Raw genomic sequence first — 72,089 nt, 5'->3', positions numbered from 1 at the left:
TTGCTGAGCCCTCCTAGAATGAGAAGGATTTGGAAAATCATTGCATCCCTGCTAGAGAGAGATGGATCCACGGAGTCAGGACAAGAAAGCCTATGAAAAATCAGACCTTCATTCTTGCTTCCATTTGGCATTGGTCCAAAAGACCTCCATCTGTTTTCCCATCAAGCAAGTCTCCATCATCTTCCTCTTTCTCCTTTCCCAGTTTAGTGGTAAAGGTAGCTCACATCATGATCAACTCACATCATGGTGCTCAACCTTCATCTTCCTCCCACTGACCCTGCCAGGCTGCAGCTGCTTTTTGCAACACTTGCAACTGAAAGATTGCAAAGATCTCTTAGGTAAAAGTGACACTTCAAATGCATGACTGCTGAGAGTGGTAGAGCCCTGCCCAGGGTAGTAGCATGTTGGGCTCCTGAGCTTTAACGGGCAAGGAGGAGAAACCACACCAGAGGGTGTTAAGTCCCAGAGCAAGATGATCTTCTAAAGAGCCCTGAGGGAAATGCAGCAGGTTGGGGCTCCACTTGGAGCCTCAGGGCTTCAGGAAACACTTCATGTAGTCCCTAAGAGGATCACCTCTATTTTTTTAAGCAATGCATATAATGGGGTCAAGTTGAGCCGTGATCCAGAAACAGAAACAGACTCAGAGATATAGAGAACAGACTTGGGGTTGCCAAGGGGGAGGGTATTGGGGGAAGGATGGAGTGGCAGTTTAGGATTAGCAGATGTAAACTATTATATATAGAATGGATAAACAACAAGGTCCGACTGTATAGCACAGGGAACTTTATTTAATATCCTGGGATAAACCATGATGGAAAAGAATATTTTAAAAAAGAATGCATATATATGTATAACTGAATCACTTTGCTGTACAGCAGAAATTAACACAACATTGTACATCAACTCTACTCCAATTAAAAAAAAAATGTTTAGCCATGATCACAGTGTTTACCTACACCCAGCTATGCTTGACTAGATATTAGGTCATTGTCCAATTGATTGACTGGGATACTCATTCAAGAGAAAGAATATTTGTGTGATGAGGGGTAGGAATAAAATCATTTTCATGGATAAGATCTGTTTACATTTTTCAGTAATTAAATCTAAAGAGGTCCTAGAGTTTCTTCACCGTTCAGTGCGTTTTCATTGAAACACTACCTCCCTCAGTAGGAGTGGATAGGGGTGGACATAGTTGCTCATTATTGAAACTTGATTTCTTCTTTACTCTTTTCACTGACTCAGTCTAAGCCAACCCCTTAAAGTTGTTTTTACTTTGCCTTGCAAAGAAAGCAATAGTGTGCCCTTACATAGTGTTAGTGTTTGGAGAACTGCCTAGAGAATATCTAGTTTCTCTAAGTGAGTGATTCTGCGGTTCAGTCCTAATGTAAGTGTCCTGGTGAGAGATGTGTGTTGATGGTCAGATCACCTTCCTTATCTTCTTTGTTCACCCCAACAGCTTGGAAGTTGGAGCCCTGCATGGAGCAGCATGAAACACCTCTCCCAGGAAGAGCATGGCTCTGGGGCTTTGGCATGCGAGCGCTTGCTACAGTACCAGAAATCTGAAGCTGGACTTCACACCTGGCCTCCACGGCCTGCCGTGGAGTTAGGAAGGAAGACACGATTGCTCACAACACTGCTGGTGTAACAGAGGCTGTTTTGGAAGCACCTTCTATGTGCCCATCAGTGGGCCAAGCGCATTTCATCTATTTTCTCACTTATAACACAATATTAGCTGGTAATAAATGAATAATTCTCCAGGGTCACATTGTTCTGGGAACACGTAAGTAAACAAGCTGGGAGGCAAGGGCACTTGATGAACTGACAGATCAGAGGGTCAACCTGACCATGAGTTCCTTAAGGATGGATTCCTCATGTGACTCAATTTTATTCCTGCAGACCAAGGCACTGGAAGACTCAGAGGACAGTTTCTGGGCAGGTTAAACAGGCTGAAGGAAGCAAGAGGGGCTTAGGAGGCAGCACGGGCTAGAAGTTGAGCCAAAATCCTTCGTCCTTCTCCAAGGAAGATTGGATTTTCTCCGAGATTTCTCTGAATTTTCCATCTGGACAATTTTGCTGCAAACTGGCAAGGCTATGAGATTCCCCAAGACTACTTGGGCACATCCTCTCTTTGATGGAACACAGCTCTAATATTTTCAGGGTCCCCTCAATTCTTTTTTTTTTTTTTTGCGGTACGCGGGCCTCTCACTGTTGTGGCCTCTTCCGTTGCAGAGCACAGGCTCCGGAAGCGCAGGCTCAGCGGCCATGGCTCACGGGCCCAGCCGCTCCGCGGCATGTGGGATCTTCCCAGACCAGGGCACAAAACCGTGTCCCCTGCATCGGCAGGCGGACTTTCAACCACTGTGCCACCAGGGAAGCCCCCACTCAGTTCTTATGATCAGCACTACTCAATCTTGGTTTGCCTGCAGATGACTCTGCACAGTCTTTTGAAATCGAAGAACTCAAATGTAGGGGCTGGAATTGCTCAGGGAAGGCCAGAGTTAAGCACCTGTCCACATGGGGGATGAAATGGGCAGACACCCTGTTCTACAACCTCACCTCTAGTCAGAGTGGCTGAAGGCATTTGTAAATCTGCGTCCCCTCTTAAAGATAAGTGTTTTGGTAATAATTTTGCATTACAAAATCATTTCCCTTCTCAAAATGGGAACTTATGTTATTTTGAAATCCTTTACCCATTTAAAAAAATTTGGCAGTAAAAATACATATCAGTGAAAGATGTCATTTGGGAAAGATTGCATTCCTAATTTGCCTTTCTATGAACTCATTCCTTACAAAAAGATAAACTGTGACTTTATTTATTTTTTAAAATTTATTTTATTTTTTTATTTTTGGCTGCGTTTGGTCTTCGTTGCTGAGCGCAGGCTTTCTCTAGCTGCCGCGAGCGGGGGCTACTCTTCATTGCAGTGCGCGGGCTTCTCATTGCGGTGGCTTCTCTTGTTCAGGAGCACGGGCTCTAGGTGCGTGGGCTTCAGTAGTTGTGGCTTGCAGGCTTAGTAATTGTGGCTCGCGGGCTCCAGAGCGCAGGTTTTGTACTTGTGGTGTATGGGCTTAGTTGCTTTGCGGCATGTAGGATCTTCCCAGACCAGGGCTCGAACCTGTGTCCCCTGCATTGACAGGCAGATTCTTAACCACTGCACCACCGGGGAAGCCCAAACTGTGACTTTACATAACAACGAAACTTTGACAACAATGTTCTTCTTAGGCATTTTTGTAATATGTACATATTAAGGATGTTTGCTGTCTGTCTGCTATATTACATTTATCCGTCTTCCCCTCTCCCTGACCAACTTGTACTGTAAGGCATACAAATACACAATTGTATTTTTGGTCTACCCTCCATGCCTAACACACAGCCTAGAGGACATGAAGTGTTCAACAGATGAATATTAACCAGAAACTCTAAAGGCAGATCACCCTACATTTTGCAACCTATCTGAAAACCCTATCTTATTTCATTAGGCTTATTTTCAGATTCTGAGGGAAAATATTTGTTTTGAAAACCCCATCGCAAACATCCAGTCTCATCTCCAGATAGCACAGAAAATTCTAGAACAAAGACCCATTGTCTCCTGATTCTTGGCAGAGCCCTGCCTGATTTGGGATTGAGAGAGAATGTCTGCAGAGGGCACATGAGATATTTACTAAAATATTGAGCAGAGAGACATCCCCTTGGAGGAGAAAGCTTAGCTGGTTATAACTATGGGCTCTGAAGCTGGATCGTGGCATGTCAAGACCCAAGTTCACTCCTGGCTCTGTGACCTTGGACAAGGTGTTAACCTCCCTAATCCTCAGTGCCTTCCTTTGTAAAATTCCTTTGTAAAAAACAGACGTGCACTTCAGCAGAATGTCTAGAGTGTAAGTGTTCAAAGAATTTTAGCTATTATTGTTATGTTATGATTTCAGTACCAGCATGTCATGTACACAGCAAATCTAGTTTCTGGAAACTGTGCAGTGATGTCATTCCTCAGGTTTATCCAGTTTCCTACCAATTGAGTCTATGCCTTTGCTTCTACGTTCTATAAAACAATGAGATAAGCATGTAAATAATCATCCGTTTGTGTTTATAAGGCATGATCACATCCATGTTCTTATTTGATCCCCACAATATCTCTGTGGAAGTAAATGAGAAAGACCTTTTGATCTCCATTTTACAGGTGAGGTTAAATGGGGCTTCCCTGGTGGCCCAGTGGTTGAGAGTCCGCCTGCCGATGCAGGGGACGCGGGTTTGTGTCCCGGTCTGGGAAGATCCCACATGCCGCGGAGCGGCTGGGCCCGTGAGCCATGGCCGCTGAGCCTGCGCGTCCGGGGCCGGGGCCCCGCAACAGCAAAGGCAACAAAAAAAAGAGGCCCGCGCCCCAAAAAAAAAAAAAAAAAAAAAAAAAGACTTTCCCAAACTAATAATAAATATAGAATAGAATGGGACTTAAAGCAATATCTTTCTCACTGTGTCTCTGGGCTGAGTAGAAAGAGCCTTGGCAAAACCAGCATCCCCCTAGTTAGAGTTCCTGACTGCCATGTTCGCTGGTCTATGCCACTGGCCACGTTTCGCTGCCATCACTGGGAGCATCGGGATGGGGGGGATTTCTCCTCTGCTTCCTGGGATTCTGGATCCACACTTTGCTGCCTTAGCTTTGAAGCCTAAGCATCTGGTATCAGCCTCTCATCCTGCCCAAGGTTGTACCGACAGGTGCTACTAGAAGGCAGCTTGCTGGGGCAAATCACACTGTTCCTACACATACAAGCCCTCCCAACTGACATCTTTATCTACGTTAAATATCATCAACATTCTCAGCCAAGGCAGCTTTGAAAGGAAAGGAAGTCACAAGAAGGCATCAGGCTGCCTGGAGGAGATGGATAAACATTGGGGGTGAAGGGATGTTTCTATTCTGTGAAAGTCCAAGGTAGCTCCAGCTTCCAAGCAGCCAGACCTGACCCCGGGCACTGAGGCAATGGATTTGAGCACTTTGCATCCTTTTGGATGGGAATCAGCTCTGGTAGGACCATTCCTTTCTGCTCTAGTCCACAAAGTAGGGAAGGACTCTCTCAAAGTACCTGGCACAGGACAACTGTAATGACCTAAAATCATAAAACCAACCCTAGCTGTACAACAGAATTGTATATGAAGTTTTTAATAAACACCTATGCCTAGACCAATTCAATCAGAATCTTGCACCTGAGATCCAGGTAGCGGTATTTTTGTAGTCGTACTGATATACATTGTATTGTATACGTTATCTTATTGGTATATAATAAACAATTTGTCAGCATAAGTATTCATCACCACTATCAAGATAATGAACACAGACATCACCACCTAAAGTTTCCTCATGCCCTTTGTAATCCTCCCCCATCCCACCACCAGGCAGACATTTATCTGCTTTCTGTTGCTATAGATTAGTTTCCATTTTCAAGAATTTTACGCAAATGTAATCATACGGTATTTTCTTTTTCTTCGGTCTGGCTTCATTAACTCAGAATTATTCTGAGATCTACCCATGTGGTTGTGTGTCAATTCCCTTTCACTGCTGAGTAGTATTCCATTCCTTTGTGTGGATATACCTCAATTTCTTTATCTATTCACCTATCACTGAACATTTGAGTTGTTTCAAGTTTGGGACTGTTATAAACAAAGCTGCTCTGAACACCCATGTACAAGTCTTCGTATGGATGTATGTTTTCTTTTGTCTTGGGTAAATATTTAGGAGTGGAGTGACTGAACCATACAGTGGGTATATGTTTAACATTTTAAGATGTTGCCAAACAGTTTTGCAAGTGCTTGTACCAGTTTACATTTCCATCAACAGTTAATGAGAGTTCCAGTTGCCCTACATCCTCACCATTCTTGTGGGTGTGGGTGTATAATACATTTCACAGTGATTTTAATTTGAATTTCTATAATGACTAATGATGTTGAGAGCATATTTCATGTGCTTTTTTCCTTTTTTGACATACGTAGATCTTTTTTTTATGAATTTATTTATTTATTTTTGGCTGTGTTGGGTCTTTGTTGCTGTGCGTGGGCTTTCTCTAGTTGCGGCGAGCGGGGGCTACTCTTCGTTGCGGCGCACGGGCTTCTCATTGTGGTGGCTTCTCTTGTTGCAGAGCACGGGCTCTAGGATCGCGGGCTCAGTAGTTGTGGCGCACAGGCTGAGCTGCTCCGTGGCATGTGGGATCTTCCTGGACCAGGGCTCGAACCCGTGTCCCTTGCATTGGCAGGTGGATTCTTAAGCACTGCACCACCAGGGAAATCCCAACATATGTATATCTTTTTTGGTCAAGTTTCTGTTCAAATCTTTAGGGATGGGACCTAAGCATCTGTTAAAAGTAAATAAAAGATCCCTGGTGATTCTAATGTTCAGTTGGGATTAAGCACTACTGTCTTTCTGAAAAATTGAGTACAAATCTCTCATTTTAATTATGTGGAAACTGAAATCTGGGAAGAGATTGGATTACTTGTAAAGTAAGGGAAATTGCAAGACAGAGAAATCACTCTTAACACAATTATGGCCATTAGGGAGCAAGTTCTTCACTGCAGACTTAACTGCATCATTTCCATAAGTCGAATGAAGCATCTATCCATGTCAAGACTTGCTGGTCTTTGTTCCAAGCTGATCATTCATCATTTCTCTTAGTCATCTGAGTGTTTGTTCTATAATAAACATTTGAAGGAATTGACAATTGACTTCTTTTAACCAAATATTTGACAGCATTATAACTGTGGTGAAATGAAAGGGAAAATAGTCTTAGGGCTTCCACATATAGTGTTAACTACACAACTCTAGAGGACTCCATTCACATAGACACAATGTGCAGTGTACAACCTGTACAACCTTATATGGTAATCCTGAACAACCTTAAATCTAAGATCTAGGTTCTGAATCTCACCTTCTAACTGTGTTATCCTAGGAAAGTCAGTTGAATCTCTGACTCTTGGTTTAAAATCTATACAATTTGGATAATTAGTGCTCACAGGATAAATATAAATGAAATGAGTTGATGTTAGGGATTAGCAAACCCAGGTGGCTATAGGAGCTAAAACAAGTCACTTAAATGAGCAAAGTGGTTCAGAGAGGTGATCAAGAAAAAATGGCGTTCATGGCGAACCGTCTAATCAGCTCTAGATGATTATGGCCTTAGAAAAATGCTGGCCCAGAGTTACCAGAGCTTTTATTTTTTAAGAGAAGTCAGAAATCAAACTAGGTGTGGTTCAGATGTCCACTGATAAATGTGAAAGGACTTTATACATCACAGCGCACCTTATATATTGAAAGGGCATCACTCTGTCTTAAATCAAGCTGTGAGTCAGTCCATGTGGGTCTCTTGTAGGTGTCTGTCCTACACCCCCTCCTTCATCTTTCTTATGACAAGTACCAGCAACATCACACGGTTCACGACCCAGACTGGGTCAATCATCTTATCATGTTTTCCTGGCCACAGTGATTGGCCCAAGAAAGAATGTACCCAACTGGGCAAAAAGAGAAAAAGAAAAAAAAATAACTCCGTGGGGATTCTCCTAGCCAGAGCTAACAGAGAAGCTTCCTTCCCTCTCTAGATATGCAGCCATAAGGATGACTATCCAGAGCTGCCTGTGACCGTGCTCCATGCTGTACAAAGAGAGACCATCTACTCTAGGGGAGAATAAGGACAACATAGTGTGATAGAATTCCGTCATCATGTGAGTCCCTGATATCAAAAGACCCTCTCCCAGCTTCTGTTACATGATCTAGTAAATTTGGGACTGGGCTAGCTTCAAAGAGGTTTCTGTTGCATGTAACGAAAGGATCCTGACAAATGCATTTTGCCATCTTGAAGTACGATGGCAGCAAATGAGTTTTCACTGATTTTCAGTACATCCTCATGATATCTGATTCATGGAGAGAGGATACAGTGCTAAGAAGTGAGTCTTGAGGAAGGAGATGGAAAGGTGGCCATGGCGTTTCAGGGGAAGCTAACCAGGGCTGTGTAGAATTCTCTGTGTTGGTTTGGACCCTGCACCCTGAGGTATTTTCTCGTATTTGAAAGCTCAGATGTGGGCTCTAATGAGCTTCCAGAAGTGATGGGCTTTTAGAAAGGGATTTACACTAGGACACATGAGAGGTTGAGTGGGACATTTTGATATGATATTTTATTAATTTACACTGAAAAATAGAACTGATCTGTAGACTGGAACACTTCCATCAGCGTCTTAATACATTATGTTCTTAAGTTACACAGGAAATCAAAACATAATTCAAAGCCACTTTGTAAAAACTTTGCTGAAATAAAGCATTGTTGAGGGGGGTTGAAGTCTATGTGTTTGGTGTACATTCGCCTCAGAGGCAAACCATCATCCGAAGCCAGGTCAGAATCAAAAGTTTCTTGGTGGGAATAGGATAGAATAAGAGGTGTTAGGTAGGTCGAAGTTTAATGGCATTGAGCCAAAAATAATGATGCATTCATTTTGCAGGGCAGGTGATGTAGTCTTTGGATTTGGAAATATCCAAAGTTCAAGTTGCCAAGCCTTGCTCTCTCCTGGAGAGTACTCATCTGGGCATAGTCAGTGACTGTCTAGGCAAATTTTCTTTCCCTGCCATACGATGACTGAGCACCTCCTTTTGTGCTGGAAACACTTTTTCTATACATGTCGTAATGCCCTCAGTTGGATTCTGGAGTTGTGGTGTGTGTAGCCAGCTCTGGAGAGCAGACTGTGTTCTTCACCACTCTGCTTTCAGTGGTGTTACATTGGCAGCTGGAAATCAGGCATGGTGAGGGTGTTTATACCAGAGAAATTGGCAAACATTACAAATCAGGGTCTTTTCTTTCCCTCAGCAAGCTGGTTGTTCACCATTAACTAGCACACTACAGGTGATGAGCCTTCTTTCAGGTGTACATTTCTACTTTGATCTATTATGGGCTGATCTTCTATTTGACAAGTAGAGAGCAATTTGTTGGCATTATTTCTAAGATTTTAGAGGACACCTCACTTTGTCCCTAGCCGTCACATTACAGGGCTCGTCTAGGCCAGGCTCCAGCCCCGTGGGAAGCTGGTCTAAGGCACTTCCTGACCCTCTCAGCACAGTGCTTCCCACCACGCCTCTCACCTGGCAAAACAATTACTGCCTATGGGAGTTGATCCAGCCAGCGGGAAGGATTTCATAGGATCATTTATTCTAAGTTGCTAGTATTAACACAATGGGCTGCTCTTTGTATTTTCATAGGAAAGAGACAGCCTAAGGGAAGGGAGCCAAGGGGGGAGATTTCTGGAAATACTGCAGGCTGCTGGGGCTGGAAGCAGGGCGGTTATTTGGGAGCATGAGTGTTACGACATTTCTTTTTTTTTTTTTTTGCGGTACGCGGGCCTCTCACCGCTGTGACCTCTCCCGTTGTGGAGCACAGGCTCCGGACGCGCAGGCTCAGCGGCCATGGCTCACGGGCCCAGCCGCTCCGCGGCATGTGGGATCTTCCCGGACCGGGGCACGAACCCGCGTCCCCTGCATCGGCAGGCGGACTCTGAACCACTGCACCACCAGGGAAGCCCACAACAGTTCTTAAATGCTCTCAGGTTGGCTGCCACCTAAGGGTAACCCCGCTCATCAATTTTGCAAGTCGGGGAAGAACTGATGACAATCATAATAATGATGAAAGTGATAATGATGACGATGTTGATGATGTTCTGCTGTCGTCGCAATAATGTCCCAGGAGATTTCTCCGACTTTTGGAGAACCCTCAAATAGGAGAGAGAAATTGATCAAACTTAATCTCTGTGACTCATTAATGTGAAAGTACTTGTTGAAAAGCAAAGATTTATTACCTGCAATTTGGCAAGATCCTAAAGATGGTCCTGCAGTGGCATCCAGAAAAGGCGCCGTGACTCACAGGAAGTAAACTCAGATCTCCTGGGTCCCAGGAGCACCCTCCCCTTTGACCAGCCTGCTGATTCCTCACTCCTGGAACTTTCACTTCCCTGGAAGTTTCCTTCTAAATGCCATGAAGAGGATACACCTGGATATGCCTCATTAACAAATAGCTTGGGAAATCAGAGACTTGAGACAACCTCCAGAATCATAATCCCAGGAGCTGCTGTCTGGTGTTCTTGAGGACAGTGACTCAGTGGCAGGCCCGGGCTGTCCTCCCATTGGCAGGCTGCCGGGGAGGTCTGGGTGTTTCCGCCGGTTCTCAGAGACTCCCCTGGGACTTTTCACTCTCTGGCACCCATGTCTTGTTCAGCTCTTATTATTTATTACTCGTATGGTGTCTTCTTTTTAATGCCTAATATTTCAGGGACTCGGCTTACTCATATGGGAGGAAAGCAAACAGGCATGACGTGAGTGCAGAGCAGTCTACTGAAGACGGATTTCACTGACTTTAAGAACATGGGACTTGGGTTTCCCTGGTGATACAGTGGTTAAGAATCTGCCTGCCAATGCAGGGGACACGGGTTCAAGCCCTGGTCCAGGAAGATCCCACATGCCACAGAGCAACTAAGCCCCTGTGCCACAACTAGTTAGCCTGTGCTCTAGAGCCTGAGAGCCACAACTACTGAGCCACGTGCCACAACTACTGAAGCCCGTGCATGCTCTGCCACAAGAGAAGCCACCGCGCTGAGAAGCCCATGCACCGCAACGAAGGGTAGCCCCCACTCACGGAAACTAGAGAAAGCCCGCGCGCAGCAACGAAGACCCAGTGCAGCCAAAAATAAATAAAATAAGTAAATTAAAAAAAAAAAAGAAGAACATAGGACTTAAGGATAGACAAGAGGCAGAATTCTGAGGACCTGAAGTTCAGAGCCTTTTCAGGGCATCGTGTACAACGCTTACCGTCAAACCCAATTTTTGGCTAAGCCATGTACACTTTCTGGATAACTGCTTTAATTTTCATTTGTGTCTACTCACCTTTTTTAAAAAAGAACTATGCACTGATTTTTCAGAAAAAAGAACCAAACCTGGAGCCTTCTATAATAATCAATCTTTATATTTCTGTGATACTTTATAGCTTACAAAGCATATTATCTCATTTGATTCTTCTGATTTTTTTTTTTTTTTTTTTTTTTTTTTTTGGCCTCGCCTCGCGGCTTGCAAGGATCTTAGTTCCTGGACCAGGGATTAAATCCCGGCCCTCGGCAGTGAAAGCGCCGAGTCCTAACCCCTGGACCACCAGGGAATTCCCCTCATTTGGTTCTTACATAAACCTTTTGAGGTTGATACTTTTATTATCCACATTTTACAGATAAGGAATTAAGTTTCACAGAAGTTTGGAGACTCTCCCAAAAGTGTCGTAGGAGAACTAAAAGTTGAACCCGGGTCTACAGAATCCAGAGTGCAGGCTTACAAACAAACAACAAACAAAACCAACCCCAAGCCCTATACCGTAACTCTTTGTAGAAGCACTGAAGTGCAGAATTCAGGGCAAATTTGATCTTGAGCTCCTTGTTTTTCTTCCAAAGATGCCTGAAATCCTGGAAGCTCTTGTTAGGACATGGCCTCTCCTATAACACGGAGTCTTCGGGATGGTTCTAGATAGTGGTGTTCCAAATCAGAGTAGCACTGATCCATACAGTACTGGATGGAACTTCTCTCTGCACCCATAAAGTAAAAAGTAAATAAATAAATAAACCTAAAAAACTTTTTTTTTAAACTGAATATTGTTCCATCTTAGCAAGTGTGCCCTTTCCTATCCAAAAGAGAAATACTCCCTAAGGAACTCTAGACTCCTGCTGTCAAAGTCTAGACGACTGTGGGTACACCTGTCAATACTCCAGTGTATGCAATGTTTGGGAATATCAGACGAATCCCTGCAGATGAAAGTACTTCTGAAAACTCTAGGGTTCTATGTAGGTGAGTCTGCCACCTTCACATGAAAAGAAAACCAATAAACTTGTTTAGATGGGCAAGGAGTGTCCAAACTTATACTTGTATTTAGGAAGGACTTATAGACATACATGAGAATCTTAATGAGAGCTGGTTTGAAACATCTCTAGGTATCACCTTATCCCAACCACCACCAAATTATTTTACTCTCAAAGCCCTTTTCATTAAGCATGAATTACATTTTTCTATACTTTTTTTTTATTTCTCAAAGCTATTATTTATTCTGTACAAGGTTCCACTATACATCACACATTCTTCTCCTCTTGCTTACAGAGTAAACAAGTGTACACCAGCCCTTTGGATCAGGTTCACAGGTCTTCCCTGGAGAAGGGTGTCAGGCCAGTTCGACTCATATAAGTTTAGCTCTGGGTTATTGCACGAGCCAAAGCCCTTTTGTTACCCTCATGAACCTCTCCCACTGTTCAGGAGCCTTCAGGTTGTGTAAGTGCCCATGAGGCAGGACCCCTCCTGGCTAGGGCTGCCCAACTGTCCATCGGAAGGTGCTCTGGTTGGAAAAGTGATCTCTCTGGGGATGTAACTAGATCAAGATCAAATGAAGGAAGACTGGTCCTGAAGGGTCAAATCTTAGAAACTCGGAAGGTACCTAATACGTGCATCAGTTACAGCAGGAGGCGGAGGGATGAAAAGATACCTGGCAAAGTGGTCAAGAAGAGGGGTGGAACTTGTCAGTGAAATGGGTGGTTCAGGAGCTAAGTCCACAAGCTCTGGGCATCTGCCAGCATGACCCTTCTAATTTTAATGTTTGAACCAGAGTGATCCATTAAGTGGGCCAAGTTAGGACACAGAGAATAAGTAGACCTCTTATAATTTCTTAATTATTTATCAAAATTATCTTTTGGTTCATTTAATTAGTATGGATTCTTCTTTATAAAAATAATCTCATTTTTGAAAGGTATGCCATCTTCAGAGAGAGCATGCAGTTTTATATCATACTCAAGCCTCCAAAGTACGAACGTGTTGTCAGCATCTGCTTTGGATGGGATGAGATCACCCAAGGATGGCACTGAGGCTGACAGGCAGGGCCTCTTGGAGGCTGTACCTGGCGAGAGCGAGTTGGTGGAGGAAGGAGGGTGGTCATTCTAGTGCAAGGTCTAAGGATTAACTATGAGGGCCCAGAAATTCTATCCAATCAATACTCCAGGATCAGTTAGTCTTCGGGCACTAATTCATAATGTCTTAACTCATAAGAGGCTGAAGAATAAATAGTATTGACTATTTACAGGGAGGGTCATCATCCTTTTCAGCCGCGAATGTGTACATGCTCTCTGTCTAGTTAACTCTCTTTCAAGTAATAGGGTTCTTGGGAAGCTGAGTCTGTTATAAAACTATGGACTTAGCAAGGAAGGGTCTGGAGGGGAAATGCTTCTCTACTCCAGAGACAGACCAGAAATGCTCATGCCTCCCTTCCTGAATAGGTGCTAAAAAACATGCAGAGTCCCTGTTCTCAGAATCTCCTTTCTCTAGACTCTAGGTCCAGCTGTCACCTGTCTCTTCAGGTATCTTGACACCACTGAGGCTCTGGATTCCTTCATTTGCATTCATAACCTCAACTCCCAGACCGTACTTTAACCCTTCCAGCTCTGATCTAGAAACATCCTGAGGTCTAACGCAACTTCATCATTTCATCCAAGGTGTATGGATATTATGACCAATAGCTATATCGACAACAGTTAACATTTACTGGGCACTCGCCATGTGACAGGCATGGGGATAAATGCTTTATCTTCATTAACTCATTGAATTTTCATAACAACTCTCTGAGGTAGGTACTAATAATTAGCCCCATTGCATAGACAAGGAAGCTAAAGCTTTGGGTGGTAACTTGCCCAATATCACATGGTTGTTGAGCAGGGAAGCCAGGATTCAAGCCTAAGTCATTTGGACTCCAGAGCCTGCGCTCTTAACCATTAGGCAACACGGCCTCCAGGAGTGACCTTGATCCCCTCCTGAGAGCATCTCTCTGTGAACTCCTAGTCACTGCATACAATCAATGAAGACAAGTGGTCATGAGTGCTTTCTTTGTTGAAATTTAAGCTTAAAAGCAATAGGTTTGGAGTGTAATTATTAGAAATCAAGCCATAATCTGGGAGTAAATAACAACAGAAAGAGACAATGAGAATTCTGTCTGAGAACCCATTTATAAAGGTCAAGGAGTCCACACTATATGGCTCATAGTGTAACATTTTGAAAAGCTCGTACTGTGATGAGTTTAGGTGAAATGCTGAACAAGACACAGAATCACACATAAGACCCTGCCCACACTGGGAAGGCAGCCAAGAATTCCTGCCACCTCCACCTAATAAAGGCCACAGAGAGGACCACCTCCCTCCAGAGACTGCTTGTCCTTTCTCACACTGGGGGGGGGGGGGGGGTGTTTCCTAATGAATAAACAAATCAGAGTGTTTCTATAACTTGCTATGTGATTCAGAGTCAGTGAAGCAATAAGCCCCGGGTGCTTCAAATATTTCATGTCCCAGATAGTTTTTCAGAGAAACAACATGGAAAAGAAGTTCTAGGGCTTGTTTCACTGATCTAACCTTCTCTGTTTTCTCACATATGATTCAAAATTAAAAAAAAAAAATCCAGATGGGAGTGGAAACAGCTTGAGTTAATGTTGATCAAGAAGAAAATGGGAAAAAAATTAAAATCACAGATAACCCCCCACACCTCATTACAGCCATCAGGATTCTCCCCCTTTAGATATCTTCCAGAATGGTTGATGCATGGTCAACAATTACTTTATTGAGCATTGTAAGGTGCACAGCATTGTACATAGCTTTAAAATGTCAAATTGACTTTTGTCACACCCTCTGTAAAGGCTTCCCCAGTGTCCACGGTTTCGTGGTCTTTCCTGCTGTGCTTCAGGTTCATGCTGTTAGTACCATTGCAGGCTCACCATGATGTGGTACACGGATGAGCTGCACCATGTCCTCACCACTAGATGTGTGAACTCCTCAAACATGGGGTCCGTGTATCGTCGACCTCTGCAACTTTGCTGTTGCACGTTTGATGGATGAATGACTGAACGAATGACCAGGGTTTCACTCTAGTTCCTTCTCCTGACACCGTCGTCTGCATTTAGGGGCAAGTGCTGATGCCGAGAAGCAAACACTCAAAAGGCACAATGGAAAAGAAAAGTGTCCAAAGACATGTCTGATCCAGACTAGAAAATCAGCTCCATAGTGATGAAGAGTTGGCTGACGTCCCCAAAGGCCTGAGAATATAACGGAGCCACAGAAAAATCTTCAAGCCAGAGATGGGGCTCGTCAACCCAAACTCCCACCCCAAAGTCCAAAGTAGATCACTGGGAACAGGCCAGCAGTCCAGCCACCTGCTGGAGCCAGTGAACCAGAGGCACAGCCAATACCAGTGGTCCAGAGCAAAGGGTCTCAGCCACCTAAACTCAGGGATATTTTTTCCTTTCCAGATTTCAAAAAAGGCCACACCATAATAAATAAATAAGACGCTAAACAACTGGAACTGAAAAGGAAGACATTTTCAAATGGTTCTCAAGCAGCAGTTCAAATACCTTGCTCCTTCCATGGTGCCAAGGGACTCAAGCTACCATGGATGCCCTCTTTGGGTCTTTCAGTATGCAAATAAGTACTCTGAGGGGATATCGAGTCCATGGGAGGCAGTAAGCATGACGTTATGCATGGATGGCTAGCTGTTTCATCATATAGGCCAAACCCATTTGATCCATCAGAGCCTAGTCTGTTTGACGGATGATGGAGAAAACTCTGCCCTGGCCCAGGCAGGCAGCTGGACCACAGATCTGACATCCCAGGTGTGATGGGACATATGCAGAAGACCTTGGCTCCTGATATGCCATCAGCTAGCATCAGGCCTCAGCTTCCTCATCAAATGAGGCTTTGCTCAGACCATCTCGCTGGTCCCTTCTGAAATTCCCTTTCTTTCATCCAGCAGGATTCCTGACCCATCAGTACCAAGGTAAACCCTTGCTCCTCGTGTACTTTCATGCTGCTAAAACGAAGGAAAGTCCGACTACAGATTTTTATGCTAACAGAAGTGTTGGTAAAATACTGCTTCAGAGTCTTAGGTAATCTGGTGCATAGCTCCCTATGACACGTTCGCAGTCTGGTGTCATACTACCTTACCTTGCATCACAAATTGATCAGGATGGCAGCTTGCTCTTCCACTCTGGGTCCAATTCAATTATTTTTCTACAAAATGTAACTCTCACTACAGTCACATTTCTTGTCCACCGACTTGATGCAAATGGTTGACCCACCCTTCTCTCCTTGTTGCCTTTCTGGACCCCAAGTTTCTGCATCAAACTTTCAGATGCATGGTGGCCTGCAATCCCCAAATCAGTAGTTTACCCTTGGTCCTTTTCTATTATACCCCACAGCACTTCTTTAGAAAACTCAGAAAAATCCAGGTGATTCCATCTCAGCTGTGGAAGGCAGAGCAAAGTCTGGGCGCTTCAGCTTCTTCCTGTCAATCATTTTCAGTGCAAGATTTAAAATGACAAGTGCTTAATCAAAAAATTGGGGATTAGCTCTCACGTAGAACTTGAATTAACGGGAGAGTTATGTTTTCTAGCCTCAAACACACTAAAAAATAATTTCCTGAGATAATGATTCTGAATCAAGGTTATCCCTATGTAAACTTATATATATGTATATGGATTTTTTTTTTTCCGAGATGGCCAGAAGAGTTTTTAGTTGGGGGCTCTTTTTTATACCTTTATACCAAAGCAATCATTTAAGGACAGAAGTCAGAGTGTTTTACTACTTTCTACTTTTGGTATTGGGTACTTGTTTGAAGTGTAAGAAAGAATGATCTAGTATGTTGCAGAATATGAATTTTCATATTAGCTTAACATGTAGGTCTTTGAGCTCTGTCTTCTCAGCCAGAGATTTAATATATGTCAAGTTAATCCAAGCTTGGCTAAGGATATCCTCGGACCTACAGCACCTGCTCAGAGCAGGGGTCTGACCTATGCACTCCCTTTTCTTTTTACCTGGGAGGGCTGTACTAAAGCATTCAAGGGGCAAACAACCTTAGTCCTTGCATTCAGAATTTGTTATGCCACGTTTGCCATAAAATGCTTATCATTACCTAAAAGAAAAAGTGCAGCGAAATTCAACTTCGAAGAAAAAAAACAAAACAACCTTACAGGTCCTTGGGAGCCATGGAAAGCTAAGAGATATAGCAGATTCTATGTCCTAAGAAAGTTATTTCAACAGGGAAGCATGTCTTTACCTCACCAGGTCAGCTGAGTTGGGGAGAAAAAGAAGCAAAATGATAACAAATTGGCCAGGAACATTTATATCAGTTTTGCCTTAAGTCTCAGAGATTAATAGGAGGAACAAGACTCCTTTCTACTTTTCTTGGAAAGCCTTTGGTTTAAAGTTGTCCTCCTTTCCTGTAATTTTTAATTATCACAGATGAACACCTGAGTCTCTCACATGGTCACCTGTATCAGAGTGAATAACTGAAGGTGATGGCTTAGAAGTTCACCCACATCACAGCAGGCGACCTACACATAATCTCACCTTGAACACTTCTCTTGGGTGAAGTCAAAATTGTATCATCTTCCTTTGCAAAAACAGGCAGACACCCCCCACCAAAGGCCAAAATATTACAATAATTGACAGTGAACAGAAACCCATTACATAGGCAAAATATTCCAGCTTTCTCTATTAAAAAAAAAAATCAAATTCACTGTGACTGGGCACTCAGTTTTTTTTTTTTTCTATAATTCCCCAGGATTGTCAAAAGTAATCTTGTAGCCAATCTGCTTGCCGACAGTAAAAATGACCTGAAATAGGCCACCCATGGTGCCAAAAGCAGTGTCAAAGAACAGAGAGATGATGCCACCAAGGCCCATTGCAATGTCCCTGCACACAATTGGAACTGCGCCTATGGTGTACACAGGAAAAGTGGCCACGTCCACAAGGACTCGGACAGGGATGCCCACGATACGGCAAACAACCTTCAGCAGGCAACAAAGGATCCGGAGAATGGCCCTGGTGATCCTGACCATGACTTTGAGTACCTTCCAGGGAATGCTGGCCAGCTCCTCCCCAATGGTCAAGAAGTAGGAGACGGTGGCTGACCCCAGGCGGTAAAGACAACTTTCTAGACCACAAGTCACCTGTTTGGTGACATACCACAGGAAATACACAAGGTACTTCAGGATTCTGACTGCAAGGAAATAAATTAATTGGCAAAGCTTGATGAATGGGGTAGCAGCGAAGCCCAAGAGTTTTCTCAAAAGGCTACTCCTTTCCCCAGATGCCTCTGGAGGCAGCAGAGTGGACCTGGTACTCCTCGTGCTGGAGAGGGTCCCAGAGTCCCCTTCAGAGTCTACCCTTCGCTCCTCATCCTGGACTTGGTTGACCACTTCCAGGATTTTTTTCATCTTCTCTGTGTCTTGTTCACTTTCCCCACAGTTGTTCTGGAACAGCTGAGGCGTGAATGGAAGCAGTTTCTCAAGTTCTTTCACCATCACATCTTCTATGACCTCCCGGTCCCCGGTGTGCTTGACAAAGCCCATGGCCCAGCCTCCTCCAGGGACAGCACAACAGGCTGCCAGCCAAACAAACTCCGGGACGGTCACTTTGTCTTTGACCTTGAGGTCTGAAGGCACGGCACCTGCGATGATGTAGAGCTCTTCCCCATCGCCACACTGTGGGCTCAGGGCCCGGTCCATCAGGCTGTTGAGATTCACGTACCACCGTTTCTGGAAGGATGGGGTCATTGGAGCTGCATTTGTGAGAGTGAACGTGGCCGTGTCGGGGTCACTGCTGAGGGAGAACGGGTACAGCTGTCCTGTCTGGTATTCAGAACCCAGGTAATCTGCATGCAAGGCTTGCTTGCTTCCCAGATTGTTCACAGAGCTGATGGCATCAGCCTCATCCATCACCTCCTCAAGGCTGCTGTTGGGGTCATCAATCTGAAAGAAGAAAGAGAGGTTGAGATGCGTCCCTGTTCACAGCAGACAGGGTGTCCTTGGAGCATTCTGCCAAGACGCGAGCAAAGTTCCTATCACACCAACACTTGCAAGGCTTAGGTTTGGAAGGGTACACACACTTCATTCTAATATCCCACAATCCTGGTGTCTGAAAACATCTTTCAAATGGGCTGTTTCCTATTTCACTCTCTGTGTACACTCCACTCCTGCCCTGCAGTAATACCCCATCGCACACTCACAAATACACCATCAGGACATTGGTTTTCAGTCTGCTGTGGTTTTATAAATTTCATAGCCCTTTTTGGGAATATTTTTCCATGAGATTCAAATCGATTTTAAAAATGAAAACAAGGGGAAAAGTAAATCTCAGCAGGCCCATAAAAATCATAACTGTAATTCAGATAGTCAACCACCAATGTTAGCTGCAATTTAAAGAACATATTCTTAAATGAAATTTACATACTTTGAGATATACGAAAAACATTCAACTCTAATCAGAGCATTTAAATCAAATGCGGTGGTGGTGGGGGGGCTTCCCTGGTGGCGCCGTGGTTAAGAATCTGCCTGCCAATGCAGGGGACACAGGTTCAAGCCTTGGTCCGGAAAGATCCCACATGCTGCGGAGCAGCTAAGCCCGTGCGCCACAACTACTGAGCCTGCGCTCTAGAGCCCGTGAGCCACAACTACTGAGCCTGCACACCTAAAGCCTGTGCTCTGGAACAAGAGAAGCCACTGCAATGAGAAGCCCATGCACCGCAATAAAGAGTAGCCCCCGCTCGCCCCGACTAGCGAAAGCCCGCACGTAGCAACAAAGACGCAATGCAGCCAAAAATAAATAAATTTAAAATAAATAAATAAATCAAACAGGGGAAAATGTATAGATTATTGTCAGTTATTAGATACTTCCCAGGCCAAGCTAAAAGTAGACCAAGTTCTCTTTGAATTTCATCTCCTCATAATATTTGCTATCATTAACAATGCATTTTCTGTCCAGGCCAATCTAGCTATGTGTTATATATCAATAATGATCAATATATACACCCCTCTTGGTTCTGTTTTTTTTTTCTTTTCTTTTTAAATTCAGCAGTATAATACATACTTTCACTTTGCCAATCTGAAAAGATGAAAGGAAGGAGCTCAGGATTAACCTAGAACTCTATTTTTTGCTCCCAAACTAGACTGTAAATTCCTTGACACCAGGGACCCTGTATATAGGACGCAGTCAAGGACTGACACCTACTAGAATCTCAAGGCACTCTTGTTCATCTGAGATGGTCATCACAGCAGTACTTATAATAGCAGGAAGTTGAATCAACCTACATTTTCAGAAACTGGGAACAGTTAAATAAATGGTGTTATATCCATTAAAGAAATATCTCAAAGCCATTAAAAAGCACTTGTAATAATGGGGAAATATGTGCTATAATGTTGAAAGGAAAAGGCAGATTATAAAATTAAATGATAACAATTTTTTTAATTCTAAAAATAGGCATGAAAAAACTTTGGAAGGAAACACATGAAAATGTCCACAATGGTTGTTTGACTCCTGAGGGTGAAAGTGATATTTTTTTTCCCCCTATTTTCTTGTTTCTCTCCCTGTACGTCTCCTACCCACATCAACCCACACATTATTTATATGTTATTTTCAAAAGGAAAAAAAACAAAAAAGAAACTAATTAAAATAAGTAAATTCTTACTAATTGATTCCCTAGGTTTAGACTCGCTAAACCTGTCTCTAAACCTAAGGGAGTCAAGGTCATGTGATCGTTGCACCTCCTGTCAGGAGGGCAACCAACTCTGCATTTCTCCAGCTCTGCAATGGCAAAGGTAGGCATGCTCATGCATGTCTGTGTAGGGTTAGCAGGGCAACAGATGAGCAAGTTGGTATAAAAGCAGGAATATTCACTGAAGTCTAATGATGAAGTAAGCCAGAGCCTCACCCTTCAAGGTTGTTCTGTCCCTTCCCCCAGTCTTAGAAGTAGAAACGCTCCTGGACGGTCTCCACTCCTACCACTTCCTCACAGGACAGAAATAAGAAGCACATTCATTTTGCAGAGCGGCTGCCGCTGCTCTTCTATAGCTGAAAGATACACCCCATGGAAAGATCAACTTCATTCCTGAATCATGAGATCGAGATATGGCAGAGCCAAGATTATGGAGTCTTGGGTGGAAGGTCAGGAATTTTAGGATGCATGCTTCTCCATGGTTACTAGGGAACTGTGTCTGCATTTAGCCTGGTGTAGCTGCTTTATTCCATCTAGCGGAAGTCTGGAGCTGGTTTTTTCATTGGTAGCTGTGTGACAGAGCACAGGTCAACACAGTGGTTCGCCTTCTGCCCGAGAGCCACCCAGGGATGAAATAATGCCTACAAGGACAGAAGGTAGGCTGGAACACGAGAAAAGAGAGATTCTTGGATGAGCAAGGGGAAGGAACAAAAGAGAGTCAGGCAGGAAGAGAAAAGGGGAGGGAAAAAAGACAGGGGGAAGACAAAAAGAAAGAGAGAGAGACTCGTGTGTGTGTGTGTGTGTGTGTGTGTGTGTGTGTGTGTAAGAGACAACACAATATCCTGCTCTTAGGCAGAAACCAGGACTGTGGGTTGATTTACTCCCAAACTTCAGAGCACGGTCTCCCAGCTGCCAAGGTCAGAGGAGACTGAGCTGGTTGCTTCTGCGTCTTCTCGTGCCACTTGAGTTCAAGGGGCTGCCGTGGTTAAGCCTTTTCTGCCCACAGTTCGCAGGTACACGGGAAATGGGCCAGTATGAACTGAAGTGGTTAGGAAGGCCAGGGCCCAATTCCACAACGGGCCCTGTGCACCTCCCTGCCCTGGGCCTCCCTAGGCAAAGCAGAAACTAAACAATAAGCTCTGGATGTGCAGGCAGAAGAGAGCACATCTTCCCTCCCCTTCCCCTTGCTTTCTTCAGAACCCCATATCCATGGTCACTGCATTCTTATGAACCCCAAATTTGGCCCTATGGTTTGATGACAAGGTAGACTATAGTGTTTGAAATCAAGACAGAATGCCTGAATTCTGTACCTACATAGTGATATAACAGGAGGTCAAGAACTAATTTTTTTTTTTAACTGCCAAGTAAATGCTTTCAATATAACATTCTACAGAAGGTATTTTTTAGCTGATTTTACAAACGGGGAAACTAAAACACGGAAAGATGAAGTAACTTTTCAAAAGATATCCAATAATTAGCAGGACAGGATCTGAACAGAGGTCAGTCTTTTTATTCCTAAGGTACATGTTCTTTATTACTAAGCCATATTTTCACCCATCTTAAAGAACACTGCTGTACCAGTTTTCTCCACCAGAGAGTAAAAAATAACCACTGAAGTCTCCTTTTCTCTCTGTGTCACAGAATAAATGAAGTTCTTTAAGGTTGCAGGGAGATAAGCTGATGTGTGAGCCCCTGGAATTGCAGTCCCCAGAATGGAGAGAGAGTGGAAAGGAGAAGGTAAAAGGGAACATGTACAGGCTGGCCCTCATGCTTCCTTTCTGCCTTTGCCCAGAGCACATGGAAGCTGAGCCTCTAGCTTCACAGTCTAAGAAATGTGGCAGCACAGGCAGCAGGCAACTGGCCAGAGTAGTTTCCAGAGTACTACTACCCTTAGAAACTGGTCAGCTGGCTGGTTCCCCCAGAAGCACTGTTCCTGTTAGCACCTCACTTGGCTACTTGCTGTTTTTCTCTACATCAGCAGCTGTAACAGAGAACAGTAAACACAGCAAAAGTTCACGGAGGAAGACTGTGTCAGGCATTCTAGGCTTGTCTTGTCTGGCCATACTTCAATACACTAATGTATATAAATTAGTATGGATGCTACCAGTCAAAATTAAAACATAAAATAAATAATAGAGAACCTTCCCAAGGCTTACCTAATACAGTCTTAAATCTCTGACAAAAATACCAAAGAATGTTTTATGAGACCACATACTGATCTTCAATGAACCCTCTATTCTCTCCTTTGAGGATCCAATTACATCAAAGCCTCTCTTTCTATCCTTTTTGTGATTTATGTTCTTTTTCATACTTTATACCTTACTAACTTTGTATATTGCATTCCAGGTGAGTCCCTAGATCTATCTTCCAATTCACTAAATCTCTCTTTAGCTATGTTTAGTTTACTGCCTACTTTGTTGAGGTGTTTTTGTTTTTCATCTCAATGAATCTTTTTTTCTTTTCTAGCATTTCTATTTGGTTCTATTTCATAGTCTCCTTTTTTATTTATTTTTCCTCTCTTGAGGAATTCTTTTTTATCTTTCAATAGTTTAGACATTCTTAAAGTCCCTTTAAGATCTGTCTATTTTATTTGGTTTTTCAGTTTATTTTGTTGCTTCTGTTGGTTGACTTCAAGGTGGTATGTATACTTAAGTGCTTAGCAGTTTTTGCTTATAAGCTTGTCTTCATAAGAGGTCCATGATGTTTTGTTGAAAAAAAAAAAGGCAAAAATGAAAACAAAAACAAATCTAATAGGATTGCTTTCACAGTTGCCTCTGCCAGAGCCCTAAAGCGTTCAATGATTCTGGACTAGTTTCTGAGTTATTTTCTCAGTTCAGGGTTTCCACATGGAGAAAGCAGTGCACATTTGGACCCATACAAAAGAAAGATGATGGCTTTAAGCTTATTTCTGGAGGGTGACTATTTCCACTAATGACATGATGTGGGCAGCTACTTCCTATAACAACTTGCAGGTAGTTTTCATGCCTGGTTCACCAGTGCAGCAACAGTTTGCCAGCCCCCAGCTTTACCTGGTGAGCCTAGTTCCAGACCCATGTCATGAAGAGGTTATGTAATCTTGATTCCTGTCCCCAGGCAGGTTAGCGCCCTAGTCCCTACCATCCCTGTGTCTTCCCACATATAGCTTTGGCTATTGATTTCTTATATATTTCTGGCACCTGAAAATTCTTCTCACTTTTTTGCTGAAATATGAATTTAATTTAAATACATACATATAATATTTTTAATACAACATTTCTATGTGTTTGTAGTGGAAGGAGAGGCATTCCACATCTGCCCAGAAACTTGGTTTTTCCCCATCTAAGGTTTATAAAGTTTCTCCTAAAGTATGCCTTGTTTCCTTTTATAACTTATTATGGATTTATCATACCCAAATTTACTTACTTCGCTTAAATCTCCTTTTTTCTATTTAGACCACCTACTGGATACCTGTTTGGTGTAAGTAGAACAGTATCTTCCAACATGTTTACTGATGTGTCAAGAACTTTACAGGCTGAAATCTCTCACTAAGAATAGGATATAGGGACTCCCAGATCTTTGCCAAATCACATCAGCCAGCGTACAATCTGATTCTGTCTGGTTTTTCTTTGTTTATTTTTACCAATTCCTTTGCATTATCTATCACCTATAATTCTCTTGTCTGTTCATGTAGGCATTTCTGTCTTACTGAAATTTATTTCCATTGATTTTGTATTTGCAACTTAGAGTCATTAAAAAAATGGATATTCCATTATGAAATCACTTTACCATATAATTTATAAAACATATTAAATCCCAGGCCCTTATAATAGTCTGCTAACTGATCTCCACTGAGAGAAATGCCCATGATGATTTCTACTTCCTCTCTTAAAACCAGTTTTTTAACTTATGGCAAAACTTTCTTTTGATCTCAAGATGACTAATGTTCTAATGTCATTTGTTAAAGAGTCATCTGAAAATCTAAATAAAATTGGTATAACAGCTCCCCCTCATCATCATGCTTCCTAACTCTACAAAACAACCATTATGTCTTGGTAGGCTCTCACTTTCTGAAGGAACGGCAAAGTGTGTCTGTAACTAAAATACCTGATTCGTGTATGGAACACTGTACTAAAAATAATAAGAATATTTGATTTAAAAGTCTAATATATTCTTTGAGACACTGTCACATAAAGGGCAGGTGTTTTTTTTTCCATGCTCTCTGCAGACATAGTTTAAGGATCTGGTTATAGTAATTACAGTAAGTTACCGACAACACTGCTCCCTGAAGACAAAAATACAACTATGATGTAAGATGTAATTTCAGATTACAATTTCTGGGTTGCACTTGCCCTTTTGCAAGCACCACTAATCTTTCTCTTTGGTTTCCCAGCTGAATCGCTGGATGAAGGGACAGGCACAAAGCTCTCTGTGTAATCCACCTCCCTGTGGACCTAGTCCTCCGGGGATGCCGATATAATCTGATACAGTTCCTGGGTTTAATGGAAAATTTTTTTTCCTAATCACAGCATGCTAGGTAGGTTTTAGAAGTATGAGTGCTCCCCAGCCACCAGCATCCTGCCCCATAAATAATCTTATAAAAAATTCCTCTTCAAATTTAGTACCAAAAAAACAAAACAAAACAAAACAGAACTGTTTCTCTCTCTCAACGAGTTGGTCTGTTTCCTTTAACCAGACAGCCAAAGCTATTTAAACCCATGGGATTTCTTTTTTGCTTTGGAATTAAATGAAAGGAGACTTTCAATTTTCCTGCTAATATGCATGTAAGAAAAGTGGACTAATAGAAAATTGAAGAGAGCTAGAGGGAAAGTAGGCACCCATTCAACAATATGTATTAAGCATATTTATGTGTGATCACTACTGTAGGAGAAAGCAGTAGGACTGGTAATAATAACACCACCAACCCTTATCAGGTACTATATGCCAGGCCCTATTCTAAGAATTTCACTTGTACTAAATCAGTAAGTGGCTGCACTAAGTATTCACTCATCTAAACTCATGAAAACTAGGTACTTTTATTATCACATTTGGATAGGTGGAGAAACTGAGGCACATGAAGATTAAGTAGCTTACTCAAGGTCACACAGTTAGTGAGTGGTGATGTCATGGCATGAACTCAGGAAGTCCATCCCCACAGCTGCTGCTCTTAATCACTGCTTCACATGCCTCAGAATAGGCCTCCACATCAAGAAACTCACGCTCAACTTAAGGAAACAAGATACGGATACATACAAAGTTAAATAGGAAACCGAGAAAAAACAACAGTGCAACGCAGATAAAGTTAAGTGCCAAATAAATGTGATGAAGAAAAAGAGCAAAATCGGATCCAGAGGAAGGAAGGGCACAATAAATGAGGTCAGAGAAGATATCTTACTTTTTGGAGAAAACAAAAGCTGAGGCAGGGTTAGAAGGATGTGCAAGATTTTGATAAACTTAGAAAAATAGAAAGGTTAGTAAGGCTTCACGAGACGTCTACACAAAGGCTTGAGGGCAGAGACGAGCAGCCTGTGAAAATGCGACTCTGAGTGAGGAAAAGTGAAAGGTTTAATTGGAAGGGATAGCCGGGGGCCAGACTATAAATGATCTGACATAACAGATAACTAATCATAGGATAATTATAACTGCGACTCATAGAGCGCTCTCTAAGAAGCAGGCACCATGGTAAGTGTTTTACAGAACATATCTTTTTAAATCCTAACAGGAGCCCTATGACCTCCTTTGTAGAAGATGTAACTAAGGCTCAGTCGTTGAGTAGCGTGAGGATGTCACACTTTCGGTGAGGGAGGGTGAGGTCGCAAACCCACATGGTGTGACCTCAGCGACCTTAACGCACTACTGCTCCATTCTGCTTTCTGTGTGCTTTCAATGCTATGCTTTCAAGTCTAAACTTGACCTGTACACAGGGGACATTCCCTGATGGCTTCTGAGGCTGGAGCGTCATTAGGGATGTATAATTCCAGGGAGATATACACCTGCCGGCACTGGCCAGGAAAGCCTGGACCACAAGGCAGCTGAGGGAATGGATAGGGAAGGACATGTGCGAGATTCTGGAAGGAAGGAGCGTCGGGATGTGAAGGCTGATGCAGGAGAGTCTGTGGAAGGTAAAAGATGATGTCCAAGGCTGGATCCAAGGTCACCCGGAAATGAGGGGCAGTGGAGGGAAACTGGACAGGCTGATCTTTAGAGGAGACTACATTGACAGGCAGAAATATTTGATAGCAGCTGGAGATACAGAACTGGAGCTTGGGCACAAAGGTGAGATTGGCCACAGAGGAGTTACAAAGGCTCAACCTGATGCACACACTTTCTGGGGTCCGGGCACTGTGGTGTGACTCACATAAGATTTGCACTGTAGGGGACTTCCCTGGTGGTCCAGTGGGTAAGACACGCTCCCAATGCAGGGGGCCTGGGTTCGATCCCTGGTTGGGGAACTAGATCCCACATGACACAACTAAGTGTCCACGTGCCACAACTAAGAAGTCTGCATGCCGCAACTAAAAGATCCCATGTGGGACTTCCCTGGTGGCACAGTGGTTAAGAACCTGCCTGCCCATGCAGGGGACACAGGTTCGAACCCAGGTCTGGGAAGATCCCACATGTCGCGGAGCAACCAAGCCCAAGAGCCACAACTACTGAGCCCGCGTGCCACAACTACTGAAGCCCACATGCCTAGAGCCCGAACATCGCAATGAAGAGTAGCCCCTGCTCACTGCAACTAGAGAAAGCCTGCACGTAGCAACGAAGACCCAATGCAGCCAAAAAAAAAAAAAAAAAAATCCCGTGTGCCTCAACAAAGATCCCCAACAAAGATCCCGCATGCCACAACTAAGACCTGGCACAGCCAAAATAAATAAATAGATAAAAATAAATAAATCTTAAAAAAAAAAAAAAGACTTGCACTGCAGTGCATGTAACCCCATGGTGCCTTGTGGACAACGAGAAGTGAACCAATGGATGTTTCTATTGATATTTTAATAGTTATGCATTTATGTTTAACATGTTCTGGGAAAGATATAACCAGCATTTCCTACACATGATTTCATGGATATGATTATTTAGGATAAGACTAAATTTATTTTCCAATGAGTTGATTTAAAGTCAATGCAAAGACCAAATTTCAAGTAAATGCTAGTATAGGATGACTCTTGTGAAGCAGGTCTGCAAATGACTATCATTTAGAAAACACTGCACTGCTGCATCCCATTGGTTCTTCATACAACCCTACCACGTAAGTATTCTCATCATCTCCATTTTACACACGGGAAAATGAAAACTCAGGTAAGTGACAGCTACAAGCTCACCCAATTCATAAGTGGCAGAGCCAAGCCTATGGCCAGCATCATCGCAGAATCAAAAGCTCCTAGCCCTGCCCATGCCTCTAGGTGAAGAAGAGAGGCCAAAAGCCACAGGGAAGCCAGGCTAGAGGATGGGGGAGAGGGGAGGGAGGGGATGAAGGGGCAACTGGGAAACTGATGGAGCCTAGGAGAATTAATCTTCTAGTGTCACATGAAAGTCAAGGGAGGACAAAGCTTCTCCGAGAGGAGGATCAGTGTGTGGCACCTGCTCGGAGAGGAAAGGGAAGGATGGAGACAAAGCCTGAGGGCCCTGATGATTAAAGTGTCATTAGTGAGGCTTCAAAGGGCGATTTCCACAGGGGGCTCAGGAAGGAAGACAGGTGGTGGAAGTGACTGGATATGGGCAAGAGGAGGCTGCAGACAGACCTCCGTCTGAGAAGTTTTTACGTGAAGGCAGGAGAGGAACACAGCCTTAGCTGGAGAAGCAGGGCTTACAGGTTTAAGCAAAGATTGTCCTCCAGCCCCCCACCTGCATCCAAGGAAGAGGGGGCATCGGGAGGGTGGGGCTACCTAGGTCTCCGTACAAGGGAGCATCTTGGGGCTTGAGAGCATCTCACAGGGACGATGACAAGGTGACGGGCTGGAGGGGCAGGGGGCCAGTGAACAGAAGCCCCTGTCCCTGAGGGTTCCTGGGCTGCGAAATCCACACACACCTCAGGGACCAATGTCACCTGGTCCAGATTTGCAATGGGGGAATTTGTCACTGGTTGGGGCGGGGGGAAAGGAAGCTGCTGTGGACAGGGGCAGTGCTCTGCAGGACACAAACATGAAGCTTCAGCACTCGTCGGTGTCCGGATGGGAGAGGGCCAAGGGTTGCAGGTGACAGCTAATGGCCCTGCTGATGTGAGGGGACCAAGCAAGTGCAGTGAGAAGCAAGTCTGGCTCGGGGAGAAGACTGGGTGCGTTGTGTCAGCAGCTGGCAGGTGCAGGGGTCGAGGGGGGCCCTGCTGCTGATGAGTGGCTGCCAGGAGTGCGAACAGTGCTGAGGAGTGTGGAACATGAGGGAACCATCCTGTTGGGCAGGCTGATCTCCAAAGACAAAGTGGGGAAGGGTCTGCCCTTTATACCAGTGAGCTAATTGCGACACATTGAAAGAATTATCTCCCTTGAGCTCCACAATAACCTACACATGCACATATGATTTCCTCCAATTTGCAGACAAGAAAAGAGGGGCTCCAGAGAAAATGGACTGTCCTCTAGTTCTGCTCCAGGATTTCTCCCTGGGAAAGTTGGTCCTCAAGAAGGATGATCAAAATGGTGGTGAGGGACTTCCCTGGTGGCGCAGTGGTTGAGGGTCTGCCTGCCGATGCAGGGGACATGGGTTCGTGTCCCGGTCCGGGAAGATCCCACATGCCTTGGAGAGGCTGGGCCCGTGAGCCATGGCCGCTGAGCCTGCCCGTCCAGAGCCTGTGCTCCACAACGGGAGAGGCCACAACAGTGAGAGGCCTGTGTACCGCAAAAAAAAAAAAAAAAAAAATGGTGGTGAAACTTTGCACTGATTCGCCCTGGGAAGGGTGGAGTTTCCTTCCTCAGCAGAATCTTAGGCTGAAGCTAGATAAGCACATGCTGGGAATGATTCAGACAAGATCCTGTGATGGGGGAGACCTAGTGAGCTCCCATCTAACTCTGTGGGGACAGAGAGGCTATTTCCTTTGGGGTCTGTTTTATTTTTCAACCAGAGTTAAATCATTAGACGAGTGGAACAGCGGGTGCTCCAATTTTGTTTCTGCTGTGTGAAACGTGATACACACACACACACAGACATTAAGGAGTTGCTGTCACCCTGTTGCCCATCACCAGGTGGGTCAGAGGGCCCCCCCTTACAAGGAACTAAAACTGCAGCTGAAATCGGAACATCAGATAATCTTATCAGAGCTGGAGCTGGACGCTGCAGACAGGCCCTCTGCACACTCCCACAAGTAAGAATGAACTAGATCTGAGGACCCACCACGAAAAATACCCAGCTTGGGAAAGAGCTGCCTTTCAGAAAAGAAACAAGAGGCCAGAGGGGCCACAAGAGCCACGGAAGGACTTTTGGGGAGGAATAAACCACCAGGCCTTTCAGCTCTCAGGAAAGAAGTAAGCAGAGTTCCGACCCACCCATTTCAGGAAAAAAAAAAAAAAAAAAATCCTCCCTGCTTGGCATCTAAAATATTCTTTATCCTCTTGGGAACAGAAACAGCTTTAGAAGAATTAGAAGGATGCTTTTTCCTTTTTTTTTTTTTTTAATAAGGAATGAGAAATGCAGGGCTTTCCATTTCCTGAACAGCCTTCCTCCCCCTGAATCACCCTTCCTCTGGGCTCCCCAAGCTGCCCACACACCTCCCTGCCTTTGGGGAGGAGGAAGCGTCTCCAGCTGTCCTTGTGCTGCGCACATCGTAGGCGCGTGGCGCATGTCTGTGTGGGGTGAACCGTGCAGAAGGGAGACAAACGGCCTAAGAGTTCTCTCCTCCTAAGTCGGAAGGTGGTGTAACAGAGGAGGGAATGAAAGGATGCTGCACTTCCATTTCAGACCTTCCTCTGTCTTCAGAATTTGAAAAAATAAAAATGAAAGGGGGGAGGTTCAAAAAAAATGCCCCAATCCTAAACTGGCACTGGGTACAGGCAAGGGAGGCCTGAGAAGAGGCCAGGGGGCGGCCTCGAGAGCAAACAAATTCCCGCGGAGCACCTCCAGTTGCTCCTCCCGGGAGCCTGAGAAAGTGCGCGGGCGCCTTTAAGACCTCTCCAGACCTCCGGTACCTTCTCAAGTTACAACACCCCTGGTCATCTTCCTCTTCACTCACTGAAGCCAGTTTTCCATTCTGTGCTCTTGTTTTCTTTTCCAGAGCAATTATTCTTAGCATTTGACAATGTGTTACAGAATTCAAACAAGTCAGTTAAACTGAGACATCTCCACTTCTAATTTTTTCCACCTTCTGTGTTCAGAGATCAGAGGTTCTTAGAATCACCTGGAAGCTTTAAAAAGCTTAAGGTGGGGGGGTAGTGCTTGGAGATCAGCACGATGTGGTTTTTTTTGTTTTTGTTTTTGTTTTTGCGGTACGCAAGCCTCTCACTGTTGTGGCCTCTCCCGTTGCAGAGCACAGGCTCCGGACGCGCAGGCTCAGCGGCCATAGCTCACGGGCCCAGCCGCTCCGCGGCATGTGGGATCTTCCTGGATCGGGGCAGGAACCCGCGTCCCCTGCATCGGCAGGCGGACTCTCAACCACTGCGCCACCAGGGAAGCCCCACGATGTTTTTTTAAAAGTTTTCCAGGTGATTCTAAATGGAGACCCCCTGGTCTGGATCCCTATCAGATTCTCCTTTGTGTCTGGTGGAATTAAGCCCCTGCCTGGACAGCTATTACAACAAATTAGTGATATTTCCTTAAATCTAGAGTTCTCCAAATTCAATCTGTATTAGAAGCAACTTGGTCCCTGGTCGGAGAACTAAGATCCCTCATGCTGCGCAGCGCGGCCAAAAAATAAAAAATAAATCATTTAAAAACGTAGATTTGTGTACTTCACACCAGAGGTGTATTCTGTAGGCCTGGGGTGGGGCTCAAAAGTGCATTTAAAAAAAATTTTTTATTTTTATTTATTTTATTTTTGGCTGTGTTGGGTCTTTGTTGGTGCGCAAGGGCTTTTCTCTGATTGCGGCGAGCGGGGGCTACTCTTCGTTGCGGTGCACGGGCTTCTCACTGCGGTGGCTTCTCTTGTTTCGGAGCACGGGCTCTAGGTACGCAGGCTTCAGTAGTTGTGGCACACAGGCTCAGTAGTTGTGGCTTGCGGGCTCTAGACTGCAGGCTCAGTAGTTGTGGTGCACGGGCTTAGTTGCTACGCGGCATGTGGGATCTTCCCGGACCAGGGCTCAAACCCGTGTCCCGGGCATTGGCACGTGGATTCTTAACCACTGTGCCACCAGGGAAGCCCCAAAAGTGCATTTTTAACCACCACCCCAAGTGATGCTGATGCAGGGGGTCCATGGACAGCAGTGAAACACAATTGCTTACTACATCCTTTCTGGTAGTGGCCCAGCTGGGCTTAATTTATTCACAGGCTATTAATACTTTCCAAGAGGTATTATCCACAAAGCACAAGAGCTGGGATGATAATGCCAAGAAAGAGAATAAAGTACTACAGGGCCATTTGGATCCTCCACCCATCAGAGCAGCTAATATTCTGATCCCCAAGATGGATAACCATGAATTTCCTGCCTTATTCCTATGTGAAGTGAGAAGTCTCTTTTTGCTTATTTATACTTTTCGGGTCATACCTCACTGCTCTTTCTAACATCTTCAGTAGCATCCTATACTTCCGGGTTAAATGACAAACTAGCATAGTCATGACTCCCCCCACCCCCAATTTCTCCAACCTCCTCTCTCAAGTCTTCCCTTACATTCAACCAGAAAAGGACAATCCCTGTCCCCCAGCCGAGTCAGTTACATGGTTGTGATGTAAATGCTGCCCTGCTTCCCTCTGTACTGCTGCCCCTGTCAACGCTGGTGGAGGGGGGCCTTCACCATTCCACTCCGCTACTTATATGCTAGCTGGGTGCCCGGGCCCAGCTCCAACCTCACCGCTCCTGTGTTGGGTGGTCTCCTTTGGCCCCCCAGATCCACTCTCCACTCTCCTGTGCTCTGCTCTGTGTCCCAGGAGGCTGATTTCTCGGGACCACATCATCTGAGCTCTCTGGCCCTCTGGCTTCTGACTGGGGCAGCCCGTGGGAGGGAGGAAGAGAGAGGATGTATTCCCTTGCTCCCTTCCCACCTGGTTGCTGTGGTCCTGGCTCTGGCTGAGTTCCTCTGCAGTCACAGCTCTCCCCAGCTCCCCGCTGACCCCACAGGCCTGGGATGGTGACAGCTTCCTGCGATGGCTAGGCCCTGGGTACTTTACCGTATCTTGTCGCCTCCCTTAATTCTCGGCAAATAGTTTCTTCATTCAATTCTGTCAGTTAAACTACTTTGAGAGTTCCACCTGTTTCCTTCCCAGACCCTGGCTGATATAGCCTCAGTAAGAGCCTTCCCAAAACCCCAGCTCACCCAGTCCTAGGAGATCACACCCACCCCGGGGCCTTTCGTAGCATGAATTACACACATGGTTGGTATGCAGAATGGGTTCTGTTGAGTAGTGAGGGTCCCTTGAGTAGTCTAATCTGGCTGCCCACTCTGGGCTCTCCCAGCCAACCACCAGGTATGCCTACCCTGTCAGCCAATGCACCACATTCAACCCCTACTTCTAAATTAACCAAGTACTTCTGACACTATCTCTAAAAGAGTGGTATTTCTTAGCACATGACCCTCTCCTACCCACCTCCTTGCCAGGCATAACCAAGGGACAGCCAGCCTGGTAGGGACAGCAGCCTACCAGATGGCTCTCTTGGGTTCTCGATACAAGAAGCTCAAAGCCTGACAACAGTCAGGGTGTGAAGGTTGCTAGATGGACGTTAGGACTGGCAGCCAGCCTGACCCATGGGAAAGCAGAAGAACTCGTTAAGAGAGAAAAGACAGAGGAGGGTGGGAGAAAGATCCTGAAGACTCTGTGGGGCTGTTTGATTTCTAGAAGCTTCCCTGTTGTGGATCCCTTGAGGCCTGTTCCTGTGCCTGTGAATTTACCAGTGATCTCGTACAACGGTCCTGCCCTTCACCCGAATAAGCCTGGGTAAGCTTATGATTCATGTATCAAAAAGCCTGACGGGCTTCCCTGGTGGCGCAGTGGTTGAGAGTCCGCCTGCCAATGCAGGGGACACGGGTTCGTGCCCCGGTCCGGGAGGATCCCACATGCTGTGGAGCGGCTGGGCCCGTGAGCCATGGCCGCTGAGCCTGCGCGTCCGGAGCCTGTGCGCCGCAACAGGAGAGTCCACAACAGTGAGAGGCCCGCGTACCGCAAAAAAAAAAAAAAAGAAAAAAAAAGCCTGAAACCTCAGGAGTCTTACTCTTATGAGAACCCAAGTAAATCGGGGCAGGGACTTTGCAGGCCAGGAACCGAACCGTCTAGACACCTGGATTAAATCTCGGGCACAAAGGAAAAGACACGTGTGCCTTGGTTGCAGAAGATCTGGAACAGATCAGAGGGGCACCCGGGGACTGAGAGAAGGCACTTCTACTAAATTCTTCAACAGAGAGTATCAATGGGGAAAGGAACACAGAGGATAGTGCAGGAACAGCTGAACTCAGAAAAAGTGGAGACCTGTCACAGGCAAGGCAGCAATGAAGCAGGAGTACGGGGGAAGTAAGGGCATTTCAGCAATAACACTGGGTCAGACCTAAGGGCACGGTAACCCTCATCCTGGTTGTCTCCAAGGCAGGCACTGGCTGGGAAGCAAAGGTTACTTATTCATTCCACATGCTTAACATACATGTATTGAGAGTGTAGACACAGCGCAGTCATACTGAACCGCCCTAACTCATCCACAGGGTAGGGATGATTTATGAGCTGCAGGCCACAGATGAGGACTGAATCCATGAGATTCAGTAACATTTCCAAGGTCAACCAGCTGGTAACTGACAGAGCTGGGACTCAGCCCAGTTTTGTCTCACTATAAAACCAATCTTCTTAACAACGCAGTATGCCCAATCCTCGCCCCTTCAGGCCTAAGAGTCTGGTGGGAGAGAGTTAAGTAAACCACTTCTTATGCCTGGTCTGCCTTCCCGACTACGTTAACAAGACACCTGAGGGCAGGGCACATCGTGGGTTCCTATTTCTGGGCTTAGACCCAAGAACTCAATAAATGGTTGTGATGCTGACGACAATAACAACACTGATAAAAGGATCAACAAGCAGCCGAGGTCTGGGGACTCAGCCTTTGCAACGCTAACATTCTCCCCCTGCTGCCCCGGAATGAATAAAGGGATGAACAGATAATAAACAGGGTGAGCTTGTTTCTGCCCCTGAAGATCCCTCTAACTGCATGCCTACCTCTTAAACCCCAATTCATTGACAGAGAAGAGAGAAGAGAAGAGAACAAATTGATGATGAACTCTTGTTGCTGATTGGCTGTGACCACACTTATGAAGTAAATAAGTGAGAAGAAACTCCTAGGCTCTGACTGGCCTGGGGCAGGAGGCCCCAGGAGCAGAAGGGCATCCGCTATGGAAGCAGAAAAGCAAGAGCAGTGACAAGCCTGGTCAAAGAGCTCCCTGGGTGCAGAACGGCCGCCTATGAGGTACCACTCACTATCAACTCAGTTATGCATCACCCTCATCTGAAAACTGGGGAAGGCGCATAGCTAATCTCCACACAAGATAGTAACTAACTATAAGACATGGCCCTTCTCCAAAGCCAACAGGCAAAATGTACCCTTCATCTTAAAGATCATTAGAGAAGGGGACTTGATAGCCCTTGGACCCTTTTCCACAGCATCATAGCTCTCATGTCAGGAAATGATTTATTTGCATCCAACCTCAACCCTCCTCAAGCTGTTGAAGCTTAAGACCTCTTGTCTTTAGCACAAAAGAGACAGCATCTGCTTCTCAATGTTGTGTCACATATATCCTCAGAGGCTAGTAAATCTGCCCCCAGGCAAAATCATTTCCATTTCTTTGACCTCTTCTCTTGGGTTTCGTGAGCTTTTCAAGTTCCTCTAAAGGTGAGACTACTTGGCAGCAGGGTTTAGTGACCGAACAGAATACCAGATTAGAAATGAGGAGATCTGTCAGCTCTGTCACTTACTGGCCTTGTGACCTTGGGCAGACCAGTGACTCCCCGGGCCCCCGTCTCTTCTATAAGAGGAGAAGGATAACACCTCCTGTGCTCAGGAATGAGGAGCGGGGGAAGAAAGCAGGATTATTTCAGGCCATCAGTCAGTTATACATGATACAGACTTGAGAGAAAAAGGTGATGAAATAGACTTTGCATTTCAAGTCCCCAGGCCTTCTATTTCTAGCGAAAATGCTTAATGAGACCAATTGTTTATGTTTCTGTGCAGACTTGCTCATCAAAAAGTGTGCTGTTTGAGAGGCTCGTTAGATGTGGCTTCACAGAGTCCAAAAGGGTGCTAAGCCTTGACTAGAATAAAGGATGTGAGAGTGCACGTCTCTCTATATGTAATGGAAATTTCTGGAATGTTACACACACACATACACCCAAACACACAAACTGTGAAGATTGGCTATCTGTGAAAAGCGGATCTTTTTCTTTATATACTTCCAAAATGCTCAGAAGAATCTTTTTACCATAAGCACATATTACTTTTATAATCCTAAAAAAAACCCCTAAATATGATAAAGAACCACCACCAGCACCCCATTAAAAAGGTTCAAGGAAACTGTCTGTAGGTCTAGATCTAAGGCTGCCATGCCATGATAGGAATAAGACTGCAAAGCTTTCAGATTTCACCGCTGGCGTTCAACCCATATCTGCTGGATGCTCACAACTCAACAACATTTATTAAGCACTTACTCAGTGCTGGCAACATGCTAGACCAGGAGTTGGCAAACTACAGCCTGTGCACCAAAGCCGACCCACCACCTGTTTCATAAATAAAGTTTTCTTGGAACATAGCCACACCTACTCATTTATGCATTGTCTGCAGCTGCTTTTGTGCTAGAACAGCTGGGTTGAATAGTTGCAGAAGAGACCATATGGCCCCAAAGTCTAAACTATTTACTATTTGGCCCTTTACAGAAAAGGTTGCTGGCCAGTGTGTTAAGCAATGAGGATGCGATGGTGAGTATGACAGGCCTGAGCCCTGCACTCATGGAACTTACAGTCTAATCGGGGGCACTCAATCAGTCACGCAACAAATGTATTATTGTACCACACTAGCAAAGAAACGTGTGTTTGGTAGAGAGTATTATGGGCAGTTGACCTAGGTGGGAATATCACGGAAGACAAAAAAGCCCAGCGGGTACAAGGGTCCTATGATGGGAGAGAACATAGAAATAAAAAAAACAACAAAAACAAAATAGAAAGAAGCCAAAGTGGCAGGAGGTTAAGGCCTGGCAATGTGTGACGCCAGATAAGGCCAGAAGGGGAATGGGAGACCAACCACGCAGGACTCTGGAGACCCTGATAAGGACTTGTCTTTATCTGAAGAGAAATGGGGAGCCCTGAAGCGTTTCCAGTGAGGCCACTGGAGATACAATGAGATGAATGTTTTGAATTTCTCTGGCTTCCAGGTGGAGACCTAGGTGGGATGCGTTAGCCAGTCAGGAAGCTGTTTTGCAGAGGCCTGGATGAAGATGGTCGCAGCTTGGATCTCAGGGTGCAGACGGTAGGGATTAGAGGGGTGAAGTCTGTCAACGGAGGAGCAGAAGCAAGACCATCAACCACCCTGAACGGTCCACTTGGTTGTGAAGGAGGTGTCCAATGTTATCATGGGTTCCATGGTTCCAGATACAACACAAATATCCAAGAATGACAAAAGACCTTTTTCTGGTTCATAAACCCAGTTTTCCTTTCCCTGTGTTTCCGTGTGTCCTGAGACTATGATGGATGCCCAGTCTTTCAGATACATAAACAGTGGCCATTTCCTTACATGGTCCCTGTTCAATCATGCATCCTGGGCAATTCAACCGCACCTTGCAAGTCAACTGGAACATGTAATCTAATTTATGTTTTCAAATCCTATTTCATCCAACTATTTACTCTGCAAAAGGTGAAGTACTCATATTTTCAGTTTTGATTAAAAATATTAAATGCCCTCATTTGACCTCCTTTGAATGAGCCACACGTCTGTCAGGCACTGGGTAAATAAAAGCATGACTGGACTACTAAATGGTGCTTCTATTTTGGGTTCACCCTATGAGTTGGTTTCTTTTTTGTTTCTCCTTCCTTTCAGTGGCCAAATAGATATGTCAGCAGGCAAGGAATTATTGCTGCCATAGATGTCAAGTTCTACTAACCAAAAGGGTACGTGACCACTCAGGAGACATGATACATAACATGAAGGAAAAACATTTTTGAACTAACAGGAATTCTAGGAGCGAGATCAGATCACTGGCAGTGAAAGCTACTGGCAAACGGGAGGACTTATTTTCTCATATTTCCGCTTGTACAGCTGACAGTTTAAAAGGAAGAGGAATTAAAGCCCAACAAATAAAATCTTTATTCCTCAAGGAATGCTCCATTCAATCACCATGAGCTATAACTGAGATTTCCAGGATGGTGTGTTAGAAGCCAAGCCAGACATCATCCAAAGAACTGGATTAGTTCAGTAAAATAAAAATAAAATAACAGGGCTTCCCTGGTGGCGCAGTGGTTGAGAGTCCGCCTGCCGATGCAGGGAACACGGGTTCGTGCCCTGGTCCGGGAGGATCCCACATGCCACGGAGTGGCTAGGCCCGTGAGCCATGGCCGCTGAGCCTGCGCGTCCGGAGCCTGTGCTCTGCAACGGGAGAGGCCACAACAGTGAGAGGTCCGCGTACCACATTAAAAAAATAATAATAATAAAATAAAATAACAAATCAGTCAATTTGGAATCCGGAGAGAAAATACTGACATTGTCAGTGGAAAGCAGCATGGTACAGCAGAAAGAGAGCTAAGAGCTCTGGAGTGGGACAGCCATAAGCTCCAATCCAGACTTTGCCATCTAGCAGCTTTGTGACCTTGGATAAGTTATTTAACAATGCTGAACCTCAGTTTCCTAAACTATAAACCATGGGTCATAGGACCTAGAGTTGTTCTGTGAATGAGTTAATTTGTGAAGATCCTTGCACACAGTAAGGGATGAGTAAATGACAGTTCCTTTCCTGGATTGTCCAAATTTAAGTCTGGGCTGAAAGAATGGTGCACAGCTCCATCACCACTAGACTGTTCCAGGACAAAACATCACTAAAATGTTCTGCTGATATAGGGCAAGTACCCTAACTCGCTTCTGAGAATGACCACGAATCAGATGGAAACACTAAATTCAAAGATGAAGAAAAAGCCAGAAAAGGAGAAAAATGGAGTGAAGGGTAGCATGTATGACTGCTGTTTTTACTATCTGCACTCCAGTAAGGAAGAAATTGTGAGCAATTGATTTTGGAACCATCCCTGTGAGCCCGGCGCTTCCTGGCCCTCCTCGGGCTTAGCAGAGTAGGCTGGAATGCAATTGCTCACTGTTCGTCTTATGACAACACACCTCTTGGTTGCTCAGGTCTAGGAGGGTGGAGGTGCCTCTGGCACCTGTTTTGTTTTTGTTTTTCCAATCACCTAAATCCATCTACCCATCCACCTGTCCATTCCATCGTCCATTCATTCAATCTCTCACCATGTACCTTCTGAGCACCTATCATGTGAATGTGGGACATATACCGAGCATTTGAGAAGATACACAGTTGGATGTTTTAGGTTGTTGGCGAGATTTGTGGAATTGCAGGAGTTGCCTATCTAATCCAACATTCCATTCATGTGTGTGCGTGTTTAACATCTATTAGAGAAAGACCTTACTAGTGTACACATTACTATTTATTAAGACCTCACCATATTACAGGTTCTATGCTGCATGCTTATATGTGTTATCTCGTTTATGTGTCACGACCACTCTGTGAAGTCAACACTGTTATCATCTTTAATGAACAGATCAGAAAAATAGGACTGGAAGAATTTGATCACACAGATTGTAAGTGGCAGAGCAGGGATCTGAAGTCATGTTTTTTTTCTTTGTTTTTGTTTTTGTTTTTTTTGCGGTACGCGGGCCTCTCACTGTTGTGGCTTCTCCCGTTGTGGAGCACAGGCTCTGGACGCGCAGGCTCAGCGGCCATGGCTCACGGGCGCAGCCGCTCCGCGGCATGTGGGATCCTCCCGGAGCCGGGCACGAACCCGTGTTCCCTGCATCGGCAGGTGGACTCTCAACCACTGCGCCACCAGGGAAGCCCCTAAAGTCACGTTTCTTAACGAGGAAGGAAGAATCAGAATTGTCCTGTTTGCTGTGTCCCTTACCCAGAGATGTGTATATCTTCTTTATATCTGTTCTCTGACACAATTAAAAGAGGGCTGATGTTAGAACAAATGAAACAGTGTGTCAAACAGTTTCAGGAAGTGCAAGCAAGAAGCCACTGATGGAAATTAAAAATTAAGGACTTAATCGAGGTTCTAGCTGTGACAACTGTTCACATACATTTACTAAGATTTGAAATATGACTTCATTGGGCCCTTTAGGAAAATACTTTTGCCGTTAGCAGGACTATCTGCTTCTCTCCGGAGCCACTGACACCTAAGCAACATTCACGTGGCCAGATATGTGCTCTGACTTGTCCTACGACTGTTGGGAAAGAGAAATGGAGTAGAAATAAAGATTTCTGTATAAAAGATGAGAATTGAAGTCCTATGACCATTAATGCAGTGGATCCATGGGAAGTCAAAGATCTCCATGATTCATCAAAAGAGCTCCGGACTAGGAGCAACTAGTCATGAGTTCAAATCCAAGCTGTGTGGCCTTGGGCACAACAATTAACCTCTCTGAGCCAGTTTCCTCCTTTCTACAATGAAGAGAATAAGATCTACCTCACAGTATTTTTGTAAGATTAAAGAAGTATAAGCAGAATATAAAACCAGTTCCTTCCAATATTCACGTTTACAAAATGACAGGGTCTTGAGGACTTCCCTGGCGGTCCAGTGGTTAAGACTCTGCACTCCCCCAGCAGGGGGCACGGGTTTGATCCCTGGTCGGGATACTAAGATCCCACATGCCGCGTGGCATGGCCGCCCCCCCAAAAAATTGTTTTTTAAAAATGACAGGGTCTTATACGTTGGCTTCTAGCGTGAACTGACAACATCCTTTGCAAAGGCATCACTAGTACCTTATCCAAAAATTCTTCCATTAAACAGAAATGAGCTGAGCAACTAAAAGGTTGGAGGCTCCCTGTACTAAACCAGAACCCAGTTCTCAATTTTGACTGCAAACCCTCCGGACCATCTCTGTCCTGCTAATAGGGACACACTGTCTCATCTCTTTCTTGCCTTCTCCCCATTCTCAATTTAAAGGTGACCACATTCCACATAAAACCCACAACAGCCCTCTGTCTCCTCCTCTGTTTCCTTTTTTAAAAATTTTTTTTGATATGGACCATTTTTAAAGTCTTTATTGAATTTGTTACAACAGTGCTTCTGTTTTATGTTTTGTTTTTTTGGTCAGGAGGCATGTGGGATCTCGGCTCCCCGACCAGGGATTGAACCTGCACCCCCCTGCACTGGAAGGCAAAGTCTTAACCACTGGACCTCCAGGGAGTCCCTCCGCTTCCTTTTAAAGTTCTCATTATGTCCTTCAGAAGGCCCCTCAGATGCGGGATCCTGTCATCTGATGCTAAAGAGATCGAAATCATCTGGGGTAGTTCCAAAGGCCGGAGCTAGAACAGGTGGGGTGGATTTAGAGGAAGGTTCCAGCTCTGCATATGGAATATGTTTGGAACAGTGGCTGCTGGTTAGCTGGGAGGCAAGCTTCTAAAGCAGGCAGCTCTCCACCAGGGAAGCCCAAGCAGAATATCTCACCCACTGCTGCCTGACCGAACTTCCGAACATCAAATGATTTTATTCAACACTTACTGAGTGCTTTCTATGTCCTAGGCACTAGAAATGCAAGCCCTCAGTCTCTCCGCTGGAGAGACGGACCCACAAGCAGGTAGGTATACAACAGTGTGGTAAGTAAAAAACTAGAGAAATTACAGGGAGCACTGTGGGGTGGACCTAACTCAGGAAGTGGACCTCACTCAGGTGGGCTCTTCCTTCTGGAGGAGGTGACACCTCGGCAGTCTTAAAGGATGGAGTAGGGAGGCAGTGAGGGGCAAGACGGGGGCAGTGTAGAAAGGGCATTTGGGGCAAAAGGAATCAGCATGAGCAAAGGAACAAATGTGACCAACAGAATGGCTTATGAGAGGCACTCCAGGCAGCTAGATAATGCTAGAACAGTACGTGAGGGTGGGGAGGGGTAGGAGACAGGCTGGAACTACAGACAGGAGCCAGGGCATGGGGCCCCTGTAAACTGCATTCTGCAGGGTGGAAGTCTGGGTCCCTGTGTTTTCAAGCACAAGAGTGCTTACAACACCCTAAAGGTTTTACGCACGAGTGACTTCAGTTTCTATCATCTTCGATTCAGGAGGTTTTCGGTTGTTGTTGTTTTTCTCTCCCCAAAGGGAAACTGCAGGACAGCCTTGCAAGCTGCCCTAATTGAGCTTCAGGAGCCTCAGGGTCAGAACAGCCCTACCTGACTAACTACGGAAGGCAAGCACCCAGCTCCTTTGGTCCCCTGCCTCTTCCTCTATCTGCTGGGCCTCTTGGTAACACTAACTTCCTAAAGAGGTGATGTGGGCACAAGGTGACTCAGCATTACAGAGTGCTTGGAAGCAGCCAGAAGTCCACGTTGAGCCCTGAGCATCTTTCTGCAGTGGGCACACTGGCTGGGAGGCAGGCCTTGTGGGGGGGGCAGGTTTGCTGCAGTGTGCTCCAGAGCCTGCCAGCATGGCAATCTGACGGCTTCTCCCCCCTCTCTCCTTCCTTGCCTCCTTCCTAATAGCCCCTGGCTCCTGGCTGACTTGACTGGACACTGCGGTGGGAAGGGACGGGCAGCACAAAGCTGTCTTGCAGAGAAAAGCATCCTTCCAGTTGTGCTCAGCCACTGGGCCCTTCCCACTTCCCCAGTCGGGAACTCTGGTCTCCTGTGCTTTTGTGAACCACTGTACCTCTCACCTCTGGAGCTGCCATTTGGAATTATTCCCTCCCACCCCACCAGCTCCTTCCTCCTTCCGCATCCTATTTTACCTCTCCAGTCCTATCCCTCATTACCAGGGCCCACGGTCTCCACTGCCTACGTGAAGGTTCTGTCCGTTTCCTCTCTGCTGAATGAGTCATGCTGCTTTGGGCTCCTTCAATAACTGCATAAATGGCTCTGCTCCACACCCCGGCCCCAAACCTTCCTTGATCACTCCTTCATACCCGACCCCTCCCTTCCATCACTCCTCTTTATTCTGAGCACTTGAGTCATCTACTCACTGAGTCATCTACTCACTTGTACTGGGTTAGCTGCTCCAACCACTCCCCACACACTAATCCCTGACTCAGCCATGCGTTTCTCACACAGCATGTCCCCTCTGCTGGGAATGTCTTTGTCCTTGTCTCCCTTCTGAACTCTGCCTCATCCTTCCAGGTAAAGCACAAACGTCACCCTGACCCAAAGGCTTACCCCGTCACCTCCAAGATGGATTAAATCTAATAAGACGTCTTCTACCCTTTTAAACTGAGGATGTTTTGCTTATGTCATAATAACAGCTAGGACTGATAGACCAGGCACGAGAACCTTATATGGAGTAATTCATTCAATCCTCAAAATCACCCTGTTATTACCTCTAAGTCAACCAGCCCAAGTTTACAGCAAGTCAGTGGAAGAACTGAGGCTTAAACCCATGCAGCGTGGCTCTAATCAGAGGTGTTGCCACCTCGTCACCCAGCAGACCAGGAAGCCTTTGGGTCCCAGAGCTACACTCTGTTCCCCTGGCACCCCAAGTGCCTGGCACACAGTGGGTGATTACTAAATGTGGTAGTTCTGGATTTAACTGAAATTTGTTCAGCATGCATCCCACGTCTTCCTCACATGTACGTTCTGTCTCCCCAAGCCATCCATGAGACCCTCGGTGAGAAAGGACCAGGTCATCTATTTTCCTCACAGGTCTGCAATCACATGCATACTGGGGAACTCGGGGAAACGCAGAGAGCTCTAGGGGTGCAGATGGGGGCAAACTAACTTTAGGTTACTATATGCCTTAAGTGTGTATACTTTACAAAGGCTTTTTCACATGCCTGATCTCAAAGGTTCTGACATCAACAGGCTGTGGAGAAGGTAAAGAGACGGAGGTGCAGATGGCCTGAGAGCTGGTCAAGGTCTTAGAGCCAGAAATAACTGAATGATATTATAGAAATTACAACCCAGGGCTCTGAATAAAACAGCTGAACGCCAGTCCCCTGCTCACAATGCCTAGGCAGCTGTGGCCATCAAGAATGGGCAGGCTGATGTAAGTCAACTATATTTCAATTAAAAAAAGTAAAACAAGAAAAGATCAAGGTCAACCAGTTCTAAAAAAAAAAAAAAGAATGGGTGGGCTGAGTGTTCAGCTCCTCCCCCAGATCGGGTGTCCTTGGTTGCTGGGACAGGGGAGCCTGGCAGGGTGTTCTCCACAGGAGGCTGGCTGCGCATACCTAGGGCAAGGTGTGTGAAGGCAGCTTCAGCAGGACCTCTGGGAGCCTCTTGGAGTGTCTGCTCACTCTCACCAGACAAAACAGAAAACCCTGAGAGATGACACAATTTCCAAGTGGTCTGATAATATAGATATGAAGAGCCAGGAGAAACAGGTTTGTTCTTCCCATTAGTAGGAGGTAGTCAATGTCCCTACTATTTGTAACTATCCCATCGCATTTCTAAAAATCCATACCTTTATTTCATTGTCCTAACCCAACATTAACTTCAGATCGAATTTACTCAATGTCCTGTGCAGAAGGGAAGGCTTTTCAGGCTCAGGTGGCCTCTGCAGAAGAAAAGCTTTTTCCTAGTAGGAAGGGCAGTGAACTTCTAGCCAGAAGACCTGCCCCATCTTTATGCAAGTCTCATCGCCCTGCTGAGCCTTGATCTCCTCTTCTGTAAAATGGGCATGAAATGCCCACTCACCCACCCATCCCACAGAATTGTGGCAACGACCTGTGCGCTCCCAGCCTAGGCATCCCGAAGATTTGAGTGGTCTCTTGGGTCTCCGTCTCACTGTCCTCATTATTCAGGAAGTGAATGAGACACTGCAGATGTCTCCTCTGAAGTGCAGAGAGAACCACCTCCCACTGGGGGCCTCGGACCCCTGAGGCTTAAGCGAAGGCTCGCAGATCGCCCAGCTCTGGCCGTGGCTTTGACAGGGGACGAGGCAGTCTGTAACTCCGGGGGCGCGGTGGGGCGGGTGGAAACCCGGGTTTCCCGACGCTGGCACCGAAGGCTGGGGCTGCCCTTCCCCGCCCTACCGCTCACGGTGTCTGCAAAGTGCCCTGGGAGGCCAGCCCAACGGTCGGGCTTGGGAAGCGCCTCGCTTACCTGCGGCTCCACTAGCCAGCGCTGCTCGGCTCCCAGGGGCGCGGGGCGCGCGGCGCGGAACGCCGAGTACACAGGGATACGGTCCCAGGTGCTGTACAGGGTGGCGAAGCGCTCGGCGCCCTCGGAGCGCTGACAGATCTTCACGTGGGCAGCGGCCGCCAGCCCCGCGGGCGGGGTCCCGGCGTAGAAGAATCGGTCGCATTCGCCGAAGCCGGCTTCCTGCTCGCTCACGAGCCGGCCCTCCAACAGCCCCGCCAGAGCGAGGAGGCCGCCCAGCGCCAAACAGCGCGCGGGGCCCATGGCGCGTCTGCGGGCCGGGCGGGGAGAGCGCGAGGCCGCCGAGCGGGGCCGCGGGGAAGTCGGAAGCCGGGGGCGGCGCGGCTGAGCTAGCGCTCTGCGGGCCGAGCTGGGCGGCCCCGGCGGCAGGGGCGGGTCCGCGTCCCGAGGCCGCGCCTCCCTCTCACCCTCCTCCCTGAAGATGGCTGCGCAGGCCCGGCGCCGGGCGCGGGGATGCACCCGGACTTGCACCGCCTGGTTTCTGCAGTCTGCGCTCGCAGGCTCGGGGACGCGCGCTCCCAAGACTGAAGGGTATGAACCGGGTCCGCTTAATCGGAGGAAACGGGAAGTAACCGTCCCTGGGGCTGGGAGCCTAGAAGCCTCCTGAGCCAGCGCGCCCCAGGGATCCTCAAGGATGCAAAGAGGTGGCAGGAGATGCCCACATAACTGTGGCTCTTTGGCTCTGATGGGCAGGGACCCCCAGTGACATCCGACGGAAATCAGTCTCCCCCTTCCCAACGAAATGCTCATCCGCCAACACACGGACACAACTTTGATGAAGTTTCAGCAGATCAGAAGCCAGGAGACCCAAGTTAAAAATCCTCTTCTAGGAAATTCCTAACCTAGGGAAATAAGACAGCTCTTGTGGTTTACTTGGTGCTGCGAGGCTTAGAATCAAAACCAAGAAAGAAACGAGACCGGCCAACATCACTGGTTGGTAGGTCGGTTGATTCATATTTCTTTCTTGAGTGCCTATGTGCCAACCTGGGTTCAGCGACTGGGTACAGTGGTAAACAAGAATAGGGTCCCTGCGGTCCTGCAGACGAAAACTAGTGGGGAAGCGTGTCGTTAATCAAAGAAACAAGCTATTAAAGGAATAATGACACACACTGAACGTGGAGCTCTGAGAACCTGCCCCTCCGGGGATTCAGGGCGTGTTTGCCTGAAGAGTGTTGTCTGGTCTGAGACCAAGATGTTGACATGAACTAGGCAAAGAGGAAAGCAGCATGGGCTAAGGGGTCTCCCAGCAGAAGGGAACATGATATGTTGGAGGAATTTAAGGAAGTTGGATGTGGGTAGAGAACAGAGACCTGGGAGAAGGTTATGAGAAATAGGGCTAAAGGAGGCAGGAGACACAGCATTCAGGGGATCATAGGCTAGAGGCCGTCAAACATTTTTCAGCAGGACACGGACCCATATTGAGAAAACAAGCTTCATGTAATAATCCTTATGCTTAAAACTGACATTGCAATCTAGTATTTCTGCTGTGTTCTATTTTGTTCCCCTTTAAAAAACATGCTGTTGGTAACCCACAAAGTTGTTTCTATGACCCACTAATGGCTCATGTCCTGCAGTTTGGAAAGAAATATTATATAAATCATGTTGAGGATTTTAATCTTTCAATGGCGTAGACACAATCACATTTGCTTTCTGGGCAGAAATGGGCAAACTGGAGTGGCCCAGAATGAATGAAGCAAAACATTTATAAAGATCCAGATGAGAGATGGTAGCTTGAACTGGGGTGGTGGTTGAGACAGAAGCAGAGAGCCTACTAGGGTGCCTTCACTCACATCTTATTATTTAATCTTATTTCCTCAGTGTGCCACGTGGGGTACTGGACCAGAGCGTTCAGATGCTTGTCCAAGAGGGCATAATCAGTGAGTCCTGAGCCAGAATTGAACCAGGCCCGTCTGCTTCCTAAGCCTGGCCTTTCCTCTAAGTCACAGCAAATCCATGAGGTGAACCAATAAAATAGGAGAGAAATTGTCAGAAGAGCACATTTTGGAGCTTAAGAACCAGTTCCTTGGAGGCTTCAATACTTGAAAAGTTTGCCTATGTTTGGCCGCTGAAATGAAACCTAAATTTATTTCTTAAAAAAAAAAAGACACATGCAGTGTGATGTCACAGTAACAACTAGACTTGCAGTCACATGTTCCTTCTGCATCCAAACTATCATTTTCAATTTCCAAAATTTATTCTGAGTTTGGCCACTTCTGTGCATTCTCAACACTATGGCCTAAGTCAGTAACCATCGATTCTCACCTGTATTACTTAGATGTTCTACCTACTTCTCCTGCCCCCAAGGGGTCCACAGAACAATTAAGGTGATTAGTTAAATATGCAAATTATGTCGTGTCAAGTGCTGTTTTAAACTTCCAATGCCTTCTCATCTCAAGCTGAAAAACTCAAATATTTAACATGAGCGACAAGATGCTGCCTCTCCCTTCTCTAGCCCCAGATACAAATGAGCTTCCTCTCTATCCACACAAAAGCACCAAGCTCTATGTTAGGGCTGTTACACTTGTTGTTTTATCCAAGTGGACATCAGCTCTGGACCTTCCTTCTTGTCATTTGGGACTCAGAAAGGTCTCCTGCTTTATGAAGTATCCCCTGACCACCGGAACCGCACCGCCCATTCTGCACTATCACCCCACCCCCTTTAATCTTTTCACAGAACATAGGCCCACTTGAAATTGTCTTGTTCATTTATTTGTGGATTTGTTTATTGGGATGTATCAATGACTTAACCACGTGAAACGTACGTAGAGCATTGAGAAGGCAGTGGAGACTTGGAGAGAAGATTTTCACATGCTGGCACTTTTTGCCCTGTGTTTGCTCATCTCTCCTAGCAACCTGGATCAGCCAAGTGCCAGGTGATTTCCTCCAAGTCTCCCTTCAGATAGGGCTGCAAACCAAATCCCCCAACCCAGCCAGCTGGAACCCAACAATCAACCGCAAACTCACTCACCAACATCACACAAGGCAACAACCTCAGAAAAATAAGTTTTGCTTGAAATGTGTTGATATAATTATTAAGAAAAGTGCAAGAAAAACGACCAACTCTCAGCTGACTGAATGAACAACACAAAATAAAGTCAGATTTTAATATTCCAGTTACCTTTAATATATTTAGTAAAGTCAGATTTTATCATTCTGGTTACCATACTGGCAGAGAACACATTGTAAATACATCAAAGACTCAGAAAGATTATCAATTATTATCTGAGTCTCTACTGACCTAACTGGTCACAAGGGCCTAGTTTGGCAAGAAAAGCGGGAAGGGAAGGGGGAAGAGGAAAAGGAGGGAGACTGGAGGCTAATCAAAGCCCAGGATTCTTTAGAAGTTGAGCAGCATCCAGAGCTGGCCCACGGGATGGGAGTCTGAGGTAGACTGGGCTCTGGCGACCTCAGCAGGACCTAGTTTCCAGAGACACTAGAGTGTCCAGTGCATGAATCCTCAGTTTGTGACACAGGAGTTAGCAGTGTCCAAAGATTCCAGGGTCTGGAAGGAAGAACAAACTTTGGCGAATTTGGTAAGCACCACGGACCCAGCAGGTCCAGCGGCAGCACAGGAGGGACTCATGCAAGACTAGTGACGTTCCAATAGCCAAAGCTCTGAAATGTCAATGCGACCAGTCTCAAAGGATCCCCACGCAAGAGCAGTGGAGTAGAAAGGCATCCCCTGGGCTTAGGGGACAGGGCCACAACCACACCCAGAAGCCTTGGCGGGATGCTGGAGCCCAGGGCTGAGCGGATCAGCGTTGTCCGGCGACGGTGCAACCACAGGCAGGGGCTGAGCCTCTGGGTCCTGAGCAATGCCCAAGGAAAGCCTCCTTTTAGCCCTGGGGGGAGCAGTTGGCTCCTGAGTCCCCTGTTTCCAAGGACGACGACGAGGGCCACATCTTCCAGCTGGGTGGCGATTCGGGGCAGATGGACCTGGGGTCGACGGCTGGGTCGGGCCGGGCTCCCCGCAGGTGCAGGTGGCCTCAGCCTCGAACTGGGCGGCCGAGCAAGAACCCCGGGCCGGCGAGGAGCGCCGGGACACAGCACTCACAGGGACTCGGTGGCGGGTCTCACCGTCTGCGGCTACAGGCCTATGGGGGCGCCGAGCGCGGCGTGGCTGGTGGTGCCTCAGGCCCAGAGCGGCTCCCCAGGGCGCGGGGACCTCCCTCCAGGCGTCCAGGCCCTGGCTGCTGGGCTCCGTGGGCTGCGTGTGGTCCACCACGGTCTGGTCCTGCCCGCGTTTCCACAGCTCGTAGCGCTCCGGTTGCAGGATGCGCACGAAGGCGTCCATAGAGAAGGCAACACGGCCTTCCCCGCAGCTGCACTGCGACGCCACTTTCCCATAATCAATCCAGCGCGGGGAGGCGAAATTGATGGCTTCCGCGCAGTTGAAGCCATGGTTGAAGCCAGAGTGGTAGCCATAGGGAAACGTCACCATGAACTCTCCAGCCTCCTGAGTGATCCGACCGAAGGGGATGCCGTTGTCCTTGAGGACCGTGGGCGAGATGAGAGCCACCTTGTGCCGCAGGAAGGCCTCACAGTCCCGCGAGCTGCCCGGGAAAAGCTCCCTGGCCAGGAGTTCCAGGCGCCGGCCGTGCTCCGGGGGCACCGCGTACCAAGTCTTGGGCTCCCCGAAGTGCAGGTAGTTGATGCTGTAAAGGTCCATGTCCTCCGTGTGCCAGGCTAAGGCGGTCTTCCACATGCCAAAGTAAAGGTAGGGGGTGTTGACGCCTTCGATGACCACTCCGCACTCCTGTTTCAGCAGGTCCTGAATGGTTCCCAGGTGTCCAAGGTTCCACTGCTTCGTGTTTTCATCGAATAAGGAGCCACTGACGTCAGCCCCATATACTGGTGAACCATAGGGGCGTGTTTTCCAGTATTTTCGCTCCAGGTCCTTAAAATCCAAGTGTGGTGGAGTCCCATATTTTTCACTCTTTGCTAAGTGGCGGTACTCACCCACGGTCATGGCCTTCTTATTTTTGTGGTATTGAGTAAACACTCCTGTTTGCCCAGAAATCACCTGCTGGAGGGGAGCAGCTATTAAGATGTCATCGATATCATCATAGGTCTCTCTGGCTTTCCAGTCCTTGGGTGGAATTACCTTGGCCAGGCCTGCTCGGTGTGCACCTTGGGATTCCATATAAGCAATGTATGTATCGAAATCATTAAACTCTTCTTTGGTTGGATGAAATACCATTATGCTACAACTTGGGTTCTGGGCCCAGTTGGACTTAGACTTCATAGCTTTTATTAATAAGGAAGAAACTCCCAAGTTTTTACTTATGTTCTGGATAGGTGAGGATGCTGGAAAACACTACTTTTTCAAAAATGGGTTGGAGTATATCAGCAGGAACCCCCAGTAGACTTTAATGCAATGAGTTGATAATATTTCTTAGGCTTGCTGAGTGTGCAGGGGACTCCACGCTGGGCAGAAGCCTTGCTCAGGACTGATGCTGGCTGAGCCTGCAAGTCTGTAATGTCCTTGGTCGACACTTGGCCCTGGCCTCTTGAGGTCTAGTGAATCACCCAGCCCTGGGTGGGTATCCCAAATGTCGTGTCTTCAGGTCAGTATTGAAAACAAAACCTAAGAAAAAATACAATAGAGACAGGTTTCAAACTAATGTTTGGAAATAGTTACTAGGGCAAAACACCACCATGGAATATAATTGCATATTCAAAGAAAGGCTAAAATTTCATAAGAGTGACAATACAATAAATGTTGTTGTGAACAGTGGAAATTCTTGTACTCTGGTAAGGAGAATGGGAATCATTACATTCACTTTGAAAAACTATTTAGACAGAATCCACTAAAACTGAACTTACCCATGTGCTTTGATTCATGCCTAGGATATGTGTGTGTCTGTGCAATGAAAGTCAAGTCCAAGAATGTTCAGAACAACATTATTTCAGTAGCCAAACACTGGAAACAACTCAAATGCCAGTCAACATTAGAATGGTCAAGTACACTATAGTGTATTCATACAATGGAATACAATACAGCAATGAAGAGAAACAAGAACTACATGAAAATATAAGAATAATTCTATAAACAGAATACTGAGCAAAATTATCCAGACCCAAAAGAATACCTATTCTTTGCTTCCATTTATATAAAGAGAAAAAGGAGGCAATGTAATCTATGTTAGAAGTCAGAGTAGTGGTTACTTTTGTGAGAGAGACAGGTTGTGAGTGGGGGGTGTGAGGAAGTCTCTAGAATAATGTGAATATTCTATCCTGAAGGCAGGTGCTGGTTACACAGCCATCAGAATGGCTCACTGTCATAAATCATCAAGTTATGATGATTTTTACAAATTTCTGTGAAATAATTTTTTTAATTTATTTAAATTATTTAAATAAATTTTGAAATATAGTTTAGGGTTAAAAGCATTAAAGGAGACAGATATCTTTCATCATACCAAAAGGAAAAGGAAGGGTGATTGAAAATATATGAACTAAACATTCAATTGAAGAAGCTACAAAATAGAAGAAGAGAAAGAAGAGGTAGGAGTAAAACAATAACAAAGAATAAAGACAAAGTTAATGAAAGAAAACACATACAACACCAAACACTGATGACCAAAATTATTCTTGGAAGAAATTAATGATAGCAGTAAACCATGGTTATAACTGAGCCTAAGAAAGAAGGGGAAAATAAACCACTAGGAATGAAATAGTACACAAAAGAATTTTTTAAATCTCAAAAGAGAATCTTAGGAGAAACTTGACAGCAAGATTTTCAAAAGATAAGAGAAAAGAATAATTTTCTGGAGAGGAAACATATCCAAAATGGATCCAAGAAACACCAGAAAGCTTGAATAATACCCCAGTATAAGAAGCTGGTTCAAAGTATGACCCCTGAAAGTCCAGGAGACACATCATTTTATGTGTGAATCTAGAAAAGTTTCAAGAAACAGTTAACTCTTATTGTGCAAATTGTCTCAGAGTATGGAAAAAGTTGGGAAGCTACTCAGATGAGGCTATTCTGATCTCTGATAGCAAAACGAAAAAAGGACAATAAAAAATAAAGCTACAGGCCTTCTTTGTTTATAAGCATAGATGAAAACCAAAAATGGAACGTTTTCCAATGAAATACAGCAATATAATAAAAGAATAATACGTCATGACCAAATAGAATGGAAGCATGATTCAACACTGGAAAATTTACTGATATAATCAGAATATTAACAAAGTAAATGAAAAATGCCATCATCTTATAGGTACCAAAAAAGCATTTGATGAAATGCAAAATCCATTCATGATTTTACAATTCTTACTTGAAAAGCATCAAGAGAAACTTGTTTTGTAAGATAAAGAATTTCAAGGTAAAAAATAGCAAGGATCATTCTTAACAGTGAAACAAAAGTAACATTCGCATTAAAGTTAGGAAAAAGAGATGCATCAACATGGAAAGCTGCTCAACATCACTAATTATTAGAGAAATGCAAATCAAAACTACAATGAGGTATCACCTCACACCAGTTAGAATGGGCATCATCAGAAAATCTACATACAACAAATGCTGGAGAGGGTGTGGAGAAAAGGGAACCCTCTTGCACTGTTGGTTGGAATGTAAGTTGATAGAGCCACTATGGAGAACAGTATGGAGGTTCCTTAAAAAACTAAAAATAGAATTACTATATGACCCAGCAATCCCATGACTGAGCATATACCCAGAGAAAACCATAATTCTAAAAGACCCATGCACCCCAATATTTATGGCAACACTGTTTACAATAAGCAGGTCATGGAAGCAACCTAAATGCCCATTGACAGATGAATGGATAAAAAAGTAGTGGTACATATATACAATGGAATATTACTCAGCCATAAAAAGGAACGAAATTGAGTCATTTGTTGAGACGTGGATGGATCTAGAGACTGTCATACAGAATGAAGTTAGTTGAAAGAGAAAAACAAATATCGTATATTAACGCATGCATGTGGAACCTAGAAAAATGGTACAGATGAACCGGTTTGCAGGGCATAAGTTCAGACACAGATGTAGAGAACAAATGTATGGACACCAAGTGAGGAAAACTGCGGTGGGGTGGGGATGGTGGTGTGCTAAATTGGGCAATTGGGATTGACATGTATACAGTGATGTGTATAAAATTGATGACTAATAAGAACACGCAGTATAAACAAACAAAAAAACAGCTAATACTAAACTTTCTTTAGGTTATTTGTATGGAAATACATTAAAATAAATGTTTCAGACATTACACGAAATTTCTAAAATACTTATATGTTCTGGTATAATGTTATAAGTCATAATACTCGTTATTACTTTAAAATGTATATCTCAGAAATAACTAAATTTCCTTGTCAATTTCATTATTATGAACTTTCATCAAATCTTTCACTGTGGTCATTTTTAAGTCTTTTGTCATTTACAGAGAGTGCTGCGTGTACTCTGATGCTTTTGCAAAAATGTTCCTATGAAAGGGTTTCATCTTCAAGGAATTCATGGAAAACACTCTGACAAGTACAGGTTTTTGGTAACTGACTATACTGTGTAACTGAACGAATAAGCATTTTCAGAACTCTAATGGCAAACTGATGAATTCATAAAAGTGTCTTACAAAACATCAAGAAGAAAAAATAGTTACTTACATGGGAATGAGTGAACTGATGAGGATGATTATAATATTTGTGACTTTCTGTTTGAATTAAAAAAAAAATCCCACAAGAACTCTGAGGCAAAAAATATACAAGTCAATTTTCACTGCAAAGTAAAGGAGCTGTTACAGCGGAAGATTACTGGATTGAATGTCACTATTATGACATAGTATGAGTGTGGTTCGTGTTTGGTTATTGCAATCATTGTTGATTTCTTGTGATCATCCATTTACAATGCTTTGTGTCAGTTTATTTATCACTTGTAAAAATAAAATACAGTGTGTGTGTGTGTGTGTGTGTGTGTGAAAAAAAAACATATTGAAAACAATGTCAAAAATAAATTTCACTATGTATACTCCATGTTCAACTTGAACTCTATGGAGCATATGTAATAGTTATAATTTTAGGACAGAAAATATATGTGTACAAATAAACAAAGAAAAAAAAACAAAGCAAACTATCTTATTAACCCAATTTCAAGTGCTTCCGTAATACTGTTTCCTAATCCTCTTAAGCTCCCCTCATTTCCACCATTCAAATATTCTCTTTCACTTTGCCCTGTCCTCAAACTTCAGGCACACCTATTCCACCCCACTTAGAATCCTTCAAATATCCTAAAAGACCCTAAGTGATCTGGCCCACCATCACCTCTTGACCTCACCCCTTTCTACCCTGCTCCTTGCTCTCTCCTTCCAAACACATGCCTGCCTGTGTCTCAGAAAAGGCCGGTATACTCTTGTCTGATGATCTTAGCACCCAGGCAACTCTCAAGCCTCAGCCCAAACATCACCTTTTCAGTGAAGTCTCTCTCCTCTGATTCCCTTGCTTTGGATAAAAGTAGAGAAAATTTTCCTTCGAAGAAAACAGGTACTCTCTCAGAAAACAGTTTCAAGTGAAACTTGAACTGATGGCCAGTACCCATGTAACTCTTCCAGATTCTACTCAAATCAGCCCCACCCTAACTGCATCATTCCTGATGCCATCACAATTGAATGGAATCAGCTCTTCCAACTGTCTAGTAAAAGACCTCATTTTTAAAGTTATCAGTGCACAAAACACAGGTATTTTGCCTGAAATTTTTCCTTTAAGATTTCTTACAAGAAAATATACGGCATCTAAAGGTTATACAAATTTCAGGGTCCTTTTAGGTACAGAGGGACTTCCCTGGGAAAGCTGCCAGAATGGGCGGAGCTAGCACAGTGGTCAGGGCATTAAACACCAGTAGTATCTGGTCAGCACAAGAACCAGGGAGAGGAGAAGAAAACCACGCTAAAGAAATCAGTGAGGAAGAGCTCAACTGCCTTTAGAGAACAAAGGCATTTAACATTCCTCACCCTGTAGTCTCCCCAATAAGACTAAGATCAGCTGGCCTGCCATTGTTCCAAGTAATAGAAACTCCCCACATCTCCTGTGGTCTGCAAGAGGTGCCAGAGATCCCTATATGTTATCTGGGGTCCATTCAAGACAAGAAGAAGCTGGGGCCCAATCCTCTACCACCTCTCTCCCCAAAGAGGTCACCACTATTTGGCTTAAACATAAAACCTTTATCCTTTGGGTCTGGGATCAGGGACAAAATAATAGCCAAGGAAGGGCTTGCTCTCTGTGATCCCTGCTGGTAGCTTTTGTAAGAGTGCATCAAATGCAAGAGGGAAGAGAGATATGGGAACATATGCATATGTATAACTGATTCACTTTGTTATAAAGCAGAAAGTGGCACACCATTGTAAAGCAATTATACTCCAATAAAGATTAAAAAAAAAAAAAAGAGTACATAAAACGAATGTTTCCTGCAGACCCGAATACTGATGGCAGGGGCCCTTTGAGTGAGCAGCAGTAGCTCTTTATACCTCTGCCCTGGAGCCTCATGCGCCATGGAATATGCAGAAGGTAGGTAATGGAGGATCAATACTCTCTTCTCCTTTTCTAACTTTAATGTCAACGATAGAAGAAACAATCTCGAGTTCTCTATAGAATGTATTGGTAATAAATGGTGGGGAGGGGAAGTGGTTGACAATCTAGCTCACCCCTGAGGGAGTATGACAAATGCAGTTAACTTAGCCTCTAAAGATTGGGTGGAAGTCAAATAATATCTCTCTTCCTATTCGAGAAACACCTGATGAGCACTCAAGGGTATTGGGGATAGATTGTTATGAAGGAGAAGCATTGTTCATAAATGACCCTAGATGTTCATCCTAAGATGCCTGAACAGTAGGCTAGCCTAGACTCCTTCCATGACTGGACGGCTATAGCATCCAAAAGGGCCCAAAGTCCCCAGGTGCCTCCAAACGAACAGGGCTGCTGGCTTTCCAAGACAGCTCCTGTAAATGGCTGGCATGATATCTAGGCAGCTTAATTCCCCAAGCAGTCTGAAGGTCCCTTTCCTAATAAAGTGGCTGTCATCAAAGCCCTATATGAAGGAAGAGCAATGGGGAAGGGGCTTCCACTAGAACAAAACCCTCCTCCACATGGGATGCCTCTTCACGTAGATGCTGAAGAAATGCAGAGGCTTATGTGTGCCTTGCTCTGGATGTGTTTCCTGAACTCATATTGTATGACTTTGTGGAATTTTCCTCCATGGACAAGGGGACTCAAAAGATGGGAAGAAAGCAAATAGTAAGGTTTCATCAGGGTTAGGGTTTTCCAGCCATGTGTATCTCAAGGAGAGAGGACCAAGTGTCTTGATGGATTGGATGGAGGGATAAGAGAGTGATTAAAATGATGGGCCAGTAAATTTATCTTGGGTAAAAAAGGAAATGAGAACATAAGGGCAATGATGGAGAATGAAACAGTGTTTGATTCATGGGCTGAATGTCTCCATTAGGTCAAATACTTCTATTAGAACACTGGGAAATGTAAGCTAGAAAGAGAATGGGATGCTTGAAACATAGGTGGTACTCTCATTATTCCCATTTTATGGAGGAAGAAACTGAGGTGTAGAAAAATTTATATTTAAGTTAATAGCTTGTGTTCTCAATCTCTAGAGTTATTTTTGTACTTGACTTATCTTCCATATAAAACTACTTTGAGGGCTTCCTTGGTGGCACAGTGGTTGAGAGTCTGCCTGCCAATGCAGGGGACACGGGTTCGTGCCCCGGTCCGGGAAGATCCCACATGCCGCGGGGCGGCTGGGCCCGTGAGCCATGGGCGCTGAGCCTGCGCGTCCGGAGCCTGTGCTCCGCAACGGGAGAGGCCACAGTGGTGAGAGGCCCGCATACCGCAAAAAAAAAAAACAACAAAAAAAAAAACAACAAAAAAAAACTACTTTGAGAGCACTGTCTAGGAGTTTTTCGTCATCATATTTTCCAAGGGATCTTGGTACTTTATACAGTGCACACTCCAAAAATGTTTATTAAAAAAATAAATAACTAAAATCATTTGGCGCCCACTGCAATCTCTCTCCTCTTGGTTACACCCCATCTTTCTTCCTACTCTCCTGTCTCAGGAGAAGAGAAGATACTCCCCCTCTCCAGAGCTAATCTTGCCATTTAAACTCCTTAAATTGACACCTCCCATGCATTCCAAAACTATGGTCAATTAAATGATCACTATCAACTCCGTAAAGAGTTGAATCATCAGTCATCAGTCTGTTTCCTGATTTAAGCTGCATCCATTCTCTTTCCTTCATTTCAATACCCAACATGTCAAAACAGAAACAAAAATAATCTACGTTTACAAAAGCATTTCCTCATCTCTCTGGTCTTCTGATTCTGACCCCACTTCTCCACTGAAATTCATCTCTGTAAATCATCACATCGTCTCCCAAGTGCTGCTCCATGGGTTACACTTTATCTCTCTACATCATTGATTCATGGCGCGCCTCCTTCCTCCTAAAATGTTTCTGGCCTCCAGGGTACTGATAGTCTTCTCCGGTTCTTTTCTTTCTCCTTGGTTCCACTTCTTTTTCTACTATACAAATGCAGTCTTATTTCAAAGCTAATTTCTCATCTCTCTTTGAACTCTTTTTATTTTTCTCCTTAAATTTCCTTTTTATGTTCACGGCATTCTTTAGTATCACACTCTCCCTCTCTTTAAAGGTATTATTTATTGCCATAGCTTTCTCGAATAGCACTGACTTTCTCCTGCGCTTCTGATTTGCTTTTCCTTCTTGACTGGCCACTGAGCCCCTGAAAATCAACTTGTTTAGTAGAAATTGATCATCTTTCTCCTGAAATTCACTTCCTCCTTTAGAAATCTTTTTTTCTAAGGATGGGAATACAGTATCCCAGTTACCGTTCGTTCTTACATCTCCCTCTCCCTAGTCATATAATCGGTGAGGTCAGGGGATCCCAGGACAGTCTACTGTGAGTCCCCAGCGACATCTGTATACCCCAGGGAGGCTCCCTGTGCTCTCCTTCCTTATATAAGGAGCCAAGGATCCAGCTTGCCTTTCTCTCCTACTTATAGCTGTCACCACTCAAGCCAGACCCTGAGGATCTACAAGTAGCAGTCACCTGTATCATGTGATAATCTGCCCATCTCACCCTAATTTTTAATCTTAAAAATTCTTCTACAATGATTTTATTTAAAACTATATAGGGCTTCCCTGGTGGCGCAGTGGTTGAGAGTCCGCCTGCCAATGCAGGGGACACGGGTTCGTGTCCCGGTCCGGGAAGATCCCACATGCCGCGGAGCGGCTGGGCCCGTGAGCCATGGCCGCTAGGCCTGCGCGTCTGGAGCCTGTGCTCCGCAACAGGAGAGGCCACAACAGTGAGAGGCCCGCATACCGCAAAAAAAAAAAAAAGAAAAGAAAAGAAAAAAAAAAACTATATAAATATATAATGAAATTTTTCATTCTATATGAACATTTCCTCAAAGAAATGAAAAGAGAAGAGTGAAATAATTTAGAAGGAAAGTTAATGTCAAAAATTTAAATACTGTGCTAAGGGTCTTTCCCCTAATACACCATAAAATGCTGATTATGAATATCACAGAGGCCCTTATTTCCCACTGAATTATTAATAGACAACTAAAACAAGGTTAGAGTTGCATATTTGTTTCTGTCTTTGTTTTTGTTAGCTTTGCCACGTGGCATGTGGGATCTTAGTTCCCTGACCAGGGATCAAACCCATCCCCCTGCAGTGGAAGCAGAGAGTCCTAACCACTGGACTGCCAGGGAAGTCCCCTGTATTTGTTTTATAAACTAAATTATTTCCTTTTTACATTTCTAAGGATCCTAGGAAGAATGATGCCAGGCTACCATGTATATAAAATAAATAATGTAGATACACATCAGTCTTCAGATATTGAGCATCCAACTGAAACACTCTGATTTTGTAAGTGTAACTCTGTGCGCGAATCAAAACTTCTCAGAATTTGCCGGTTACAATTCCGGTGATCCTTCAGTGCTCCAGACAAATGTCGTCTCTATGGGTCTCAGACGGTTGCTTTTACTGTGAATCCGCCTCCATGCTTCTTTCAATTGGAGCCACAGGTACTAGCTGAGAATAAGTACCCTTTTGTTTCAGTTACTCTTCCATTTTACCCTTATTCATGGTATCCCCAGTAACACAGAAATTCTTCATCTAAGGAAACTTGACAATTCTGACAATTGAAGAAAAGTATTTTGAGCAGAATGATTAGACTTGATGGATTTCTGGAAATTAGGAGTCTTTCAAAAATAATTCCTCTATGCTTTCCTGGTGTGTGTGTGTGTGTGTGTGTGTGTGTGTGTGTTTTTGTGTGTGTGTGTGTGTGTTTTAAACTGGGGAAGGTAAGAAGTGAAATAAGTTTAATAAATCCTCTCACTGTGGCCCTTGCCCAGTTTGCTTATTGTACAGATTGCTCAACAATTTCAGGACAGCAGGAAAGCCTTCTTGTCGTTTATGTTCTGTGCATATTTCAAAGCTATTATTTCAAATGAGGATTGTTGACAGAATGCCTCAGACGTTAGCCATTGTTTCTGCTGACAGCCGATATCTAAATGCTGTGTTTAATAAATTTCTTCTCAAGTTAGAAAGTCTACTCACCGTTTATTGAAAATAATTATAACCATAATATTTGATAGCAAAATAAATTCTATTTGATGGAGATAAGTGACTCAACGTTCCCCCTATTATTGGACAGTTATTTTGTTTTTTACTTTTCCACAAGTATTACTAATCCCTTATGAATATCCTATACTTCAGTACCGAGATCAGTATATTTGGTAAAACATTAGTGAAATAATGAAATGCCTTGGATTAGATATCTAGAAATGGAATTACTGCATTGCAAGATTTAAACATTAAAAATATTTAGAATGTATCGCCAAAACTTTCCAGAAACATATCAGTTTACATCCTCACCATTAACTTTACTCTGAAAAACAATCTTTAATAATTTGTTAAGAAAATTATTGTGAAAAATTTTGGTGAAAAAGTGTAGCTCAAGTATTAATTTATACTTCTTAAATTACAACTAAGATTGACTTTTTCTTCTTCAGTGAATCTAGCCATTTGTATTGGTTCATATCCTTTGCCCATTTTTCTCTAATATGGTTCTAGTGTTTTTTCTCATCTACTTACATGAACATTTTATATATTATGTGACTATTTCACATATTTTACACAGTATATGAACATTTTACAAATTGCTCATGTGAATATTTTACATGTTAAACCCTTTGTTTAATAGTTTTCTCCAGTTTGCTCTTTCTCTAATTTATATTTAATTTTAATTTTAAATGGTTTTGGCATATATTTCATTTTAATATATTAAAATGTTGAGTGGGTCTTTTCCTTTGTAATGCCTTTCATGGCCTTTATGTTTAGAAAGTTAGAAAGTTATTTGCCCATCCAGAGACAGATAAATATTTTCTTATGGGGTTTTTCCTTTTTATATGTTAATTGTACTTTTAATTTGGATTTTAGTTATACCTTTAATTCTAACTGGGGTTTTGGGTTTGTTTTATTAACTTTTTCTATTGTTTTGCGAGTATGCTATGAGGAATAAGGGAGATGTAAGTATGATTCCTAGTCCTAGTGTGTTGTGTTCCTCTCTATTAGTTTATAGGAGCTTTTCTTTGTCCCAGTGCTCTTAAATTTGTTCCGTCTCAAAATTCTGGTTGTTCAGTTTTATGAAAACTTTTTAGTTCCTTCTTTGACAACTTCCTCTAGATTTTCCCTCTGTACATTATCTCCTGTATTTGGATATCAGACCTCATGGACTGGACCTCCAATTTTTGTGTCTTTTCTTCTTCCAATTTTCTATCTCTTTATCACTATGTTCTACCTTCTGAAAATTTTTCTCCTCCTTATCTTGGAAACCAACTTCTATTGTCTTTTTCATTTCTCCTATCAAACTTTTAATATTTAACAGCTCATTTCTGTCCCCATAGCTTTTTCAAGTGTATATAGCTTCCTTACCTGCCCCCCACCATTGTCCTATTTTTATTTCACAGGTGCACTTATTTCTTCTCTCAGAAAATAATAAAACCCAGACCCATATTGATAAAACAAGCTTCATGTAACAATCCTTATGCTTAAAATTGACATTGCAATCTGGTATTTCTGTTGTGTTCTATTGTGTTCCCATTTAAAGCATATGCTGCTGGTAACCCACAATGTCGTTTCTATGACCCATTAATGGCTCATGTCCTGGAGTTTGGAAAGAAATATTATATAAATCATGGTGAGGCTTTTGATCTTTCAATGGCGGAGACACAATCACATTTGTTTTCTGGGAAGAAATGGACAGACTGCAGTGGCCCAGAATGAATAAAGCAAAACATTTATAAAGATCCAGATGAGAGATGGTACCTTTACTGCGGTGGTGGTAGAGACAGAAGCAGAGAGCCTACTAGGGTGCCTTCACTCACATCTTATTATTTAGTCATATTTCCTCAGCGTGCCACGTGGGGAACTGGACCAGAGCGTTCAGATGCTTGTCCAAGATGGCATAATCAGTGAGTCCTGAGCCAGAATTGAGCCAGGCCCTTCTGCTCCCTAAGTCTGGCCTTTCCTCTAAGTCACAGCAAATCCATGAGGTGAGCCTATAAAATAGGAGAGAAATTGTCAGAAGAGCACATTTTGGAGTTTAAGAACCAATTCCTTGGAGGCTTCAATACCTGAAAAGTTTGCCTATGTTTGGCCCCTGAAATGAAACCTAAATTTATTTCTTAATTAAAAAAAGGCACATACAGTGTGATGTCACAGTAACAACCTGACTTGGAGTCCCCTTTGAGCTGGAGTTGATGACCCTGGTCACGTGGTACTTGTCCCTCAGCCAGGTCATCCTTACCCTTGTACACCTCTGCCATGTTCTCCATGCGAGGCTGTGAGGATTAGGGTTTTCATGGGATTGTTTAATATTTATATTACTATCTAGGATTATACATGTTCCCCAAAGTCGATTCATGTTGTCAACTCTAAACACAATTAAACAACTAGAAATCAATCCCTCTCTTTCTCATGTTCTTTATACATGCTCTATTATGCTACTTGTCATGTAAGGATATTAATCATTCCTCTGTCTGTCTTCTCTAGTAGATCATGTACTTTGGGGGACAGGGTTGTACCTCCTTAGTCTCTGGGTCCCATTGGCTACCACAGATTCTGGAGTAATAGATGTCAAATTTGATAATTATGTTGTTTCAAAAAATGCAGAATATATAAATAAATTTTCAGTTTTTATGACTAAAGCATTTATATGATTTTAATTCACTGTTTTTCAAACTTTCTTGATCCCTGCCCCCCCCCTTTGATAAGCATAACTATCTCTGCCACTACTCCCCCACCGCCTTCGGCAAATTCTACTTTTTCCCAAGACCCCTGTCAGTGACCAACACGCACATAACACAGAACATTTGCACATCCCACAACCAGGCTGATTTTGTCTACTTTAGTTCCTTTTAGTTTATAGTACAAACAAGATAGCTTCTTTTTGTTAGCTTGTTTTCCAAAGAGAAGTTATATGATGATATTGAGTTTACTTTTGCAAATTACAGATGTCCTCACCCCAAGATCCTAGAACACAGTACGTCATGGGAGTATCTTGATCTAATTAAAGTTTTTACTGACAGCTCATTCTAGGGGAAGCCTGTCTTTCCCAGCATCTTTATGAGCGATAATTCGCTGTCTCCATTTGATCACCTCTGGTCCCTTTTCTTTGCCACTGACTCTCTTCTCCTGGGGACGAGGTTTCAACCCAGATCCTCTTAGGCCTCTGCACTCACACCCATGCCAATCCAACATGTGTCAATAGCTGTCAGCAAAGACCTGAAGGGGAAGAATAATGGCTTATGTGGAATAAAATGACATTCTACTTGGATTTCAGTGGTTTGCTTGATTCTTTTCCAAGCTGTTTGAAGACATGAGTCAAACTGGACCCTTCTCCAGCCCTGCAGTCCTCACCACCTCATCTCTCATACCCAGTTTTGAATCCCTTCATCCCCACCAATCCACTCTGCAGCTGGAGTGACTTCCTAAAATAAATCTGATGACATCATCCTACTCTAACAGCCCGTCAATCGGTCTCCATTTGCCTTAGGATGAAACCCTGCTCCCTACCTGACCCCCAAAACCACTGACATCTGATCCCTTCCTCTTGGGCCTCACCACTGGCCTGTGCCACCTTGCCATCAATGCTCTGAGCTGTACTATTCAACTTCCTGCCGTTTCTACCACAGAGAGTACACTCTCTTGTCCCTGAGACTTTGCATCATAAAATACTACCCTTGGCCTGGAATTCTCACCTTGTATTCCCATCCCTTCATCTCTTTCATTTACTTTTTCTTTTTTAAACACAATCCAGCTAAACATTAGGTCCTCAAGCCATCCATCTTCCTAACAAGCATGTCCTCACTCACCCCTTGCCCTCCTCCTGACATATGTGATGTTAAGGGCCCTTTCTGATTGTGCCTTTTTTTTTTTTTTTTTTTTTTTTTGCGGTATGCGGGTCTCTCACTGTTGTGGCCTCTCCCATTGCGGAGCACAGGCTCCAGTCGCGCAGGCTCAGCGGCCATGGCGTATGGGCCCAGCAGCTCTGCGGCATGTGGGATCTTCCCGGACCGGGACATGAACCAGTGTCCCCTGCAGCGGCAGGTGGCCTCCCAACCACTGCGCCACCAGGGAAGCCCGTGCCTTTGTTTTTTTTGTTTTTTGTTTTTTTTTTTGCAGCATTTGGGACCTTAGTTCCCTGACCAGAGATCGAACCCAGGCCCCTTCAGTGGAAGCACGGAGTCCTAATCACTGGACCACCAGAGAACTCCCTGATTGATCCCAGTATTTCCCCTGCCTATTGATCCCAGTATTTCCCCTGTATCTAATTGCTACCTTGCCCCTCAGACATAAACATAGTGCCTGCTATACAGTAAGTATTCAATACACTGAGTAAATAAATGAATAAAAGTAAGGGAGAAAGCCCATAAAATTTCATTTGGAGTCTCATGGCTCTAGTTCATTCATTCATTTTCAAAAGGTTTTTAAAACCTCTACCATGAGCACTGGCTAGATGCCCACTATTCAGGGAGGAATGAGGTTTGACTTTGTCCCTGCTCTCATGCCAGCACCTCGCAGGGCTCCATGGGTAACCAGAAAAGAAAGCAGAAGTTAACTGATGCTCTGCCTTAGACAGGGAAGGGCAACGCTGAGGAATTTTCACATCCCCAGTGAGTTCTCTAATGTGCAGTTTATGCTGTGTCACCTCTAGTCCAGTGGAAGACAGATACAGAACTTTGTACCACAGAACTGAAGTAGGTAGGGAAGACAGACAGACAGACAAGGAGTTCCGATACAGTGTGAGAAGTGCTCTTTAAGAGAGCTATGTGCTATGAGGGCAGAGAAGGGTCGCTGAAGCTAATCTGGGAAGAAGTAGCTCTGGAAAGACAGTAGCAATGGTGTAAAATCATACTTAACGATGAGATATGTTGAAACTGTGGCTTGTAAACTAGAATAATGATTAAATTTCTAGCTCCCTGAAGCTACTTCTTTGTCACTCCTCTCTGTTGAGTGCAAACCCTTGTATGAAATTGACAGGTAGTGAGGAACGTAACCCCATTTGGATTATGAGAAGAGGCAAGGAGGCTGAAGAGTAGCTCCTATTTGGGTGAGGATGCCTGATTCATTTTCCTAATCATGACTAAACCTAAGAAAGGACACCAGGCTCAACCCTCAAGTGAGAAGCAGAAGCCCTCAGAGTCAAAAGTGGTGGTTGACACCCAAGCCAGCAGGAGGCTGAATCATGCTCTCCTGAAACTGTGGGCAGAACAGTCTTCTTTCTGGCAAAGCTAAACCTTGGATGATGTCTAGAAGTAACACTAGACAACCTCAGTCCTCAGAGAAGCAGCCATGTGTCCACATGCACACTCTCACCCCATGAGCTTGCACTAAAATGGACATATGGTCCATAGAACTCCTGAGCACTGCCAGATTGCTCAGCTTTTGGATATTGATCCAGATGTTAGGGGACAACTGCAGACAGGAATAACTGAGTCTCCTCATGCAGAGAAATATTTAAAATAACTTTTCTGAAACTTTTTTTTTTCCACTTTCCTTATCTGCAGGGAGAAGAGTGTAGTGGTTATGTGCTGGGCCCTGGAGTTAGACTGTCTGGGTGCAAATGCAGTGTGCTCCTGGGCATATTGTGGAACCTCTCTATGCCTCAGTTTTTTCATCTACAAAATGAGGATAATGATAGAACCTACCTCCTAGAGTTGTTTTAATTAAGACAACATGCATTAATATACCATGTTTCATTAATTCTAAGACATGCATTTTTCACATTTTAACATGTCTGCAATTGAGGTGCAATTTACAGTCAATAGCATGGCAGAGTTTAGTTGCCTCAGTGGTAGGAAAAATAATGGTGTAGCTTATAATGAGTGGCATCTTAGATGTGATGAAATTCAGGATACAAGGAGCTTAGAAAAATACACAGCACATAAACAGTACTAAATGAATATTTAATAGATGATACAGATATAAAATATATATAGCTCTTCTAACTTCATCAGAGCCAAACTATATAGCTCATTTTTAAACCAATGTCCCAGATAGCAATGGCAAATGATAGCATGACTGACCCATTTCCCAGGAAAGAGAGAAGCTGCTCTTAATACTTGGCCTGGAGTTGGTGGCAGCACCTGGTACCCATCCCTTTATCTTAGCCAGGAACTCAGAAAGGTGATATAACTGAGACCCACTGAGATGTGGATACCTTGGACAGGTAAAAGCTTTATGCCTCTTTAGGTCAACATTCTTTTCCTAATCATTTATTAGAGTGACTGATACTCTGAGACACAGCAGAGAAGTAGGAGCTCTGACAATGAGGCTCAGAAATCCAGCTCTCACCCCAAACCTGCATACAGCAGGGAACAAATCCAAAGCCCTAAGTTAACCAACTTCTCCTCTTAAGAGGATAGTGATCCTTGGACTACCATTCCCCAAGTGACTAATGAAAGTCTTGTTTTCCAATTATAGACCCCGCTATCCCTAAGAGAAGATGCAATAAACACATTTTTTAAATACCAGCAAATTTCCAGTGATGCTCTAGTGCACCTTGGAGACTAGTTCTATAAGCAACTCCTAAGCCTCCCCGACCAACTTTAATTCAGCTCAACTCTGGGCCCCAAAAGGAGTTTATTCAGATGGCAGACATGCAGACATGAGTGAATATTATATATTTAGGCAGGGGATCAAAAGGAGCTTCCCTGGCCTTTTGTTCCTTGCTGATTGCGTGTCCCCTTTAAAATGTATTCGACTGTCAACGGGACAAAGCAGAACATTCTGTTTTAAACTTCCATATTTTAAATTTTCTTCATTTTGAATGATCTGTGTATCTTTCATCTGTATTGTTTTCTTTAACTGGAAAAAACATATTTTGCCTTTGTAGTATGAAAGTTTTTTTAATTGCCAGGAACAAAGGAAAATGAAGTTCTATCAATATGTTTATATTAGAAAGAATAATTAGAAAAGTAGAATAAAAAATATATGCATGGTGTGATCACAGTGTGTGAACATATGCAAAGGATAATAAAAGACTGAGAAAAGCTCAATAATTGGCTTTTCACCATAGGTAAATAAAATTATTTTGTTTTATTTTTGTGTATTTAAAATTTTATACAGAAAAACTTACAAGTGAGAAAATGAAATTCGTTTTCAAAGCAAATAGTATTAAATTCAGTTGAAGTTTGGAAACTACTGTAGGTTCCGTAAATATACATTTTTAAAAAACTCACAGGAGTATTTCATTTTCACTAGTTGTTCATAGATCACCAAGGCCCTGAGTCATTTTATAATACAAACAGGAAATGGAGGTTCTGATGAAGAAAGATGACCAAAATCCACCTTCTCCAGATATGGATAAACTGCTTGGCTTGGCTCTCTTGCCTAACCCCTGTTAATATTATTTAGTATTTTCATGGTCCTTTCAGGATGATATAACAAAATATCATAGTGGCTTACAAACAAGCATTTGTTTCTCACTGTTCTGGAGGCCGGGAAGTCAAAGATCGAGGGGCCAGCAGAGTCAGTGTCTGGTGAGAACCAACTTCCTGGTTCATAGATGGCCATCTTTTTGCTATATACACACATGGCAGAAGGGGCAAACAAGCTCTCTGTGGTCTCTTTCTAGAGGCACTAATCCCTTTCATGAGGGCTCTCCTCTCATGACCTAATCACCTCCCCAAAGCTCCACTTCCAAATACCATCACTTAAGTTTCAACGCATGAACTTTGGAGGGAGACAAACACTCAGTCTATGGCAGTAATGTTGAAGACAACAGTCTGTTCAGTGGGTGAAGGAGGACCATTTGACTTAAGTAGATGGTCTCTTTTTTTCCAAATATTGATGTGGATACAGGAGACACTTATTTATTCATTCAGCAGACACTGAGTGCCTTCCTCCCCAATGTGGGCTAGGCTCAGGGCTAATTGCAGGAGACAAAGAGTGTATAAAACATGGTCTCTGCTGTCCTGGAACTCACAATCTCAGCTTTCTACCAGGTCATCTTGATTTTCAACATGGAACTTTAAACACTTATTTCAGAAATCTATTTGCCTAAGTATCTATTCCATTATAACTACTTATGAATTTAAAATAATTGCTGTTTATTTTTAACACTGCAAAAAATATTAAGGCAAACATTCAGTCCTATCTCTGTCTATATGTGTCTGTCTTAGTCTGAATATAACAGCATCTGGCAATTGCAAAAGGACTCCAGAAGTGCAGATAAATGGGAAAAGCAGAGGTCTGGCTATCAGGAGACTTTCATTTAAATCTAAGCTCTGCCATTTATAAGCTTTTTGAGCTCTCTGAGCCTTAAGTCCCTCATTTGTAAAATTGGAATTATAATACCTACGTGATATTTTGGACATGAGAATGAAATGAACTAAACAATGTGAAACACTTAAACTATAGCAAAACTGAGTAAACGCTAGTTTGTTCCTTCCATATAGTTTCACTGTAGGTAGGTGGCCAGTCTTTCACTTAGGGGGAAAAAAATGCAATTATAAAAATCCGGATTTTACAAGACAGGTATTTTTAGGGCTCTTGTTTTCTTTTCAGAAAGATTAAACTCAGATTATAAACAGGTTAGCTGCAGGATTCACCTTGACAATTCAATTCCAAATCAAGAGAGCACAGAACCTTTGCAGCACAACCCTCCAGAGGCCGAAAAACCCTTGATCCACTGGCCCTGACCAAGTCTCAGGTAGCCTTCCGGGGCACTAGCGCTGGGATCACTGTGGGCAGGAAGTGCTCATTAGGACAATGCCTGCTAGTGTGTGGGCCCGTGTAGCAGGCGAGACAATGAGACGCGCTCTCCACCTCGCTGTGCAACAGTAATTTTGCCAAGGTTCACGCAACTAAAAAAAAATCGGAAAAAAAAAAAAAAAACCACGTTCAGCAGATATTGAAAAACACAACACAGGGTGAGGACGGGGAGTGTGGGATTAGCAGCTGCTAACTATTTTGTATAGAATGGATCACAACAAGAGCCTACTGTAGAGCACAGGGAAGTATGTGCAATATCCTGGGATACAACATAATGGACAAAATATGAAAAAGAATCTATATATATATAACTGAATCTCCTTTCTGTACAGAAGAAATTAAAGCAACATTGTAGAGATAAATCTACTATACTGTAATAAAATAAAGATAAAACACAAATTATCTTGCAATAAGAAGATGAGGGAAGGGCAAGAAAAGTCCCAGTGGTCCATGCTAAGATCCAGGAGGTACATGGTAGGTGACCACCCTCCTCTGATCTGTCTTAAAAGGCTTTATTGAGAAAAATGGAAAGCAGCAAAAAGAACCACGAGATTGGCCATGTTCACTGAACTATCTACTGTCTCCCTAGACTTATTACCTGGTTCCCCTGTCTCCTAATTTTGTCCACCAGTGGTGACTAGATGACCTGTCATTTTAACCACATTACTCTTTGTCTCCACATGCGGATGCCTCTTCTTGATGCTTTATGCTCCCTGCCCGTTTACCCCAAGAGCTCTGCCTACAATTCCAATGGCATTTAGACTGTGGTCGCAATTCCTGTTCTCTCACAGGCCTGTCCGATCACCGTGCCGAACACAGTGTAAGGCCCCAGTCCCTTGCGGCAAATTCTGCTCTAAAAGTCACTGAGTATTTGAGGCCTTTGTCTCTGCATTATTAATCTGCTCCACATGGACCGAGGGCCCAACAATGGGGGCATCTGTTACAGATATAATTTTAGCAACAAACACAAGTCACATCATCTTGTATAAAGACAATACTGAGGGAGAAACATTCGGTCACTAGCAGAGACGTGGCAGCGTTAAACAAGGGGCTCTGTCAAATGCTGGGGCTGTCTGTCATTCAGGGAGGGCAGAAAAGAGGGGAGGGAGAAGATTGGAGAGTGTAACCCGTCCTTTCTTTCGTTCCATTCTGCTGTCCTAGGGAAATACAACTGCCCTGCACAACTCCTACCATATCTGGCCTCAGGTCAGGCAGAGAGGTCCCCTGTCCCCCTAGGAGGACATACAGAGGTCTTAGATGTGAGTGTGAGAAACAGCCATGCTTAGGCCTAAGGAAGACGTGCCTTCAGCAGAGGGGCTACCAAACTAACAAGTCAATGGATTAAAAACCCTTGATCACGTGGCTTAGGGCATTCCGGGTGTCTCCCCTTTTCTAGCAGCTCCAAAGGACCAGCGAGATCATTTGGATTAGACTCTATGATTTGTGGAGTCTTTGCAATCCAAATGGGCTGTTTAGAACAGGGGGCAAGTCTGAGCTCCGGAAATGTTTGGTTTGGCTATCAGGACTTGGAAGTTTTTTTTTAACTAGCTGTCAACATTTACATGATTTTTTTCATAAAATCCCAAGTTGTTAGCTTCTCTGGAAAATTCAGAAAATGACACCCCCATGACCCTCATTCCCACAAAACAATAGTAGACTGGCCCCCAGGAGAGTCCTTGGCTTTACGATGGGGCATGAGCAGCCCTCCTCACAGCAACAGTCACTGAGATAACTGGTCTGAGCCGGGTAGCAATGGGAATTTTCTACCAGGGGTCAAGGGTCTCACAGGAAATGTCTGCAGGCTCTGGGTGTTCTGAGCAGTTGGCAGGAGTGGATGAAGGAAGGAGATGAACCTATTTCAAGGAAATACGAACTCTCACCACCGAAAAGCCAAGCCCCAGGTACACGGGCCTGACAGATAGACTGCCAGCCAGCAGAGCTGGACACTGTGAACAGCAACCAGAGAAACAGAAACATTGGCCAAGAAGCCTGCACAGAGCCTTGTCACGTGTCCATAGTTGGAATGAAGACGGGGAACGGCGGGGGCGGGAGAGAAGAATGTGTTCTCTCCGTGTCCCTCCATCCTTCCACTGGGCATTTCGAGAAAAAAACAAACAAACCCTCTCACTGGCACTTGCTGAAGAAACTAAACTCCCATCGACCCCTGCAGCCTAACTGCCCATGGACCAAAAGATAGATGGGTGGGTGTCAAGCATGACTGCACAGCAGTTCTAACATTTGTACTGCAGCCAATGGAGCTGGAATTTTGGGGTGGCGAGAGGATGGGGGGAGGATCTAGACATCAGTGTGTTTCCAGCACACCGGAGCAGTGCCTCTCCACCTTGAACATGTCCCTGACTCACCTGGGATCTAGTTTAACATGCAGACTCTGAGTCGTAGGTCTGCGGCCGAAATCTGAGCTCCTGAACTTCACCGAAGTCAAAGGCGATGTCCGTGCTGTGAATCCTGGCCACGCTTTGATTGATAAGAAGCTACAGCCTTTTCCAAGAGGCACAGGAAAAGATGTTCAACATCGCTAATTATTAGAGAAATGCAAATCAAAACTACAGTGAGATATCACATCACACCAGTCAGAAAGGCTATCATCAAAAAACCCACACTTAATAAATGCTAGAGAGGGTGTGGAGAAAAAGGAACTCTCCTACACCGTTGGTGGGAAAGTAAATTGGTATAGTCACTGTGGAGAACAGTATGGATGTTCCTTAAAAAACTATAACTAGGGGGCTTCCCTGGTGGCGCAGTGGTTGAGAGTCCACCTGCCAACTCAGGGGACATGGGTTCGTGCCCCGGACTGGGAGGATCCCACATGCCACAGAGCGAATGGCCCCGTGAGCCATGGCCACTGAGCCTGTGCGTCCAGAGCCTGTGCTCCGCAACGGGAGAGGCCACAAGAGTGAGAGGCCTGCGTACCGCAAGAAAAAAAAGAAAAAACTATAAATACAGCAACCATATGATCCCACAATCACAGTACTGGGCATATATCCGGAGAAAAACATGGTCTGAAAGGATACATGCACCCTAATATTCACTGCAACACTGTTTACAATAGCCGAGACATGGAAGCACCCTAAATGTCCAACGACAGGGGAATGGATAAAGAAGATGTGGGACATATATACAATGGAATATTACTCAGCCATTAAAAAGAATGAAATAATGTCATTTGCAGCAACATGGATGGACCTAGAGATTGTCATAATGACTGAAGTAAGTCAGACAAAGACAAGTATTGTATGATATCGCTTATATGTGGAATCTAAAAAACATGATACATATGAACATATTTACAAAACAGAAACAGACTTAGAGAACAAACTTACAGTTACTGGGGGGAATGTGGGAAGGGATAGTTAGGGAGTTTGGGATTAACACGTACACATTGCTATATTTAAAATGGATAACCAACAAGGACCTACTGCATAGCACAGGGAACTCTGTTCAATATTATCTAGCAACCCAAATGGGAAAAGAATTTGAAAACGAATAGATACATGTATATGCATAACTGAAACACTTTGCTGTGCACCTGGAACTAACACAACATTGTTGATCACCTATACTCCAATATAAAATAAAAAGTTAATAAAAAGAAAGAAGAAGCTATAGTCTTTTCCTTTGTCATTCTCCTTTCAAGTACTTTAGCAGGGACAACCTCACGTCTGTCACCTCTAAGTCTGAAACTGATAATAGTAATGAATAATATTATTAAAGTAATACAAAATAAGTAATAATAATAACTTCAATAATGGCTGGACTTTGTTGTGTGCTTCTCATCAAACACTGTGCTGAAATCACACTTTTTTAAAAAAATATCTTCAACTAGATGTGAAATAATAGCT

General features: G+C 44.3%; 2 protein-coding genes across 2 annotated transcripts; both read right to left on the bottom strand.

Annotated features, from left to right (window-relative positions):
- Positions 1-14,601: 14,601 nt before the first annotated feature.
- ENDOD1 (endonuclease domain containing 1) lies at positions 14,602-45,237 on the bottom strand. Its single transcript, XM_027087832.1, has 2 exons — positions 44,864-45,237; positions 14,602-18,810 (listed from the first exon to the last, which is right to left on the bottom strand). The coding sequence occupies exons 1-2, from the start codon at positions 45,161-45,163 to the stop codon at positions 17,608-17,610; spliced, it is 1,503 nt and encodes a 500-aa protein (XP_026943633.1). The 5' UTR covers positions 45,164-45,237; the 3' UTR covers positions 14,602-17,607.
- Positions 45,238-48,608: 3,371 nt separating this feature from the next.
- On the bottom strand, positions 48,609-61,576 carry LOC113610006 (lysine-specific demethylase 4D-like). Its single transcript, XM_027087787.1, has 2 exons — positions 61,338-61,576; positions 48,609-50,507 (listed from the first exon to the last, which is right to left on the bottom strand). The coding sequence occupies exon 2, from the start codon at positions 50,163-50,165 to the stop codon at positions 48,609-48,611; it is 1,557 nt and encodes a 518-aa protein (XP_026943588.1). The 5' UTR covers positions 50,166-50,507; positions 61,338-61,576.
- Positions 61,577-72,089: the final 10,513 nt, after the last annotated feature.

The sequence above is a fragment of the Aethalodelphis obliquidens genome, unplaced genomic scaffold, assembly GCF_003676395.1.
Source record: "Aethalodelphis obliquidens isolate GAN/ISIS:26980383/991018 unplaced genomic scaffold, ASM367639v1 scaffold60, whole genome shotgun sequence".
NCBI lineage: Eukaryota > Metazoa > Chordata > Mammalia > Artiodactyla > Delphinidae > Aethalodelphis > Aethalodelphis obliquidens.
This window is presented reverse-complemented; position numbering and strand designations above follow the sequence as displayed.

Excerpts from the sequence above, each read along its gene's own strand:
- LOC113610006 (XM_027087787.1), bottom strand. The coding sequence starts at position 50,165 with ATGAAGTCTAAGTCCAACTGGGCCCAGAACCCAAGTTGTAGCATAATG.
- ENDOD1 (XM_027087832.1), bottom strand. The coding sequence starts at position 45,163 with ATGGGCCCCGCGCGCTGTTTGGCGCTGGGCGGCCTCCTCGCTCTGGCG. Across the intron at positions 18,811-44,863 it reads GCTGGCTAGTGGAGCCGCAG|ATTGATGACCCCAACAGCAG; the intron begins GTAAGCGAGGCG and ends TTCTTCTTTCAG.